This window comes from Equus asinus, chromosome 17 (genome assembly GCF_041296235.1).
Source record: "Equus asinus isolate D_3611 breed Donkey chromosome 17, EquAss-T2T_v2, whole genome shotgun sequence".
NCBI classification, from domain to species: domain Eukaryota; kingdom Metazoa; phylum Chordata; class Mammalia; order Perissodactyla; family Equidae; genus Equus; species Equus asinus.
The window spans coordinates 30,041,734-30,113,822 of NC_091806.1; the positions used below are offsets into that span (position 1 = coordinate 30,041,734).

Here is a 72,089-nt window from a genome sequence, read left to right on the forward strand (position 1 = left end):
ATCTGTAAAGGTGTCTCCCTCTCTGTACCAGGGAGTAGGGGGATGACCTTATCTCTAGAAACTCTTATCAATGCCAAAGGCAAGGACTTAAATCCGAATTTTGTTTACTGTCCTTGTATGGTAATCTCCCATGATCAGATCTCCCTCCACCCCCAACATCCTCCTTTGTCTTTAGCTAAAAATAATATTTAAGGTGGTGGCTTCGACCATTTACTTAATCTGGTTTGATTCTTATCTAAAAATTATAGGACCACTCAATAACCAGACCCCACCTGCATTTTAGTGACTATTTAGAAACCATTTTAGTGACTATTTTACATATTCTTTCCTTTGTCTTGTAAAGAGATAACTCACATAGCTATGTCTTAAATTTAGTCCTACCCTCAACCCATGTTTGTAGCAGCTCTTCCTGCCCATGGGTTCTGTCCCCATGCTATTCCACACTATTCTCTGAATAAAAGAGCACTACTGCCAGACCTTGAGAGTCCAAGAAATCTTTCTTTCAACTCCTTGGCTCACTGACCCCACATCATAATCATGTAATTATTTGTTCCTGCACTGTGATCTTTACCTCAGCTATAGAATGACCAGTGTTATCATTCAGCAGAGCCATATGCTTCTTAGCATGCATTGCTTGCTTTGCTTTTTCCCCTTTGGAATAATTTCCTCTTAAAGCTCAAGAAATTATTCAATGGCAATTGGTATCCTTGAGCAGTTCTGCAACTTGATCCCTGAAAATTCCTAACCTATCCAAGTTCTCTACCCTGAGATAGTCAAACTGACTTACATTACTTCTTAAAGTCCTATTATTTCCTGATTTGCTATAGTCAATTTTTATTTTTTGTGTCTTTCATAATTATTTTAACACCTCCCCCACTGAGCTTTTGATGTCTTTCCATCAGTTTCCCATTCATTAGCTTTGATATTATTTCAATGATGGCATATGACCTGGATTAAAGGGCATTTTTAAATACTTCTCCAGTGCTCGCCCTTGACTTGCCCTTGGTTGTATTCCAGCCTCCCAGGCAGGATAGGGCTATCAAGCAGTGAGAAAAAGAAAAAAGAAGCCTGGAATCTTTTATTCTTATTCTAATTTCTGCTACTTCTAATTTTCATCAACAATTGCAACTTTTGTCATTTTTAATAGTTCAAGTATTGCTTGTAGCATTTCTCAGGAATTAGAATTTCTGGAGGCAAGTGTAATAGGTCAAAACTCTAATAAGCATTCCTTAGAGCTGCAGTCACCTAGCAGTGGGAATGTCATGCTCGCACAGTAAGAGAGACTCAAAGGGGGTTGAGAGATTCACAGAACTTTTGGGAAAATAAAGGTTTTGTGAGAATTTAACACAAAATATCATATTCAGAGACTCTTTAGATGTTTCTCCATCAAGAATATGTTGTGCATTTTCACAGAGGAAACTTGTTGCTGAAAGTCATGGTTGATGAAGTGCTGTGACAGCTTTGTCATAATTTTCCAACTAGTTAGTCAAACTATTTTTTAGTGATGGGAGGTATAAGTGAAATTGAATTAACAAAAATTATCTACAAGAATTTGCATACCAAATAAAGCTATATTCTAATACACAGAATGTTGTATTGAAGTTTAAAGATATGGATTGGAATACTTTATCTGCTACTTACCAGATGTGGAATGTTGGGCATAAGGAAATTGCTAATCTTCTCTTAGTCTTATTGACTCATCTATTGACAAGAGCTGAAAGAAGATGGCTTCTTCAGTATCACCTTCCAAGTCACTCAGGAGCATTATTAATGGGAGGAACCTAATGTATGTGTAGGGGAGGAAGACATTTCCTCTACCCACTGTGGGTTCTTCTGGCCAGAGAACAAATTAAATTCACATGAGACAGAATAACAGGAGAAAATTAAACAAAGCTTTATAACATGTATACATGGGAGAGGCTCAGGCAAGCTGAGCAACTCACCAAAATAGCTGGAGCCACCATCTTAAATATCATCTTCAGCTAAAGACAAAGGAGGATGTTGGGGGTGGAGGGAGTCAGTTATAGGAGGTTACCAGACAAGCACAGTAAACAGGAATAAGATTATTATGCAGATTTAAGTCCTTGCCTTCTGCATTGATAAGAGTTTCTAGAGATAAGGTCATCCTCCCTTCTTCCTAGTACAGAGAGGGAGACACCTTTTCAGATGGAGATTTCCCTTACAATGTAAATGTTTCTTAACAAAGGGCAAGCAAATTCCACCCCTCAGAGTTGCCTTCCTGTCTGTTGTTTATTAAAAGTAACCAGGCCCAAACAATCCTCATGCCAGAGAGACATATCTTGGGGTGGCCAATTCCAGTCCCCCACGTATGTCCAGAGACCAAGACATGGGGAGTGTGGGAAACATGGCTTTTAGTATTCCAACACCTTCCAAAGTGAAGGTTGGTGGAACGGTGGTCAAGGGAGCCAATGCAAAGTGCTAAATACAGGTTTAAAATATGGAATATATCTGTTCACATGAAAGAAGGAATTTTTCATATAGGGAGATCTTTAAAGGCCTTATTAAAAAGTGGTAAAGGGAAAAAAGAAATAGATGAGAATTTGTTGGTCACTGGAATAGTTTCCATCCTTAGCACCTTAGTACTGAATATTAAACCATTTTAGTAAACAAATAATATCATTGTATTTAATGGTCAATTTTTCAAACTTACTAAGTAACTGATAATTAAAAATATGTAAAAATATTCATATGGTTCCTCGTCATTTATACACAATTAGATGATTGAAAAGATTTTGAAAATTCTGCAAATGTTTTGACGACTCACTGAAGTCTAGTCTAGATTTGTTTAATTTTAGCTCATTTTATTTTCACTATATATGACCAAAGATCTGAGTCTACCAAGTTTTTTTGTACTTTGGTTCTACATGTCGTAGAAATTTATTTTTTCCCCAAATATTTATTGAGTAACTATTATGTGCCAGTTATATTTTAGATGTTTGAGATAAAACAGTGAACAGAATGAATAAAGATTCCTGACTTCATGAGCTTAGATTTTAGCGAGGGAGAAAGAAAATAAATAATAAAATAACACATACGTAGATAGCACGTTTCATTAGAAGTTTATACGCATCGTGGAAAAATAAAACCTAGAGGATAATGAAGTGCATCATCAGGGCTGAGGGCAGTCTGAAATTTTAAATAGGTGGTAAAGGTGGTCTTCAGGGAGGGCCTCATATTTAAACAACTATTTGAAGAGGATGAAAGGGTCAGCCATGTGGGTATCTGATGAAGTAGTATGTCTGGTGGGTTTGAGGAACAGTAAGCTGTCTACTGAGGTGTGAACCCCTAGAGTGGGAGGAGATGTGGTCAGAGAGCACGTGGTGGGTCCAGATCACATAGGGCCTGCTAGGTTGTATTAAGATTCCTTTTTCATAAGAGTGAAATTCTTTTCTGATTGCTGCAAGGTTTCTCCATGAAATAGAAAGTAAAATCAATGGTTGAAACTAGGGAAAGCAAAGAAGGTGTTGGGATTTTAAAGATGGAGAGGTGGAAATAGTCCTTTAGGACATACAGTCTTCTACCAGTAATAGTCATAATAGTCTTGTAGTCACTTTAGGACTGTGAGAGAGCAAATGGACTGAGGGCTTGCAGTGTGATGGTCTAGCAGATGGAGGGCTCACTAGATCCAGGTCATGCATTTAAAGAGAAACTAGTTAGTGTGGTCTCAAAATGTCATGCATAGGATGAATGCAAATTGGTTAAAAATTCACACAATCCAGTAGCATTTTTTGAAGACAGGCAAATCGACAAAATCCTCTAGGGCCAGGTTAAATTGAAGGGGCTGAGACTTGGCTTATTATTTGAATTGAGCACCACCCTGTGGGAAGATTGTGTAAGGGCCAAATTAATCAGAAGTTTGTAGAGGTACAAAAATTATGACTAAGCAGGTTGCCCTAAATTGAGGAAAGATGAAATTGCATGGCTTGTTCTTCTACCTGTTTGGCAAATTGTCCTTGGAATTGGTCTTTATCTGAGCATTTATCATAGCATTGACTTAGCTTATTTATCCACAGGTGTGATGGATTTCCCACTTTTTAAAAGAATGTATTGTCAACTCTTTTCAATAGTCAGCTTTTCCCTTTCCCTCTAGATTTATATTCTTCATCTCATTTTCTCTGAAAGGTCTCAACAATGTTTTGCTTCAGGTAAAATTTCTGTAAATGCTGTATTTGGTACCTTCTCCACACAGATTTTGAAACGTCTTAAATCTGGCAGCAAAGTAGATGTGAAATATTTTCCTGATTTTATCCAAAATATTTGTTGCTAGCTCTTCCTATATTTTGCAAGATTCTTCCGCTTTATCATACCTATAACAGTAAATATGGTTCAGATCAGTTTTCATGGGATTGTTAAATTCACTTTTCTTACACAGTTTCATTTTCTACCTGGACTATGTAACAATCCCAGGACCGCAGGGCTGGCTCACTTTGCCTCTGCTCTTTGGATGACCATTTCCAATCTCAGAGGGCAAGAAAGTTACGTAAGTTGATAGATATCTGAGAAAACTGAATTATTACATTATAGAGGTAGTCTTTAAAAGCTACTGACTCTTTTCTTAAGATGAGGACTTTTTTGATACATTTCTGCTGTTTCTCACAGTCTACAAGGCTTTAAAAATTACAATACACTCTGCTTTTAGCCCGAGTTGGGGCTGTTTTATAGGGGGCAGCATGCATAACTTTCAGGGGATTTAGGAAGGAGGTTGTGGTTATAGTAGGTGGACATTTACATTTGGGTTTTTAGTACTTAGCATATGGATGGGAAAGCAATAAAATGGAAATTCTCTTTTGACACAACATTTTACAATAAGAAAAAATGAGTTAATGTTGACTTTTACTGACAAATCATATTGCTTGTATTTGCACACATATTTACCACTTCTGCTGGCCTTTGTTCCTTTCAGTGGATCAAGATTTCCGTTTGATATTATTTATCATCTGAATGAAGAGCTTCCTTAGCCTTTCTTGTATTGAAGTCTAGTGTTGTTGAATTCCTTGAGTTTTGCATATTTGGAAGTCTTTACTTCATCTTTGTTTTAGAAAGATATTTTGGTGAGTCAAATTCTTGGTTTACAATCTTTGAGTACTTTAAAGATGTTGCTCCACAGTCTTCTGGTTTACATCATTTCTAGTGAGAAGCTGGCTATAATTTTCATCTTTATTTCTCTGTAGATAAAGTATATTTCTCTTTCCTGCTTTTAAAATTTTCTCTTTATTACTGCTTTAGACCAACTTATTATGATGTATATTTCTCCCCTGAGTCTCGTGCTTAGGGTTTGATGGGTTCTTGGATCTGTAGATTCATAGTTTTCATTAAAATTTGGAAAAAATGTGGCCATTAGTTCTTTAAATATCTTTTCTACCTTTCCTCCCATTCTATTCTTTGAAGATTTTAATTACTCATATGTTAGGCTGTTTGAAGATTTTCTATAGCCCGCCGATGCTCTATGTGTTTGTTTTCAGCCAGTTTTTTCTTCATTTTTTATTTTAGATAGTTTCTATTGCTATGTCTTCAGGTTACTAACCTTTTCTGCTGCAGTGTCCAATCTTCTGCAGTGTCCAATTTTCTGTTAACTTGCTATCCAGTATGTTTCTCCTTTTAGTTATTGCATTTTTCATGACTAGAATTTCTTTTTTATATTTCCATGTCTCTACTTACCATTCAATCTTGTCTCTACCTTCTTGAAAATATTTAGTATAGTCATGATAGTTGATTTTATGTACCCACTTATTAATTCTATAATCATTGTCATTTTTTTGTGTTGGTTTCAATTGATTGTTTTTTCTTTCCATATCATAGATTTGTAGTCCTGCTTCTTTCCATACTTGATAATTTTTGATCATATGCTAGATAGTATGAATTTTACCTTAGTTGCTGGATACTTTGCGTCACTAAAATTATTCTTGAGCAATTTAAAATTATTCTTGTTAGGTGGGACTTGAGCAGTATTTAGTTTATGGTTAGTTTATGGTTAACTTTTCCTAATTACTAAGGAAATGCATTTCTGAACACTCTACCTGGGGCCGTTGAATTGTGAGGAGGTTTTCTAATTTGCTGGGTGGGAAACCCAAACTATTCCAGATTCTGTGTGAGTTACAGGGGTTGCTTCCCCTAACATCACTGATATGACAATGTAGAGGCTAAAATCTACATAATGAAGGTGAAAGGTAAAATGTGTCATCTATGTGGAAGGGGAGATTTTAATCATTCTTTAATTTGGGCTTTTGAGGGATAAAGAATCTTGGGACAACCTGTTAACCTTTCCACTGAATATGGTGAATTTTGCGCAGAAATAAAAGGTAAGAATTCTCCCAAACATAGCAGTCTAGTGTAACTGAATCAGGGAGGGTTGCGTAGTTAAGGAGAGAATCTTTACAGAACGCAATGATTCTTACTGTGTACTTTGCAATAAAACAGATTTTTAGGATAGAAGAATCCACTTAACACTCTATTCCACCCTTATCTATTTTCCACCTTTTTCTGTCTTCTTTTCTTTCAGCTCTGCTCTGTTGCCTCCCTACCCAACACTTTATCTGTTTACTATTCTTTTGACCAATTTAGCCATTCTAAAGTTGGCTAACCTTGATTGAGGTAAGTGTAGTAGTTATTAGAACATATGCTATTTTACTAGTGTTGTTTTGTCTCCAGATCATTGCTACCCATTTTTGTGTCAGATTCCTTTGAAAACCTGAAGAAAATTGTTAGCATATCTCTGGAAAAACATCAAAATATACTCATCTACAAAGACATGCACGAAAACATACATTAATATCAAGAGGATATGAATAATTTCAAGGCTCTCCTTGCATTCTTTAAGGATGAGGATTCACGTAAAAAAAGTATAATGCTTAATATGATCATTTTTATGGGTGTCAGAGCCCCTAGATCCTACTTGGCCATGTAATGCTGTTTAGAGACTACAATATCTTCTACTGCAGGTTGTGGAGCTGATTTTCTAAGTTATTTAAAAATGATCTCAATTTTTTTCTGTCTGAATGCATAAATTAGGAGAATGTTTGCTGACTACCATATATAATAGATAGAAGACATCTTGTAATTAGAATAGTATTAAAAAATTAATGATGTGAATGCATTTTGTAATTAGAATAGTAGTAAACATGATAAATATCATATGTTAAGAGGAAATTTAGAAAATTCAATTTAAAAACTCTTTGCACCTACATTGTACAATGCACTGGGTTTTGAATTATGGAGAATGAAATCCTGAGAAAGAGTAATTTTCAAAGGTTCTTGCTCCAAGAAGGAAGCTAGAGGAAGAATACACTAATTGAATTTATATAATAGTATGAAATATTATAAGAAAAGCTGCAAATAAGCCATTAGAGAAAAGGAGAGAGAATTTCCTTTCACACAAAGTAATCTCTGAAGGCTGCCAGAGAAACTTCTCAGAAGTTGAGTCCTGAAGTTTCAAGACAGTTAGGGTAGCTAGAAATAAAATGACATTCTAGGAAGGAAAGAGACTATTGGTTAAACTATTGATTAAATATTTGATGAGAACTCACAATTATTAACAAGTCAATGAAAACATATGTATTTATGATTCTTAATTTATCTTAAAAATGTATGTCCAAATGTATAAATAAGCTTGTTCTATAAATGAACATTCTAATGGGATTGGACACATAAAAATCAAAAGCCATACACTTAAAGGAGTAGACACACTCATGGACTTTGTTTCTTTGTTTATTTATTTATTTTTCTGAGGAAGATTAGCCCTGAGCTAACTACTGCCAGTCCTCCTCTTTTTGCTGAGGAAGCCTGGCCCCGAGCTAACATCCATGCCCATCTTTCTCTGCTTTATATGTGGGACGCCTACCACAGCATGGTGTGCCAAGTGGTGCCAGGTCCACACCCAGGATCCGAACCAGTGAAACCCGGGCCTCAGAAAAGTGAAATGTGCTAACTTAAGTGCTGTGCCACCAGGCTGGCCCCTATTTATTTATTTATTTTTGCTTCAGAAGATTCACCCTGAGCTATCATCTGTTGCCAATCTTCCTCTATTTTCTACGTGAGCCTCTGCCAGAACATGGCCACTGATAGACAAGTGTTGTAGGTTTGTGCCTGGAAACCAAACCCAGGCTGCTGAAGTGGAGCACAGTCAATATAATCAGTAGGCCACCAGGGCTGGCCTTCCAGGACCTTATTTTTAAACACAAATATTTCACACAGCAAGTGTAAAAGGTAGTGAGTGTCAGAGCAAAATACAAAGAGATTTTCAGCCTGAACTGCCCTTTTCTTATTGGATATTATAGTACTCAACAAGTCTTAAGTTCTGCAGGTTGCACTGGCTTGAACTGTTCAAAACTTGGCCTGGAAGTTCAGAAGCCAATGGATGGATGGCAAAAGGATGATTATGACTCTCATATCACTCACCTCTGTTAAATCAATGCCCCTCCTTCAACTCTCAGCCATGGCCTCAAAGGGAGTACTCTATGATCAACTGACAGATGAGGAAAAGATTCTGGTTGGCTTACAGACAAGTCACCACAAAGCATTGGCACCAACCTGAAAAGGACTATACCCCTAAAACCCTATTCAATCCTGACTTTGAAAGTAAGAAGTGTAGGGGCCAACCCTGTGGCCGAGTGGTTAAGTTTGTGCGCTCCGCTTCGGCGGTCCAGGGTTTTGCCAGTTCAGATCCTGGGCGAGGACATGGCACCACTCATCAGGCCATGCTGAGGTGGCAACCCACATGCCACAGCTAGAAGGACCCACAAGTAAAAGTATACAACTATCTACTGGGGGGGGGGGCTTTGGGGAGAAAAAAAAGAGAGAGAGAGTTGGCAAGTTAGCTCAGGTGCCAATCATAAAAAAAAAAAAAAAGGAAAGTAAGAAGTGTAGGAATTTTCTGCCAGTGGACAAAGCCCTAAATAACACGCTTGTTTTTGACCTTGTATAGAGGGAGATGTGTCTTGTCTTATAGCTATACATTATCTAAGAGCAGTGGCAAATGCCTTTGTTGTTGATCAAGGATCTGGAAGGTAAAAGACTGGACATGGCGACTTTCGAAAGAGTTATATGGATAGATCTATTGAACTGGGAACTGAATAGAAAGCATCTACAGGAGAGTAGAGTTTAAATATCCAGATGATCAAGATAAACTATACTCTGAAATAAGCCAGTCTAGGATATATATCCCAGTGATGCACAATAGGCACATGAACAGAGTACCTATAGTTGCAGGGATGTAGGCAATGCCTGGGCTTAATAATATGATTTCCTTATCATAAAAGCTGAGCTGCTTTGTGATACTTCTGAGTATTGCTTCTGCAACCTTCTCCTACACCTGTTATTCTGAGATAAATCCTTCAGATATAGATTTTTCTTCCATCTCCACAGTGAATTTACCTATGTCAACATTTGATTGATCTCAGACTGATGCATTAACATAATATCCCTTAAGCATTGTCAAGGGAAAAGGAGATGTGAAAATGTTCTCCTAATCTCTGAATTCACTGATTTTACCCTGTAGCCCATCACCCATAAGTAGCCAGCCTGATAGAAGAGAGGAAAGGCTTGTTAGAGCTCAATTAAAGAACTAGCTAGAAGTGAACTGTGTAAGAAGTTGGAATGCTGACCTCAGGATTCAGTATATACATTGAACACTGAATCAACGTTCAATATATGGTGTGGGGTCTCCTTTTGCCTAATATACTTCATTCTGAGATATAAGAAGTAAAAGTACATGCTGGCCCCATGGCTTAGTGGTTAAGTTCAGTGTGCCCTGCTTCAGCAGCCCGGGTTCATGGGTTTGGATCCCAGTCAGAGACCTACACCACTCATCAGCCATGCTGTAGTGGCAATCCACATACTAAGTAGAGGGAGTTTGGCACAGATGTTAGCTCAGGGTGAATCTTCCTCAGGAAAAAAAAAAAGAAAAACAAGAAGAAGTAACAGTAGAGTGTTCTTCATTATTAACCACCCCCACCCCAGGAACCCACTTTAGAGACTTCAGTTTCACCAGGATAAAGGTCCTTGTTTCTGGAATGGAAAACTTATCTACTAAGGACACAATAGTGGTCCTGTTGAACTGGAACCATCATTCTGTGCTGCTTAGACAAGTGAACAAGCAGGCAAAGAATTACTGTTCTAGATGGGGTCCTTGATTCTGATTGTTGTGAGTAGATTGGGTTGCTATGGCAGATGTAGGACATAAATGAGTATATCCAGAACATGGATATTTCCGTGGAGTGTGTCTTAGCACTTTCATACACAATGATACTGTAACTGGGCAATTGCAACAACTACACCCCAATAAGAACAAGGCAACTAAGGGATAGAAGTCTTGTAGATAAATTTTTCAGTCACTCCCCAAACAACCCAACCAACTGAAGCACCAACTAAGCATGAGAAGTGTCTAGAATGGATGATGAGGGAGATAGATGTTCAATATCAGTTATGGTTCTGGGAATTGCTGCAACAATAAGGATCACATCTTAGTTCTGTATCCCTCTTTAGGTCTAGTTTGGAAAATATGACCAGCCACCATCCTAAAGGGGATTCTGAGTTACTACATCTCAAACTTTTGGCAACATGCTCAATTGCAAACACTGGAGGTTACCACATTCATCTCATCTCACTCTGCCAGCTGCTTTATCCTTCCCTGGGAAACTATTTCCTGGCATGGTCTCCATTTTATCTGTTTTGATAAGAACACCCAAATTGAATCTGACAAGACCATAGAGGTTCATTTGTAACAGCTGTTATGAAAAGATAGTCATGGTGCATTATTCTGTAAAGGAGCACGTTATGTAACAATGCTTATACTATTAGTCCTTTCTGTGAAGATAAACACAATATAAAATAGAAAGTATATGTGGATTTAGGTGTACAATTATTTTTTAATGTAAGGAATCATAAGAAACCATTTACAGGGATTCTTTTTAGGAGAGCGTGGGGAAGAGATAATTTGATATTGTTGTACATCTCTCAAATGTTTAAATTTTCAAAACTTATGCATGTATTCCTTTATATTTTAATGTAAACAGGTCATCCAGATGGTGACATTATGCACGTTTTAAAAAATATTCCATTGAATTACAAAAAAGATAGAAATCTATATTTAAAACATTGAAATTTCTGTTAAACTTGGAGAACTAGCCATAAAAATGTATTTCTTGTCCCTTATAAATTCTCATTAATGGAAGAGTGAAACAGAAAACTATGTGTTAATCCATAAAGACAAAAGGAACCAGACAGGAAACACTAGTTGGTGAAAGATTTTCACATATTTTTCAGAACATAAAGAAGAGTGTTAGGTAACTAACTTAGCAGAGTGGAAGAAGTTACAACTATCTGAGACTATAGATAAATAGGATAGGATAGAGAAATAGGATAGGATAGCAAGATAGTTCACCTGCAAAACTCTTGAGATGCTAAAAGGTTAGAGCACCAGTTCCACAGAAGGTAGAGTGAAACATACTTTGAATTACATGAGGATTATTTTGTTTCCCCAGGTCTTTTTCTACATAGCCAGGTGACATCACCTTGACACTATCCCACCATAGATTGAGGATATATTCTTTAAAAAAAATTGAGCTGAAGAATTTCTGGTATCAGGGCAGAGGTCAGTAATGAAATGTGCATCAGCATCTGCTAGGATTAAGTGAAAATCTACATGGTGAATTGTGAGGCTCTTTCCTCTCAGTGCTCCAGGGATGTCACCAGCCAGTGCAAATCATGACTTCACCAATTCCCACTACTGTACACATACCCCAAGAAGGAAGGTAGAGAATTTTTTTCAGGAAAAAATATAAGATCTATACTGTTCTGACTAATAACCCAAACATTAAGCCCCCAAATATGCATTTCTTGCCCACACATTTGGAGATTTCAATTAACTTTTTATTTCCTCAGCTTTAAATATAAATGGAGAGTTTCTGCTGTCAGGTAGAGTGGCAAGATTAATGAATGGGAAGATATATTGATTGAAACTGTCTTTAAATGAAAGCAAGGAGAGAATTGGATTGCTAGCCTACACATTGGGTACAGTGGCTTCTCTATTTTCCTCAATAATTTAGCTTTGATCCTAAACTTACAAAATTAAAGCTCTATAACTGACCAGGCTCATCTTTCTATATCTTTCTAAGGTTAGTGATCATCTATTAATAACTAATTATTAATCTATTAATACCTGTATAGTACTAAAAGTCCTTACTCACCTTTTATGCCATGCAATCAGACATTGTATTTCTGCCTACCTCTTATGGTGCAGTTCTCTAGACGGTTTTTTATTGAATGTTCATCTTCCATGAGCTCCTTATCATGAAAGAATGGTTGGAAGCATTTAGGTGCTTATTATAATAAAAATTATAATTAGTATTTTAGAGATAATGAATCAGGCACTGGGGTTAATTCAGGCTCATTTAGTTATTGAAAACAGAACTTATCTTTTTCTTTTGGTAAATCATGTTAATATTAAGAAGACGTGACTTTCAGATAAACTAGAAAGTCATCAGTAGCTCAGGATTCTGGGAGATCAGATTCGTGTCATATCTGATATTCTCTGAGCTTAGATATGATTCATCGTTTTTTCTATTAATTTCCTTTTGTTAGTCTCTATTGTCTGTATTTTCTCTGGTTACCCAAAATGTCTGCTTTCATGTGGCTCTCGGTTGCCAATATACAGATTCTCTCTTCACATATCTTCCAATATTCTTCCTCCTTCCTCCAGCCTGTCAGGTTCCCTCTTCAGAATTCCAGAGAAGACATCTGAATAAATTTGCTTTTATAGTGGAGTTGGATAGACTAAAGTCAGGTCACTGGCTAATTTGTGGAGTGACTGCCTTACATTAGGTGTCATCCCTGGTGCCATCTGCTATGATTTAGGAGAAGGAGGTAGAAAGGCAGTGGTATTCAAAATATGTCAACTCATCATTTTTATTTAACATGTACTGTTAACCAGGCTTGCTGAGAAAAATGATGAAAACATTATAAGAGCTAATCAAAAAATTACCTAGACATTTTAGGTAAATTTGATTTGTTTTGTTTTTTGCTTTTTTCCAGCTTTATTGAGATATTATTGACAGGAAACATATCTAGGTTTAATAGACATAATGTGATCATTCAATACATGTATTTATTGCAAAATGAGTACCACAATAAATTGAATTGACACCTCCATCAGCTAACATAATAAACATTTTTAATGTGTGTGGTTATAACATGTAAGATCTACTCTTTTAACAATTTTCAAGTATATAATACATATTGTTAGATATAATGACCATGCTGTACTTTAGATCCCCAGAGCTTATTCATCTTATAGCTGGGGAAGGTTTTACTCTTTGACCAACACCTTTCCATTTCTCCCATCCCCCAGCTCCTGGAAACCATTATTCTACTCTCTATTTCTAAGAGTTTGCATTTTTTGATTCTTCATATAAGTGAGAACATACAATCTATCTTTCTTTGACTTATTTCACTTAGCATAATGCCCTCTATGTCCTCAGTGTCCGTTCATGTTGTTGCAAAAGGCAGGATTTCCTTCTTTTTTAAGTCTGAATAATACTCCATTATAGATAGATAGAGAGATAGATAGATAGAGATATATATCTCATATTTCCCTTTTTGCATTAATCCATTAATGAACACTTAGGCTGTTTCCATGTCTTGGTTGTTGTGAATGATGTCACGATGAACATGGGGGTGGAAGTATCACTTTGAGATAGTGTTTTCATTTCCTTCGGATATAAACCCAGAGTGGAATTGCTGGATCACATGGTAGTTCTATTTTCAATTTTTTGAGGAAACTGCAAACTGCTTTCCATAGTGGCTATACCAGTTTACATTCCAATCAATAGTGCATTAGTGTTCCCTCTTCTCCACAGTCTTGCCAACACTTGTTTCCTTTTTCTTTTTCATAACAGTCATCCTATTGACTTGTTTTACAACATAATTCCTTTTCTCCTGTTTCTAATATCCTGTTTTCAAATTCTTTTTTACAAGTTTTATTGAGGAATAATTGACATACAGTCCTGCATAAGTGTAAAGTACACAACATGCATGTTTGATTTACATATATTGTTCAATGATTATCACAATGGTTTTAGTTGACATCCATCATCTCAGATAGATACAAAACAAAGGGAGGAAATAAAGTCTCTTTGTGACAAGAACTCTCAGGATTTACTCTCTTAACAACTTTCCTATATATCATACAGAAGTGTTAACTATAGTCATAACCTTGTACATTGTATCCCTAGTACTTATTCATCTTATAACTGGAAGTTTGTACCCTGTGACTACCTTGCTCAAATTCTTAATTATTTTGTACTGAGTTGAAACATCTCAGAAATTGAATATTCCTTGCATTGGAGAGAATGATTTTGAAATTTCCCCTCTACTTTAAATTTATTTCCCCCCAAAATGGATGCTATTGTAGTGTGATCAATATTCTTTGATAGCCTTCACATAAATCTAATGCATCAAGGTATTTATTTCAAGTTGCATTATTTCTTCATTTCCAAAGCATAATCTTCTCTCTGTGAGTAGGGGATGTCTATCTACAAGATGTTAATTGCTAGTTTAAGAATGATGGTATGCTCACATTTGATCTTCCCATATTTTTTTTTTTATTGTGAGTGATATTTTATTTAGTCACTTTTGTTTATGACTGAAACTTTAAATTCAAAATTAGATCCTTGCCCATGAGCTTCTTATAAACACTAGAAAAATTCCAACCTTGTGTTCCACATTGTTCTGCTGTGCTTTTATCCAAACGAATCTTTATGAGTGGGCTGTCATCCAGTTTCATGTGAATTCTCCTGTGCACAATTTCACTTGAGAAGACCAACTCCTCCCATATATCACCATGGACAGCTGTCAGAGTGTGGATCCTGGAATATTTAGACTTATTGCTTGTAAACCTTCTTTGGAGTTGGCTTAAGCAGAATTCTCCTCTGAGCAATAAAGGCAACATTGTTCCTCCAGTGGTTCTGCTCAGTTCCACTTTAGTCAGGGAGTGATCATGCTCCACACCAGCCACCAATTCCAGCCCATTGTTTTAGAAGGCCAGCACATTTTTAGGAATGTTAAATTTGGTTAATTCCAATGTGGTGGGTTAATGGAGGAGGGTTAGGCTGCACAAAAAGGGACCCTTTGTCTCCTCAGTTTTCTTCTGGGCTATTCCTTAGTCCTAGTGCCCAAGGACTCTCTTAGCACTTAGTGACATCAAGTGCTGTTCTTTATCCAATCCATTATCTCTGTGTTAGTTCTTCATCTTCCATTTAGCCTTATATCTCCCTTTCCCATTCACTCAGTCCACTGAGACTCAAGGAAAGGAAATTCTGACTCAAACAGGCATCAAGTAGTCATACTCAAACCGAGGCTGATTTCTTTGAAGACTTTTTTTTTCTTTTGCATGAGATGGAAGAGGGGGAAAAGTGTGTTGAAGTTAGCAATGATAGAAAAGCAAAGTAGAGAAATACACATAAAACATGTAGATTTTGCTAAGTTACATTCCCACATCGGTTTATATAGAGAACTGTCCTGGCATTCTAGAAATTTAATAGTCTCTGATCTACCTTTTTTATGTTTTCAAGTCTTCCATTTACTTACAATTCTGACAATTTCTTCTCAGATAATGTTTTAACTTATTGATAAATATAGCATATTTTTTAAACCATTTGACTTACTGTTTTAATTGTTTTATACCTTTGAAACCATCCAACTGTGTCTTTTACATATATAAGAAGCTTGTGTGAGACCCATTGTTGACATGTTATTATATTTTTACCAGCACATTGTATTTAGTATATGTGAATTATTTTTATGTGTAGTCTGTATGTGCCAAGACTACAAAGGAAAAATAAATCTGTTTTTGTCTAAAAGCCCTCAGCTGTTTTAAGGAAAACTATAAAAGAATTTTTGTCATTTTTCATCTAGTATTCTTTGCTACGTTTAGGTATATTGATAATAAATCTAGAAGCTAGGCTTAAACTAAACTAAATTTCTAGATAATGAATCTAGAAGTTAGGTAGTCATTGTGATTGTTTTAGATTCCTATTGCTGCATAGCAATTTTCCACAGAATTAATAGTCTAAAACAACACCCAATTACTATCACAGTGCTTCTTGCCAGGAGTTTGAGTTAGCTGGTTTTTTTCATTGATAAGGACAAAAACAAGAGACTGGGCTGGGCTCTTATCTGGAACTTCTGAGAAGAATTGCTCCCAGGCTCATTCAGGTTGTTGGCAGAATTCAGCTCCTTGTGATCATAAGACTGAGGCCCAGGTCTCCTTGCTGGCTTGGGAGTCACTCTCAGCGCCTAGAGGTCCCTGCATGTGGCCCCTCTGTCTTCAAAGCCAGCAAGAGTGCATTTAATTCTTCTTGTAGTTTGAATCTTTCCAACTTACTCTTCATTTACCAAGCAGGAAAAATTCTCTGTTTTTAAAGAGCTTATGGGGTTAGATAGAGTACAAACATACAACTCAAAATCAACTGATTAGTAACCTTAATTACATTTTGATACACTTTGTGACATGTAATTTAATATAGGTATAATCTATTATCATATTTACAGTCCCAGGGACTGGGGCAGGAAATCTTTAGGGATATTTTGGAATTACATCTACCACAGTGATAATGAAGCTTTTAAAAATAATAGCTTTAACACAATAATCAGAGAATGTATAACTCTGTATTTCTAAAATGAGGATAGTTCTACTCTTTCTATTAAATATACTGCTTTAGCACCCTCTACCAAAATATTATCTATGAGAAAATATGACATTTCTTTAGACAAGGGGGATTTTGGAGGAAATATAAGTGACATTTTATATCAATTTAAACAATCATTGAATCCAACTAAACACATGGTCTTCATCAAATATGTTATACAATCAATTAAGTTATAAGAAATTGTCTACATGCATAAACATGTAAATCCCATGGATGAGGGCCTAAAGTGGGAACTGAAATTTCAATTCCACATAGTTTTGCATCGTGAGCTATTGTCTTATTTTTCCCTTGTATATTATTACTGCAGTCTGAAGATTGTGATCCAAATGCTTTGTCTTTTAAATATTTCTGAGTTCACTACAATAAATTCCTTGGAAATTGCATCAGAGAGTTTCTGATAATAATTTTAATCTACTATTGCTACTAATAATAGCAACAATACTAATTATAATAATAATGGGGAATTCATAAGACTTATCTGTGAAAAAACACATATTCTTATTGCATTTATATATGAATAATCTGAATTCTGGGCAGATAAGTATCTTACCCAAAGTCACATAGATGGTTATAGGCACATCTGGAATTCAAACTCAGACACTGGCTTCATTGTCTGAGGTGGTAAACATTAAGTCATCCTGGACATCTGGTAAATGCTTCTCACATAAAATTGCCTCTTCTTCTTTTAAATACTTAAGATGTACATCTAATTAGGTTTTGACACTCTTGCTATGTTGCATCTTTCAGCCATCATCTTGTTACCATTCACATGCACACATATACACACACTCACTTTAAAATAATCATTCCTCCTTGCAATGTCTCTGACATCAAAAGCACAAGAATTAAATTGCTTAGGCAGTAAACCACAAATATAAGTGTAGTTCAAGAAAAATTTTAAAAAATAAAGCTTTTTTTTCTTTTTCTCCCCAAAGCCCCCTGGTACATAGTTGTATATTTTTCGTTGTGGGTCCTTCTAGTTGTGGCATGTGGCATGCCACCTCAGTGTGGCTTGATGAGCAGTGCCATGTCCACGCCCAGGATTAGAACCAACAAAATGGTGGGCCGCTTGCAGTGGAGCGCGCAAATTTAACCACTTGACCACAGGGCCAGCCCCCCAAAATAAATCTTTTAAAGTATATGTTACTTTATCATCATCAAATATAATCAAAAATATGAAAATTATCCTAGTCATTTGTTTTGTTGTTGTTATTGAAGTTATCCTATGAATGGACTGTATAACTTGGAGAAAAATGTATAACCTGAATCCTAACTGTACAATTTAAAATTTATAAATGATTTTGAAATATTCGGCACATTACTATCTTATTTTAAATTGAAAAATTCAGAAATATTTATTAAGTGCTTACTATGTATAAATTGCAGTAGTACTGTTCGAAGTCATTGTAGTGTTGGTAAGCATCTTAGTCAGGGTCAAATTCTAACATACTAGTTACTAGCTACCTAGTCTTGTCAATTTACCTCTTGTGCCACTGTGGAAATATTAATAGCACCATATCATAGGGTCTTTATGTGAATTAAATTTAAAAATCCTTTTAAAGTCTTACAACAATTACTAGCACATTGTAATGACTGTTTTCAATTATTGCTATTACTCTTGCCATCATTAAAAATTAAATTATTAGGTACAAGATGGGAAAGTTCAGACCCTGATTTCATTGAGTTAATATGATAAAAATACCAACAATTTAAAAGACAAACACAAAATTCCCAAAAAACAGAACAAAAAACCCTCCGACTGTCTATGAAAAGAGAATCAAATGATCTGGCAAAGTTAGGTATTGGGAGTGTAGTGGGATGACTTGGGGTGTGGAATTACATTGGAGGAAAGACAATATAATGAGGAGAAACAGCGGAAATGGAGACATTTAAGTTTGACCTTTAGATGTTAAGAAAAAGCTGGATACCTTCAATACTAATAATTAATTAGCCTTGGAAATGGAAGCAGAGGAAGTCTCAATAAATATAGTGAAGGCACTAGGGTTTATTCCTTGTAAAGAAAGTAATCAGGCTACTTTTAAAATTCATATAATTGACTATAAAACCTACTGTTGATATTTAACATTATATATTTGAAGTGATCTAAAATAACATATTTAAAAAGCCACACTTGAAAAGCCAAAGCAATAGGAAATTAAAATCACCAGAGTTTATTTTGACTAGCCTGTCCAAGAATTACCATAGGGATTGCCATTGAGATCACACCGAGGTCCTTTCAGTGCCTTTAAATACTCCTCCTGACTTTCAGTGCAGCTTCTGTAAGAGTCCCCAACTCCTGTGCAGTGAGGGACTTAGGCCTGGCTGCTCACTATTGCATCAAAGGGAAAAGAGAGAAAGGCCAGAGGCATTTGACATTTTCCCTGCAGTTTTGTGATATAATTCTCATTCTCATTCTGAGTATACACGGAGTTAGTTTTTAAAATATATTTATTTTAAATATAATTTAAAAGTTAGGGACAAGGCATGAGACTTTTGTCATTGCTTTTTTCCCCTAAGAGATTTTCTTATTATTTTTATTTGTAATAGATTTTTTTTTTCATTTGCTGTCATGAGTTCAAGAAGACAAGGATATCCCTTAAAATACTGACTGGAACTGCCTGATACTAAATATGTGAGTTCTTAGGTTTTTGTTTCCTTTTTTAAAAATTTTTGCATGTTGGAGCCTATGTGAAGTTATCTCTTTGAAAAGATGTAGAATCATCTATCCTTATGTGCTTATTATTTAAGGAAATTATTTTTCCATGAACATGTATTATAAAAATATATCTGCTTGGTAACTATTTATTTTATAACCTTTATTGCCTTCTAATTCATGTCACAATTTGCATTTTGGTAGTTTACAAAACAACTTGAGGAACTTTGTTTTTTTTTTTTTAAAGATTTATTTTTTTCCTTTTTCTCCCCAAAGCCCCCCAGTACATAGTTGTATATTCTTCGTTGTGGGTCCTTCTAGTTGTGGCATGTGGGATGCTGCCTCAGCGTGGTTTGATGAGCAGTGCCAGGTCCGTGCCCAGGATTTGAACCAACGAAACACTGGGCCACCTGCAGCAGAGCACACGAACTTAACCACTCAGCCAAAGGGCCAGCCCCAGGAACTTTGTTTTAATAGAAAATGGACAATGGGAATGGTCTCTTGAAATCCTGTTCCTAACTTGGGATTGTTAGATGCTGGTACAGGAGGCTAAGAGAAATTGTGAAATGTTTGTACTCTACTTAGGCTAGAAAAGCAATGATGAAAAACCATGAAAGTTTGAAAAAGATAAAATAATGGAATAAGACAAGCAATAAGCAGAATAAAGATAGTAAGAAAATTATGGAATTGATAACTTATCATTTTGATAAATTAATTGATAAATCATGTGATTAAAAATTAGTTCTTTGCAGCTGGAGGAATCCATGAAAATACAATTCTTCCTTTTCTTAAGATGAAATAGATACCCATAGAATTTGAGAGACTTTTTCCTAAATCACATAATCAGGGAGTGGCCAATCAGGACCAGAACTGTCACTTTTTGCCTCAGTGTGTCATAGGTCTGTAATACTTTGCAAAAATCCATGATATTTGAAATGGATAGGAGTAGTATAGAAGGAAATTTCAGTGGCCGCAGTTGGAGAAGTTTAAATTATATAATGAATGGCTGTTTCTTTAACAAAGGTAGATCATATGTGTATTATTAAAATTGAAAAAAAAAAACAGAGAAGTACAAAATTACCTAAGTAAAATATAGGGATCAAATAATTATTTTCTTGAAGGGTTTGATTCAGTTATTCTTAAGTATAAAAGAGAGATTATCTTTTGTAGGATACTAGAAGTCTTCATAAATGAATTTTTACCTTGATTTCACTTCTCCTACCTGAGAAATGGGAAATCCTATTACCTACCCCATGTCCTGGTAGAAGTCTAGGATTTTCAGCAGTGATTAGTGTCAAAATACTTTACCATATCTGTAGAAATCTATATTCAGTGGAGTTTTAAACTCACTGGAGGAAATTTAGTCCCTGAACTCCACTTGTCTTAGAAATGGTGAAACATTTATAGAATATTAATCTTTTTACAATTTCTAATAAAGAAATTAATATCTAGTTAATTTTTGCAATGTGTTAGATGCACATATCTGTGCCTTAATGTTGTATACTGATCTTTAATTTTGATTCTCAGAAGAATCATATGTGGTAGGTACTATTATCATCAGTAGTTTACAGATGGAAAAAAACAAGGCTCAGAGAGTAAGTAGCTTGCCTAAGATTATCAACAGTGAGGTAGTGGACCATATATTGGAGTCAACTTACTAAAACTCAAGCACTCTCATCCACCCATTATAACTTGTCTCCTTTGAAGATACCATTGACGATTTGACAATTTTAATTTAGGAACTAGAGACTAGTCAGTCCTGTTTCCTAAGAAACATTTTCTGTGAGACTACAGAAACCAAGATGATCCTGAAAATGAGGGGTTGAGTATTTTTTCCCCTGTTTTCTTCCTTTTTAGAGGTTGTGGTAAAGCAGGATGAACATTGTGTCCTGACTATCCCTTTTATGATGCTGTCCAGTGTAGATTTTATTAATGAACTTGTTGCAGCAGAGGTGACGATTTCAGATAATAAGTTTTAAATATGGCATTTCTATTGAGTCCATACATATCAGAGGCTGTTATCCTTTCGTGTAGCAGATCGTGATTGTTCAGCATCCTCTGTTACAAATTTATTGTTTCTTTCCATTAAAGCTATAATAAGAGCCAGTATTAGTTCAGCAAAATAAGGCCATGAAAAAGAGCAAATTATAAACTTGAGTCTTTAATGATAACAGCTGTTAGATTTAACAGATCATCTTGGCATTTATTTAAATCCTATCAGAATTATGAAAGTACAACTAGATTTTTAAAGCAGATATAAAAATCAAATCCAGAGATAGGTGGAAAACACCACTCTGATTTTGGTATAAATGTAGATGCAGAGATAGATGAGTTTTCTATTTCAGATATATCAAATATTTCCTCCTGGAGGAGTGGGAGGGGGTAAGAAATCTGTGTGTCTAGTTATGGTTACATTTTTTACTACAATTGACAACTTATAATTCTTGGAGAATAGCATCTATGTCTACATTTACTAAAGTAATAGAGGAAACAACGTGGTAAGTTATATGAGTTGACTGAATTCCAGTAAAGGATTATGGTTTATATTTTATTTTGTTTAATTTCATTCATTATATGTTATATTCTTCTTAAACCATATTACAAAGTAATTAGTTTTAAATTAACTTTAATTACAGAAGTAATACTGAATATAATCAGTTTAATAAAGAAATCAAAATATTGTGCAGCACTAAAATCCCCTTTGACCATCACCCCTTTTGTCTCTGAGAAGCAAATCTTTTCTTCTACACATTTTCCTATTAATTTATAAGCACAGAGGTTCTCATGGAAACTACGTGATGTTCTGTGGGTGTGATTTTTTAAACACAAGTTATTTTACTGTTATTATCTTTGCACACTTTATTATATTTTTACTTGAAAATATATCAATGATTTGTATCATAGTAGATGTGTCATATGGATCCAACAGTTAAATTTCTGCCTAGTTTTCCATAACGAGAACATATCACACACTATTTCCATCCTATGGGCAGGAATTTAGATCATTTCCATTTTCCAAATTTGAATGTCTGCAATCAATATATTTTTGTATGCTTTCTGTGGTAGTTTCACTGGGTCACTGACAAAAATGTTATATGAACAGGCTTTTTAATTGTATTTTTATGAATCTGATGAGTAGGAATAGTATCTCATTGTTTTTTAATCCGATTCTGATGAGGTTGAGCATATTCATATATGTTTTTTGCTACTTATTAATTTCCTTTCTTTGTTTCGCCTAGTCAAGTGTTTTGCTCTTTTAGAAAACTGAGTTACTTATTTTTACATTATTGATTTGTAGGATTTATATTTACTCTCAATTTGTTACTTTTTAAAATACTTTCTTCATATGGAATTTTGTCATACAGAAATTTTAAATGTATTATATTGTTTCTTTATGAGTTTTCTTTTTGTGCTTCACTTAAAAAATTTTCCCTACTTGATGATATAAAAGCATTCTAATTATTTCTCAAATATTTTTCTGGTTTTGCTTGATACATTTGTATCTTCCAATCGTCTAGAATATAATTTTCTGTGCCTTGTGAGGTGTCTTTTTTTTTTTTTTCCATCCAGAGGGAGCTTCAAAGTCTTAATATCAGTTACTGAGAAGTTCATTATTTCACATCAATTTGAAATTTCAACTTAAATAGAGGATAAATTCCAGTATATTTATGTGTTTATTTATTGACTTTTTTCAAGTTCAGCAATCTGGCTTCACCAAAAACTCTTTAATTGTCATAGTTTTATAATATACTTCAATTCTACATACCAGAGATTCAAAAATCACTCAAAGTATAATACTGAAATTGCATCCCAAAATTGACCTGAAAAAGAATGCTTCATCTTTTAAGTATTCATCTTGTTATTCATGGCAAGTGAGAGACTTTGGAACTCAGCAAAATTGTAATTAATTGATGATTTGTGCTATTATTGTTACTGTATGTCGGCTCTACTGAACTGTACTCTAGCTATGGGTAGAGATTGTATGTATTGAGATTGTATTTTGTACACTGCTGTAACCTTAGCACCTATTATAGTGATTACATTGTAATAAAAAATCAATATATATTTATTCAATAAATGAATGAGTTTCAAAATAAATCAATAATTTCAAAAGGTTGAGTGTTTCAGGTATATTAACTTCTCTCTCTACGTGATCAAACCCACAGAAGCAATGGGACACGAGAATATCACAGAATTTATCCTCCTAGGACTTTTTAGTGATGAGGCTGCAAAGGTTGCCTGCTTTGTCCTGTTCTCTCTTTGCTATATCACAATTCTCTCAGGAAACCTGCTCATTCTTCTCACCATCAGGGTCAGCCGCCTCAGTGAGCAGCCTATGTACTTTTTCCTCAGCTACTTGTCCCTCATGGATGTCTGCTTCACCTCCGCGGTGGCCCCCAAACTGATCACAGACTTACTGGCCCAGCAGAACGCCATCTCCTACAACGGTTGCATGTCCCAGATGTTTTACGCCCACTTCTTTGGCGCCACAGAGGTCTTCATCTTGGTGGCCATGGCCTATGACCGCTATGCAGCCATCTGCAGACCCCTTCACTATATGGTCATCATGAGCAGACAGGTATGCTATGTCCTTGTGATGGCCTCTATTATCGGAGCATTTATCCATTCATTCATGCAAGTATTGATTATTATTGAGCTTCCCTTCTGTGGCCCCAATCAGATAGACCACTACTTCTGTGATGTATTCCCCTTGCTGAAGCTGGCCTGTATGGACACCAGCTTGTTAGTCATTGCAATCATTTCCACTACAGGGGTATTGTCCATTTTGACCTTTGTTACCTTGGTCATTTCTTACATCATCATCCTGTCCACCCTGAGGACCCATTCCTCCGAGGACCGCCGCAAAGCCCTCTCCACCTGTGGCTCCCACATCACTGTCGTGTTCATGTTCTTCTTGCCCCTCATCTTCACCTATGCCCCCACAGCTTATTCTGTCAGTAATGACAAGATTTTTGCCCTATTTTACACCATGATTGCCCCCATGTTCAACCCTCTTATCTACACACTGAGAAACGAAGACATGAAGAATGCCATGAGGAGAGTGTGGTGCAGAGAGAAACTGTTTGAAGGGAAATGAAGCCTCTGGTGTTCAAGCCCTTTGGCAAATGCTGTTCTATCCACAGAATCATTAATGTCATCAAATACAGCAGGTACAGTGGAGTGGTGTGTAGTCACCAAAAGTTGGAAGCCTTAAAGAGAGAAGGCCCCTCAACCACTTTTTGTTACTTTTCTGAGACTGTAGAGAAGGGGAGTGGATCAGATTATCTCCAGGTCTTTTCCAGTTCTGACAGTCTGGAATTTATGTCTGACATTTTGGATCCTTCTGTTTTTTGTGATCTCTGACACAGTGGGCATTATAGCACTTTTATCATGGCAAATTGTAAAGACCGTGTGGTTGGCAGTTGTGCCCTGCTTAAGAAATGGATACATTGACTGAGACACCTCTCACCAAAAGAGGTCCTAAGCACTTTCATATGTTTGAGTTTTCCACTGCAATAAAAAAAATGACAAAAATTTTCCAAGGGTTGTATATTTTAATTCTTTACATTAACCAATCATGCTTCTAAAGTTATGCAATGCAATGTGATTATGCTATTCATACTATACTAATGGAAGTTATTGTCATTAATTCTTAGTGCCCTGTGTTACGGTGTATTACAGTACAGTCTGCCCTCTATATTTGTAGGATCTCATCTGTGGATTCAACCAACCACGGATCCAAAGGCCTAAGATGGTTGCATCTGTACTGAACATGTACAGACTTCTTTTCTTGTCATTATTTCCTGAATAATACAGTATAATAACTACTTACATAATATTTATTTTGTGTCAGGTGTTATAAGTAATCTAGAGATGATGTAAAGTATACAGGAGGATGTGCATACGTTATATCCAAATAACTACACCATTTTATATGAGGGACTTCAGCATTCTTGGAATTTGGGATCGTGGTGTCCTGGAACAAATCCACCATGCTTACTGAGAGACAACTGTAACTAGAAATTTCAAATTGGATGATGAGCATCTTTTTTTAATACTGTAAGTGTAGTTCATGACTGTATTTATTATCTCATTTAAAAAGCCTTCATTAGTATACAACTTAACACTCTATGTAAATGTGCAATGCAGAAAATCTTCCATCCTGTGAAAGGCCCTGAGCTTAAGAAGGCACATAGCTGAATAAAAGGATGCTCCTGGGGTGCATTTTGTTAACCCTCACTGCTCCTTATACTAAGTAGCATATTTTGATGTTTTGTTCTACAATTCAAACTATGCAAATCTGTCTCATTTCTACTCAGGCAGGCCCTCAATACTAGGGAGAAATAAAGAATATTAGACTAAGAAGCAGTTAAAACCAACTGAAAACTGGGGCATAAGCCAAGATCATCTTGGGTACATGGAGATGTTTCCTTAATTTATAGAAGAATCTTCAAGCTTTTGGGATTGGAAGGGACTCTGATGTCATCTAGGGTTCTCCACTAGCACAACATACACCTGAGGAGCTGAGGCCTACAGGGTAGGTGAATACACCAAGTATTCAAATATGAGACGCATTCCTATTGTTTTTTGGTGCTCCATCCTCTTCACTGTAGTCCCCACTAAGAAATTGTACTGTATATCCTTAAAGGATTACTGTCCCTTGTTCAAGAGGAATTCAGGTTTTAAAGTGAGGCGTGCATTTGCAGAAATTAACTGTAGGTTGAAGATTTCAGCAATAGTTTTTTTCTTCCAAAAAGACCCTGACATGTTTACTGCCTGAAAAATGAGATAACTTAGAACATAACGGGGAAAGAAAAATAATAAAATGTATTGAAAAGGACGTAAGAAAGACAATAGTAGATCAAGTCAGGGTTTATATTTCATGTTGACCTCTTCTTGGCAATTACCTCCTGGTGGGGTTATGCAACTCAGAAAGTTGAGGGAGAACGGAAAAGTCTATAGCTGCATGAGGAGGTGTTTAATTCTGGTGTTTATTTATTTACTTAATTTTTTGAGGAAGATTAGCCCTAAACTAACATCCACGACCAATCCTCCTCTTTTTGCTGAGGAAGATTGGCCCTTAGCTAACATCCGTGCCCATCTTCCTCTACTTTATACCTGGGATGCCTGCCACTGTGTGGCTTGATAAGCTATGTGTAGGTCCATGCCCAGGAGCCGAACTTACAATCCCTGGGCCACCAAAGTGGAGCACACAGACTTAAGCACTATGCCCCCATGCAGGCCCCTTGGTGTTTATGTTTAATAAGGCTGTTATTGATGCATATGTAGGCTACATTCTCCAGGAATGAATTAAATTTGCTTATTGTGACAAATTCACTGTTTGGTTTCTCCCAAAAGAAGAGAGATCTTTCAGATATCTGTATGAATATGGCTCATATTTATCTTTTGTTAACTCTTTTCTTATAATTTATTAACAAAAGAGGGGTGAACACGGATCTACTCAAGTGTGGTTAGTATTATGTCTTTCTCCTCCTATGAGTTATCAATGAATGAAATCATGGAAGACTGGTTGCAAAATTAGGTATTTAGAATGAGTCTTTTATGTACATAACCAAGATTAACTTCTGTCCCTCATGTCCATTTTCTCTATCTTGGCCTTTTATACAGCTCTTTTCAGAGTACCTTACACTAAATATATTGGAGGTTTTATTAATTCAAGAATATGCCTCAGAATAACCACTTCTACAGTTTGTCCATGTAATTCTTGGATCAGCCAGCTCAATAATGTCATGTAACAAGCCATCCCAAAATTCGTGGCTTACACATTAAGCATTTAATTGTCACTTATGTGTCTTTGGGTAAGCTGGGGGACCGCTGAACTAGGTTGAGGTTGATGGGGTTTAATTCCAGACTTCAAAGTAGGTTCAGATATATTTTATGTAGTTCTTATTTTTTTATGCATAAAATAGAAGGGTTACCTTAGCCTTTGCTGAAGTTAAAATTTAATTTTCTGTACATGTGATGTTTGATGGTGCCATTGACCATTACTGAAGTTCAGCCTTGTATGTCTCTCTCTACCCTGTGGCACGCTTAACTTGTAGATTATTCATGCAAAAAATGTATACTAAAGACTATTGTGAAGATTTGAATAAAGTTATGAAGTTGCATTATACCTCAAAACAAAACAAAACTGGTCACCATGAAAGAACTGGACACATCACAACACTGTTAAAATGAGGCATTCCCACTCAGTCACTATAAAAAGCAGTGAAATTCTGTAGGCTCTGACATGTGGTAAATATTTTAATATCCTGGATATTTTTAAATGAGAAATGGATAACATGCTGAGGGACGTAAAACTCTCTTTACATATTCAATGAGAAGTACATGGAAATATGTTTAAAATATTTTATGCTACTCCAGGGACAGAAGTATAATCACTGTTTAGAGATACAAAGTGACATACTTTTATTGTTCTCCACTATAAAATAAACTAATTTATTCATCTGGGAAATGAGAAAGGTTGTCATTTATTTTTATCAGTGAAGGTTATAATCAAAGTCACACCAGCTATCATACAGCAGCAAGGTTATAAAAGTATAAAGCTGGTAGACAATGTTGTGATCATACACAAATGAAATATAATGGTGTTGTTGACCAGACTCATCCCCATTGAAACTAGGAAGAGTCTGAGTTCTCATGATTCTTGGCCATTTCTTGCCAAGGAATGAAGAGGAAACTCTCTAAGCTCCTCTGATTGGGATTGACTCTGAGGAAATTTGTGAACAGGATTATGTTTATAAAGTCACTGGTAGAAAGTTGAGTAATATTTTATATGTTCCACTTCTTGATCTTGGAGAGTAATAAATCTGTTAGCTTTTATCTTCTTAGAGACTTCAGACCTTCAATATCACTAATATCCCTTGGTAGTCAAGACTTTTGTGCAAGGACATAAAGGCAAGAATATTGTAGAGAAAAGTTTCAAATGGATAACGTTTATTTATTTTCACAGTTTTCTAAATTCAGTTCAAGTTTAGCTCTCTTTGTGTTAGCAGAACCAATGGGGGCATATATATATATGTGTGTGTGTGTGTGTGTGTGTGTGTACACACATATATAGGGGTATGTATGTATATATATATCTATATATGTATCTATGTATGTGTGTATATATATATAGGGGGAGAGAGAGAGAGGGAGAGAGATAGATAGATAGATAGATATATCTCCAAAGATAGGGCTCTTTGGATTTCATTGACTCATAGACCTCTTGTGATCTAAGAACATCAAGTATCATCTAGTCCCAGTGTTTCCAAATTTCAGTTCACAGATCTGCCACTGACTATGTAAAAATTAGTAGATTAGCTTGTTAAAAATGCAGAATTTTGTATGCCATTTAACTCTTGCCTACTGGATCAGAAACTCTTAGAATAGATACTAGTATCTGTCCAAAAATTTCTCAAGTTGATTTCAATAATCAGACAAGTTTGAGAAACCTAGTGATGACCTAGTCACCATTTTAAAATTGGGCAAAGGGAGATCCACAGGGATCCAGTGAGTATATGTCCAAGCTGGGACAATAAACAGGGATTTGTGTGGTCCAGGGCAAGGATTTCTTAATTATCACATCTAATCCAGATATCTTGCTGCCTTTTGATTTTTCTTATCTTTAATTCTGTGAATACATCAACAGCAGAGATCGTCTTTTAAAGTACTATGTACAGTCCTTCACATAATGTACATGCACACATACACCCACTCACACATATACACACTCCCAAACCATGAACACATAACCAGGTATGGGCAGTAACTTGAATAATCAGATTTGTAGAAAAGACAATAAAACAATGGCAAAGATATAATCAGTGATGTATTGATTTGCTATAGAAAAATAAAGCTCAGGTTTCACAAAGTGAAGGAGGGATGTGTCATCAGGGCAAGTGACATTCACATAAGGAAGTCATGTTTTTTTTTTCCAGAATGAGTCTCTCTGAAGTCCACAGCTGGAAATTGGGATGTCAGTCAAGGAGGCAGTGATCAAAGACTCCCCATATTCAGTAAAGCTGCTTGGTTCAAACATTGGAGGAAATCTGGTTTCCTAACCAAGAATCTCAGAAAGTTGTATTTACTCTGTTGATTGAGTGATAGTCAGCTATTCATCACAGGTATCCTTCTTTTTATTCAGATTATTTAGTTTTTCCTGTTTGTTAGTCACTTTACATGACAGGAACCACTGGCTATAAGCAACAAGTAAAGATTAAAGTCAGTTACAGAAGTATATTAATGGGATGTTACAATTAAACTGGTGATCTTAGAGGGTTTTTCCCCCAATTTCCTTATTTTTTGGGTAAAGAAAACAAGTTCTAAAGAAAGGAAAAACTTCTTTCCCAATACCAGAGAATGAGAACAGGTCTTTTGTTTTTTGAGTCTATGTTTTATCTCTTTCACATTCTGAATACACCTCCTCTCCCATTCCAGCCTTATTAGGTTTAATTTTCACTGTGCATTGGAGGACTTGCATCAGAATGCTTTAGCGCAGATCTCTATTATTTTTCATACAGTGTGTGCATATTGAGTTCTTAGTATGTACTAATTGCAGTTTTAAATATAGAAAATAACCATAAGTACTTCATAGTAGACTCTCATTCTTTAAGGAAAATGATAAAAAATGCACAAATGGGGAGAAGAAAATAATAATGAGGAGTATGACCATGCTGTGCTTCTGTGTTTCATAAGATTTCTCTAGCCTAGATATTTCAGGGAATTACGTGATTATGAAATATTAGAACAAATATAATAACTAATACTTTATATCTGTAGAATGTGTTATTCTCTCATTTGTACTTCAAAAAAATAACTTGTGAGATTGTTTTCATTGTCTTCATTGTATAGGTGAGAAAATTTAAGATCATCCAGATTAAGTTGTTACTTCCACCTATTTATCATTAGCCCTCTAGAAAACCTTCCTGCCCCACAGTTTCCTCACTGCATTCTTTACTTCTGCATTTCTCAGTGTTAAAATCAGGTAACTTAACATGGCAATCATAATGGTGTTAAATGCAGCCACCATCTTATCCTCTGAAAAGGTAGTCCCAGGGTGCATAAACATGAATGTACAGGGACCAAAAAAATGATACCATGGCATTGTGGGAGTCACAGGATCCCACAGTGTGGAGCTTTGCACCTGCTTTCTGAAGACTGCTTTTTCAGGGACATCAATGATTATGGTGTAAAGAGGTTAGCAAGATAACAAAACTCCCCCATAATGGTACCACTGTTGGCTGTCACAACACCACCAACAACATATGTGTCTGTGCAGGCAAGTTTCAGCACAGGGTGGACATCACAAAAGTAGTGATCAACCTTATTGGGTCCACAAAAGGATAGTTGGACTACCACAGCTACTGGGATAATAGTGTATAAGAACCCAACTACCTAGGCACCTGGCAACATTTTACTGCATCTGTCTTGGTCCATGACGGTAACATAGTACGGGGGTTTACAAATAGCCACACAACCATCATAGGCCATTACAGTAAGGATGAAGATCTCAATTGCAATCAAAGAAATGTCCCCCAAAGAATTACAACATGCACCCCACATAGGAGATAGTTTTTCTCTTGGCTAATAGGCCAACAAGCATCTTAGGAGCTGTGATTGAAGAGTAACAAATGTTCACAAAAGACAAGTAATTGAGAAAGAAATATATAAGAGACTTGAAAAAGTTGCCCACATAAATTGTCAACATGCTAAGGTGGTTTCCAAGAAGAATGACCATGAAGAAGAAAGAAAACACCACAAAACAAACTTCTTCAATATCTAGGTTCTGAGAAAGACCCAAGAAAATGAATTCTGTTACATCGTTAATTTTTCTCCTGGAATTAGTCTAGGAGGCCAAGTTCTCAAGAGACAATTAAATTACCTGAAAGAAAAACATAATGGTGGACCACCAGCATTTACTCCTAACTCAAAACAATCAGATAATCACAGTAGTTGAAAATGGAACAATGCATTCATACTGCTTATTATCATGCATACTTAAAGAAACTGAAGTACATATATTGTGATCCCGTTACTTCCCTATGATAGTCCATTCATTCAGTTCAGAAGAGGAATCAAAGTCCAGTGAGATAAAGTAAATCCCCTAGTCACACATCTAATCAAAAGTCTCACCTCCCTCACCTTTAATTAAGGCCTTTTCATCTGTTTGTTTCTAAAAATTTACTTAGTTCTTATTCTGTATAAGGCACTCAATGTAATTTTTTTTTTTGAGGAAGATTAGCCCTGAACTAACTACTGCCAGTCCTCCTCTTTTTGCTGAGGAAGACTGACCCTGAGCTAACATCTGTGCCCATCTTCCTCTACTTTATATGTGGGATGCCTACCACAGCATGGCGGGCCAAGTGGTGCCATGTCCACACTCGGGCGAACCCCGGGCTGCTGAGAAGCGGAGCTGTGAACTTAACCCCTGCGCCACCGGGCCGGCCCCTCAATGTAATTTTGAAACAATTTCCCTGCTTGGTGATATGGTTACATTTATATATCTGGAAAGATTCTTCTTATCTTTGACTCAGAAATGTAAACATATTTCTGCATTTTTAATTCTGAATACTGCCATGAATGTTCAAGTAGTTGAAACTAGATGACCTCTTCAGCTTCTTCTTCCTATGAAACTCAGATCTTTCTGTACATGAATTTATGGTCCCCTATTTGGTATCAAGCTCTTATAGTCAAGAGGTGGTATGGTGTAGTAGAAAGAGGACCAGATACAAACCTAATTCTGAGATAACGGTGCTGTAACTCTAGATAAATAATTTGTCTTCATGGGGCTTCTGTTATCCAATTTGTGAAATAAGACAATTTCAATTTCACTATCATCTATCATATTAACAGTTATTTCCAAGTTATTTCCACCATGAAATAAACCAATTCTGTCAGCATGCAATAGCCATAAAACTCTGATAAGGAGGCAGAAAAAAGAGAAGGTAAAGTATTAAACTACTGGAGACAAAGCAAGATCTATTTGATTTGAAAGGAGGGGAGGGGAAGTGTGGGGTAATTTTGTTATCTTCAAACTCAGTGATTGAGGATTATCTAAGAATTATTTTGCCTTGGTATTTTAAAGCTTTGTCTGTTAAGTGAAAAAAAGAAGAAAATCTGCCCTTTAATTTCAGCATTCCTGCATGCATCTTTTTAATCTTTCAACTTTCATGCTAGTATATATTAGTTCTCCAGCATAGGATGAATTAAATATTTCTGGAAGAGGTCATCACTGAAAGATACTTTAGGGTTTAGGAAGAGGACAATATTTAATTTAAATGGATGAATCTTCAATGGTGGAATTTCAGGCACTGTAGTGGGGTCACTGGAATGTACATGTGGAAATGTATATATGGAATAATTTTTGTTTTGTTTCTCTTTGTTTTTTTTTTTTTGAGGAAAAGTTACCATGAGATAACATCATTGCCAATCCTCCTCTTTTTTTGCTTGAGGAAGATTAGCCCTGAGCTAACATCTGTGCCAATCTTCCTCTGTATTGTATGTCACATACCTCCACAGCATGGCTGATGAGTGGAATAGGTCCACACCCAGGATCCAAACCCTCAAAACCTGGGTCGCTGAAGTGGAGCGTATGGAATTTTAATCACTGGGCCACAGGGTCAACCCCCTTTTGTATGTGGGATGCTGCCTCAGCACGGCTTGATGAGTGGTACTTAAGTCTGTGCCCAGGATCTGGGCCTGGGTACTCTGGGCTGCTGAAGAAGTGCAACTGAACTTAACCACTAAGCCACTGGGGCAACTGGGAATAGTTTGGATTAAAGGGGCTTAGAAGTTGTCCCTCAAACTAAATCACAGATGTAAATAATTTCTTTAGTTTTAGGTTGGGATAGGATTGCACAGAGTCTTAGATAATCTTTAGGAATTTTGTACAGCTGAGGCCACTTCCCCTCAAGATCTGTCAAGTTTGTGCTTACAACTCTGGCTGAACTCTGTGCTCAGCTATCCCTTTGCAGCAACATTGTGCCTGGGACATCCAGCTTTTGGGAAACTAGAGGGCTATGTTTCCTCAGGTCTGTATAACAGAGTTGATAGAAAAGTCATTTACAGGTGTGCCTTTTCTTATATAGTACAAAATAATAGTAGTAATTATAGTAATGGTAATAGTATTAATTCAAATTCAGACTGAAGTGCATCCCTCTGCTTTTTTTACATGCTCATTTCCTCTAGTTTTTCCTTCTAAATTAAAATATATATATATACTATACTCACTGAGAGAGCCCTTCAGCTCAAATCACAGCAGTTTTTGACAAGTACAAATTGTGTTGCTTGCTTTTCATCTAGAATAAGCTTGGCAATTGTTCTTCCATTGTCCATTCCATGAGTCCTAGAAGAATTCTTTCTCCTTGAATCAAGACCCATCTCAATGAATTCCTTCCTCCACTTTCTGAGTATTTCAAACATCATAATGCCTCAATTTCTTTTGAAATTATTGGCATTTTCTTCTTCACAATCATCCCACACTATCTCATAGTCATATATGGATGTATTTTATTATCTTATCATCAGCTTAATAATTTTATCCTCCCCTTATTTCTAGGAACACTGTCTTGCAATTATTTTACAGGTATTCAAAATAAAGAAATTTGATTGAATTCTCTTTTTCTGCAGAAGTTTTAAATTAGTTTTAGAATAAAGAAAATCTCACTAGTATTGTCCAAGGCTTGAGTTTTGATTTGTTTTCCTATCTCTTCTAAGATAATTTGGATACACCTGTCCAAAATAAAGTAGGAGTGATACCTTAGGAATTACCTTATGAATAATTAGTACCAGAGAATTCCTGACCCCCCAAACTCAAAAGCTAGTAGAAGTCAATCATTATTATTTCTGGTTCTGTCTCTCTCCTACTGAAATCCGCCATTTCATAATATCTTTGGCAACGAATGCTCTTTTCTCTACTTCTTATAAGGTCTATTTAAAGAGAATGATGAAAAACGTTAATGACCTCGGAGAAAGACTTTCTCCCAGTCTTGCTCCATAATCAAAGCCATATCACACAGATAAAAATGAGCTTTAATCTCCAGATGCCTTTCCAACTTGTTAAAAAATATCAATTTTTTTTCTTTATTTGCTACATTTAAAACTTGATCATTTCTTGCATTTAAGACTGTAAAACTAATCCAAAGCATTTAGGTAAACAGAAGTAATTGTAACAGAAGAGAGGAGGGAGGAAAGTGAAACAGGTAATTGGGCATATGTGTACAGTGACATGGAAATTAGTCTTTGGGCGGTGAACATATTGTAGTCTACAAAGAACTTGAAATAAAATGATATACACCTGAAATTTATATAATGTTTTGAACCAATGTTACCTCAATAAAAACAAATATATTGAACAGAACAGAAATAATCATTCTAGGATTGTTCAAAGGATTAATGCGCTTCTATATATATTAAATATTTAATATATGATGTTTCTCTATTGAACTTTAATTATTCTACTCTTTTGAAAATTGTACTTGATTGGAACACAGTGGATTCGATAGTGCTATTGGGGTTCACTGCTTTTCTTCTTAACTGAATCTGCTGATTTCTGGAGAAATTGATGGATAGCTCGCTTTCAGCATATACCTGGGATGAATCATAGTGCAGGCTTTCATTCTTTTACTTTTTGATTGTAAACCATTAAGGTTGACTCTTGACCACCAATATTGTTTCATATTTTTTTCCATATTCCTATTCTTTCCTTTCCCTTCAATCTTGCTTTTCTTTCTTTCCCTTTTCTACTGTTGTCTCACCTTTTTCTTCCTTTTTCTTCCAACATCGAAAAAGTCATACATACTCTTAGTTGTTCATACTCTTTGAGGGAACTTATGAGCTGCCCACCACTTGGTAGTAAGCACAGCTGATTTCTTGATCCACTAGACCTTTTAAGAGAGGCTATATGTTCCTTTTACAAACGATCTGTAAATAGCTATAGAGGAGAAAAATGTATCCATTGTCTCCCTTTTCTCACTGGCCAAAGTTCTCCCCATAGTGGGCTATTTCTCATGCATATTCTGGCCTTCCTGCAGTTTTAAGAGAAGGCAGAGTCCAAGTTAGCATCAGGGACATTCATAGCAGGAGGCAAGCTTGATGGGGAAGCCGTTGAGTGTATTTAGGCTTCAATCATGTCGCACAGTATCTATCACTTCAGCAACAACAGGAAATATCTGACGAAGGATTCCAGAAGTGCCCACGTGGGTGTCAGCCAAGGTCTTGTCAAGTAAAAGCGATGAGTAACTTAAAGATGTAGAACAGTTTCCACAGGTCTCTTCATCTATGGTCTCTTAATATCATGGTGAAGTGTAGGCCATTGCGAGAGTGTCTCAGGCTATAAGAAAGGAAAGTACAGGAAATCTGGGTGATTCTTCATACAAATGAAGTCCAGTACAGTTCACTCTTGTGCCACTTATACCTGTTTGTATTTTCTAATGATATTGGGGTCTTGTTAGAGAGTGAAATACAATTAGCTTTTTCCATGAAAGGAGAGGAAATCAGAGGTATAAGTCAACTTCTTCCAGGAGGTGGCCATTTCTAGTTTCCTCAGAAGACTTAAAGTGGGCTAAAAAATCAAGCTAAGGTCCCTTCTGCTGCAGCTGTTCCTAGGGCTATAACTGATACTCATCAATTTACTCCTCCAACCACCTGGGTGTGTTCTCCCTCATATTTAGGTGTTAGCTCTCCATCGCTTAACCTCTCAGCTGACACCTTCACCCAAAATGGATTTGATTCTTTCTTGCTTTGCTTTTGTCAGTAGATCCTACTGAAAACTAGCAGTCTCTTTAGTCATCTAATACATGATTTGGAGTAGCTTCCTCCCCATACAGTATATGTTTTCTCCAAATTTAAAAGCCCCTTAAGTACTATGTCTCTTTCTTGATCACAGAAGACATGAATAGAAAACACTCCTTTTTATTGAGGAAATCTCTGCATCCCCCAGACCACAGGACTCCTAAGAACTCTACCCAAGTGACAATCCTCTGAAATTTCACAGTGTTTATTTTCCACTCTCTGCCTGTGTGAACTTAGTAGGTGTATAAGTTATCTATTGCTATGTACTGGCAAACAACACTAAGCCAAAAGTTAGTAGCTTAAAAATCACAAAACCAAGACTTAAAGTCTTAAAATAAAAATACTTTATTTGATTATGATTCTGCAATTTGGGTTGGATTCAGCTAAGTAGTTTTTCCACTCCTTTTACCTGGAAATATTCCGATAGTTTGAGTGGAGTAGATGTTCTAATATGGATTCACTTATATATCCAACAATTGGCTCAGGTACTTCAGTTCTCTTTCATTCTCCAGTGGCATAGATTGGGCCCTATCACTACACTGTTGTTCCAGGGAAGTTTGTATTTCATGATAGCTAGATCTTCAAGGACTCTCAAGCCACACTGCAGGAATTGTATGTTACTTTTTACCACATTCTACTCATGTGGTTAAAAGGTTTCATATGACGTGTGTCACCAGGTTAGCCCAGATAAAAGTACAGACAGATAGATTCCACTTTTTGATGGAAGAAGGTGCAAAGAAGTTGTGGCCATTGTGTACACTGGGTTGTATATGATACTTGCTAATTCTTGCTCACCAGGCTATTTAGCATAATGGTATCAATGCAGTGGACCATTGGATGTTTTGCACAATGTTCAGAAGATTAAATTTCCTGAGATTCTAATATGAAAAAAAAACAAAGAGTTAACATGATTCTTAGGCAAGATTCTACAGTCCTTGCCATGTGAGGTGAGTTCATTTTGTTCTACTCTCTCACTGGGTTGGAGAAGAGCTACAAATCAGGTGCTAGAGGCTCTGATACTTTAATAAAGTTAATATATCATGCACTGAATCTTCCACTGGGGATACCATCTAAGTGTTATTATAGTAGTCCATAGTCATATGAGTCATATGCTGCAATCCATCTGCTTTTTTGCATGCATCAGATCAATTAATTAAATGGCATTATGGGGAACTTCAATTCTTCAAATATTTTGTGGTTATTTTTCTTTCTGAAATTCCTTCCATTTTGCTTCTGATTTTCTGTTTTGTCTGTAACATAGGGGCTCTTGTTATAGAAGAATCAATATGAGTTTTCTTTCAGGTGCTAAATATACATATTTTCCAATTGAATGTTTGAAGAAGGGGAAATAATCACAAGGCATATTCGTAGACACACTGAACCTACTCTGAGGCCATCTTGTGCCAAAACTCAATTTATCATGTGGCCTCCAGTCTAACTGGAGGATTTTGATAGTATTTTAGGTCTGTATCAGTGATAGGTCACATATTACATCCAATAATCCTCAAGAAGTATGGGCATTCCCCTTTCCCCAGCACAAAGTTCTTCTGGCAAGTTGATCGTTTGTCACCCTCTCCTCTCCCTTAGGAAGCTCATGCACCTCATGTAATTTGCTATAATCCACAATATTATCCAGGATCCAATGAGATGACTGCCTATGGAGATTGAAAACATATTGAATCTCACCTGCCCATTCAATACCCAGAATATGCTTATCTAGAATTAAGTTCTGCTAATGCTTTTGAGGCCCATTCTTCAAAAGTGTTCTCCCAGCTCACACAATTTCACATTTGTGAAGCCTTGCAAATACATTTGGGGCATAGACTATTTTCTTTCACATTCAGAGCTGTACTTTTGTTATGCAGCTATTTGAGCCTATTGTTAGTCTCCTGGTAATGTGTGTTGTAGCATCTGATTTTGAGAAGCACAGACATTAATCTTTTGAGAATCCTGTTTCAGGTAAAGGCATTATATTCTTTAGTCAAAGGCGTGCTATTATCTTAAAGCCTGGATAGGGGAATGAATCTGGCAGCCCAAAGTTTCAGAGATTTGAAGGTTCAAGATCTCAAGTTATCTTAACCTGAGGCACCTCGGGCACCTGAAAGTACAGTAGCACATAGGACATTTGCCCTCAGTGGGCAGAATTGTGCTCTACACTTGGCTGCTGAAGCAGATGTCCAGAGTGTAGTTCACATGGCACTATTTTGCAGGTGAGAAACAAAAGGCCTTTTCTTATGCTACGTGAGAAATAATATTCCCAACAATACAATTTATGAGTCATTCTAAATGAATTATATACATTAAATTATCAAATACAGGGTTGATTATTTGAAATTTTAATCATGATAATTAGGTTTCAAAGTCACGGTTATGTACTAATTTTTAATAGAATATTTACACATCTTTCATTTCTAGGAAAGAAATTTTAATGATAGTTAATGATCGGCAGATTTATCCCTAGATTTAGCATTTATCTACTTTTTATAGCTTTATCAAGATATAATTCACATACTATACACTTCACTCACAAAAGTGTATATTTAATGTTTTTTAGTATAGAAAGCTATGCAACCATCAACACTATCTAATTTAACATCTTTGTCACCCAAAAAGAAACTATCTACCCATTAGCCGTCACTCCTCATTGTCTACAATCATCACCAGCAGCCCTAGGCCAACACTAATCTGCTTTCTGTCACTATAGATTTGTTCTTCTGGACATTTCTTATAAAAAGAATCATACAATGTGTTGTCTTTAATAATCTGCTTCTTTCACTTAGCATCATATTGTTAGAGTTGCAGCCATGTTGTGACAAGCATCAGTATTTATTTTCTTTTTAGTGATGAGTAATATTTCACTTTATGGATATATCACTTATCAATTCATCAGTTATCTGACATGTGGGTTGTTTCCCCTTCTTGTCTATTATAATAATGCTGCTATGAGTGTTGGTGTACAGGTTTTTGTATAAATAGTGTTTTCATTTTTCTTGCGTATGCACTAAAGAGTGAAATTGCTGGGTCATTGGTGACTATAAGTTTAACCTTTTGAGGAACTGCTAAAGTGTTTTCCAAAGTGGCTGTACCATTTTACATTACTGCCAGCAATGTACGAGAACTCCATTACTCCATAGCCTCACCAACACTTATTATTGTCTGTCTTTTGATTCTAGACATCCTGGTGAATGTGAAGAGGTATTTCCTTATGGCTTAGATTTACGTTTCCTAATGACTGAAGGTGTTGAACATCTTTTCATGTACTTTTGACCATTCATATATATTCTATGCAGATCTGTTTATTTGGATATTTTGCCAATTTTAATTGGGTTATTGTCTTTTTATTATTACATGTTAGGAGTTCTTTATATAGTCTGGAAATCAGTTCCTTATCAGATACATGGTTTGCAAGTATTTTCTCCCAATCTGTGGGTTGACTTTTCACTTTGTTGCTGATATAATTTTCAGTACAAAAGTTTGTCATTTTGATGAAGTTCGATGGAGGTATTCAAAGTCACTATTATGTACTAATTTTCAATAAAATATTTATGGTTTTTCCATTATTGGGAATGAAATTCTTAATGACAATTGCAGTTCTGTTATTTTATTTTTTTCCATAGAAATGACCACTAGATTTGACAAGTATTTTCTATTGGGGCTTAGGGATATTGATAAGTTTTTCTTTAATACAACTCCTTTTCTGACATGAATTTTACATACAGTGAAATGCAAAGTTTTAAGCATATGGTTTGATGAGTTTTGATAAACATATCTACTCATGTAACCATTAACGTACTCAAGATCTAGAATTCTTTCATTAACTTAGAAAGTTCTATCTTATACTTTTTCAGTCAACTTTCCAGGAAGGTAGATGCAGCAGAGAAATTACATTGATATCCATGGCATAACACAAGCAATATTGCTAAATTAATCATAGTGTGGTGCCCTTTCCTATAGGAGCAGTGTTGTGGGCACCAGGCACCAAGAATCATTAGAAATATCTGGCACCATCTCAGAACCTTGGAAAATCAAGTATTTGAATGGTTAGAAGATAAGGTTGTGAGATTCCTCAAGTATCACCTTTTACCACATTCTTACTCATGAGCCCAAGGAAAGGGTTTGGACAGAGAATAGGGTTTCAGTTGATGAGACAAAGCTATGGAGTAGCAGGAGACCACAGACAAATGTGAGCTGGAAGATATTTTGATGACACCATTGCTCTCCAAGTTGCCCATGCTGTACCTTGGGTGTCATGTGTGACCCATGTCATCTTTCATTCCCATATCCAGTCATCACCAAGTTCCATTAATTTTACCTTTAAACCCTCTGTCCTGTGGGTCCTTTCTCTCCATTCTTGCTGCCACCAAATTCCCACATGTGGTCAGCTGATGGCTAAATTACCAAAGGACCTTATCCTCAAGATGCTCCCACTTCATGCATCCAACACACTGCAGCCAGAAAATTATTTCCTGACCCTTCTTTCCTCAGACCCTCCACTCTGGAGGACCAGAGTAAAACCTGAACTCCTCTGACTCACTTTTAAGGAACTTTGCAGACAGAGTCACCTCAACAATCACCCTCTACCCAATAACTTTACCTCATCTCTGTTCAACTCAGGGTCCTCTCCCTATCCCACAAGGCCATCCTGCTGAATCCCATGACTGGGCCTCCCTTCACCAGAAATGCCCTCTCCATGTCGCTTAAACCCTGCCCACCTTCCAAGCCCAATTCCAGTGTGGTGTGTTCAATGAAGCTTGTCTTTAATAGTCCAACCTATATGAATCTTCTCTTCTCTGAGCATTGTAAATAATTTGGTGATTTTCCTTAAATGCTACTAAATCATGTTACTACACTACCTAAAGTCGATCAACGCCTCCCCATTACCCACAGCATAAATTCCAATATTCTTAGCCTGGATTCCAGGTCCTTGTTGAACTGGCCATTGCTTATCTTGGACCCTTATTGTCACTCCCTAAATGAATGTAATACCCCAACCCAATATTTCCCAACCCAAGGTGCCCTTTATCCCTTCTCTGTGTTTAGTGTTCCTTCCTTCTAGATTGCATGAGGATCTTCAGTATATAGGAATAATATTCTCTCCTTTGTGTTCCTAGAGTACTTTATCATACTTCTTTTACAGCAACTGACAGATTTTTTCACAATTCTAGCTTCTCTGTCTGTATCTCCAAATAAGAAATATATTATAATAATATCCAAAATTACCAATTCAATATTCTTCTTAAGCCTTTATTATTAATTGTATTTTGGTTGATAACTATAGCTAGTGTGTCAATAGTACCATGTGCCACACACTTTATAAGTGTTCTGTGTACATTAATCCATTCAATTCCCAGGATAAACCTATGATGCGTGTATTATTATTATCACCCCTTTGTTATACATATGAGGAAACAGACGCCCAGATAAGTGAATTAACTAGGCTGAGGTTACACAGCAGTGGAGCCAGGATTTTAATCAAAGCAGCCTAGTCACAGATCCTGTGCTCTTCATCACTGGCCTGTATAATTTCTAGGTACATAATACATAAGTGAAGAGCTAAAATTAAATATGCCCTTTCATTAGAAGTCCAAGGCATATTTATTTGCCTGCACAAACCTCTTATCTTGGCATGAATTCAATCCATTTTTTTACCCATTTGTGAAAATAAAAAAATATATATTAGAGCCAATCTGAGAGCTCATTCAGGGAGGAGAATCACATAGGGTCCAGTTTTTCTTGGCTTTACCATAAGAATGGAATGCCTGATAGCCTTTCCTTTTGAAAACCACCTTTTCCTTTTTGGGCATCTCTGCCTTTCTGTATTTATGGCTCTCTCTACTACCTGCCATCAGTAATTCCCACCGTCTCTTCCACCGAACTGATAAGAAATACCTCCTCTCTCCCCACAATGCTGCCTCATCTAGAAGCAGGCAAAGAAAAGGTGACCAGCATGTAAAAATCTAAATCTGTATTTGAGCATATAGACTCTCTATCAGGCATCCTGCTGTACTGGACCAGAGCACATTGACAGAAGGCCAACAATGGCCAGGAAAAGTATGAGAGAGCTTCACGTGCCCATGTGACTGAATTCAGAGTGAAATAATGGAACCTCCATGCCAACCACATGCTCTCATTTGGTAATCCCAAATGGTGCCTCACAGGATCCCAAAATTGTAAAGGACTTTAAAAATCACCTAATTTAATGTTATATGTATTTTACAATGAAAATAAATAAATTCATTGCTCACCCCCCTAAAAATCTTCAGACCAAATCACCTTGTCTACAAATGAACACACATGGCTCGAGGACAGGATCTGACCTGCCTAACATCTGTGGCTGCTGAAAGTCTCTGCACCTTACTTCCAGCCATAACACCTACCTTTAGGTCATAAAATCTGGTGTGATTTTGTTCTTCATTAGACTAGGAAATTGGATTAGATGGATCTCAAACCACTCAAGTGCCTCCAAATCAGGGTGAACTTAGCCACCCTGCTGGAATAAATCATTACTCAAGGAGATAATCTGGTTTGGGAAAACTAGGGTGGGATGCAGCATTGGATTCCTCTCTGGGAATCTTGGTTCCTGGACAAGCAAGGTCCCTTGCCTAATATTACCCTCCCAGCTGATCTTTCACTGAAGGCCCCCAGTGAGCAAAGTCCAGATCACACTCAGCTCAGAGCGGTGTTGAAAAGACATAGAGACCTTTTACTCCAACCTGCTCTGTTTTTAGATGAGGCTACAGAGGCTGAGAAGTTAATTAGATTCCCAGGCCACAGGATAGATATTTCCCAGGGTACTAACCTAGAAACCAGTGCTCTTTCAACAGCACTAGGCTGCCTTCTGACGGTACTGAGCGGTGGTTGCTAATGCAATTCAAAGAGCAGACCCCAATAACAAATCACCAATATTCCTGGGGGCTTTTAGAAAACAAAGTAGCTGAGGGCTAAGATGAACCACAAGAACAGGAAAATTCATGAGATCTGGATTGGGTTGATATTTGCATTTAAAATGGCTAAGAAATTTTTTAAAAAGCCAAAGAAAGCATCAAACCCAGAGATTTTAAGATCCTGATTTTGATGTAGAAAACCAGTCCACCCACTGAAAGTCCAAGGCTTTTGATTAAATGCTTAGATCCTTGAACCATTTAAAATAAATCAGGTATACACTACAATCAAGGGAAGAACTTCCCCATGGAATTTCTTTTCCCTTCGGTGAAACTTTGCCAATTAAACTATGACTTGGGAAAAGGTTCAAAATCTGTTTCAACTAGTTTAGTGAGATTTCTATAAAGTTTTTACACCCAATAATAAGGTAGTAGAGAAGAAAGTTGAAGGAAAGACATCAAAGGAATGTTTTTTCCAGACTGGACTACTGAGAATGAAAAGAAGAGTGAATAGACATTAAAATGAGGACTGGACAGGGAGACAGGACTCTGGGCACTAGCTTTGGTTCAGTAATTGATTAACCATGTAACTTAAGCCATGTCATTTCACCTCTCTACTCCTCACCCTCCTGTTCCTTCTTTTATATAAATGACAGAGTTGGGCTAGACTATCACCATCGTACCATGCATCTAACACTCATGGATTCATGTATAATTCACTTAGTCTCTCTGTGCCTCAGTTTCTCCATCAAGTCCTGGCTAATAGTACATGCTCATTAAATATTGTCAAATAAAATAATAAATGAACCAAAAAGCTCTAAAATGGGTGAATTATTAAGTAAATTATGCCTCAATTAGACTGTGTTATATTAGCAAGCCATCACAAATCATGTTTAGGAAAAGTATCTAATTTCATGGGAAATTATGTATGTAACTGACTATGTCAGACAATATGCCAATCCTTACATGCATTCTCCCCTTCTTCTTTAGGAACATAACAGAACGGTGATTTTTTTTTCACCACATAATTCCACTTACAATAAAAAATTAGACTTTCCAGTTTCCCTCGCAATTAAGGGCAACCACGTGACTAATTTCTAGCAAATAAAACGAAAGTAAAAGTGCTTTGTGGTACTATTCAAAACTCTCCTAAAAGGGAAAATGATCAGTTTACCCTCCCCCATATCTCCTTTTCTGTCTCCTGGAACTTAATCATCACACAACCCAGCTGGCCCTGCAGCTGTTCTTCTTAACATGGCTTGCCCTTGGGGGAAACTAGTTAAGCAGAACCTAACCTTCTTGAGTATCATCAGAGCCTAACTGACCTGGGGGAAGGAAAACACTCAATTCCTACTAGCTGTAGCCATGCTGTTCCACCTAAGAGTGGAGAAAACAAAACTGAGAAACTCTTGTGAAGTTCACTTAAGAGGCTTAGGCTCACTGAAAACACTTAAAACAGTATCTGGCATATTGGAAGACTTCAAGAAGAGTCAGTATTTATCATACACTTAAATATAAGCTCCATGAGTACAAGAATTTTTGTCTGCTTCCTTTCTATTGTACCTCCAGTTCCTTCTCAGGAAAGGCACTAGGGCATTGCCTGAGACCTGGACACAGGCCCTGTCCATCCTTCCTTCTCCCACCTTCCCAGCCAGATGGAGAGTTTGGTCTCTGGACCTGTCTTAGGAAGGAGAGAGGGCAGACAGGAAGAGGAGATGGAGATGGCAGAAGGTCCAAGATCTGTTCCTCACAATTTCACTGACCCCACCTAGAGCCTGTGGGGAGTTGGAGACCAGTGATGGACAGTTGATGTTGGGGCCAATGTTTCAAGTACACCCTCATATTGCATCAGGCTCTGCCCCAATCCACATTCACGCATTGGTGGCCTTTATTTGTTTTGTTCCCCCAGCCCACTGCAGGGGAAGTGTTGGGCACTGGAGCTCTACTGAATAAAGACAAACACAGATGGAAAAAAAAAGGAACAGACTTAACCACATGTTGAGTGATCAATACACACTTGCAAAGTGAATAATCAATCTGGTAGTTACAAGGGCTTCCAGAGAAAGGGCAGGGACATAGTGGGGAACAGGATGAGAAAAGGGAACAGAAGACATTATAAAGAAACAGAGGCAGGAGCCACCTCTGCACAATAAACTTTGATATAGGACTTTCCAAAGTCCATTCTGTCCTCTAACAACCTTCTGAAGCTGGTATTGTTACTATCTCTATTTGTAAATGTGGAAAATTGAGACCCAAATAGGTTAAATGACCCAGAAATGGTCAATTAAGCAAGATGACGAATCCGGCTCTTCTAATTTCATCTTGCACAAAGTGTCTCCCTTTAGCAGCAAAATAGAGTGAAGAAACAGGGATTCATGGGGGCAGCAGTCCCTGCTCAGCTGAAGAGGAATCAGCTGAAGAGGAGTCAGCACTGCTGGACAAATACTGAGAAATTGTTCACTCAGGGTCTGCTCCCCATCATCCCAACCCACCTTCAGTCCTCGGTCCTTCAACACTTCCTCATTTGTACTGCTGGGTCCATTCACTCAAATTTTCTCAAGGAGTCTTGAGGGGAGAAGAGTCCTAAAAGTAGGCTTAGGAAACCTGAATTCTAGTCCCCACCTTGCTTTGAACTGACTGTGTAACTTTGGGTAAATCTTTTAACCTCCTCACATTTATTTATTCATCTGTCTGTTGAGAGCATGAAATGAAGCAAGAAAAGTAAAATGACTTGAATATCATAACAGAGAAGAAAATGAATTTCATCAAGCCCTGCATATGTCAACATAAAGGAATTATCTAGTGCTATTCTCCATTGTATAGATGACATATCTGAACATGCAAGAGGCTCCCACATTCACAGGCTCTCACAGGTTTCCTGAATGAACCCTTGAATATCACACTAAGACCCTCCTGTACTGTGACCCCCTTGAGGGTAGAGATTACATCCTTTGTTTTGATTCCCAGTGTCTCACTCATTGGAGACAGTCAATAATATTTAATGAATGAAGGATTGAAGGAGCATGTGGGATGATTGTTATGAAAAGAGCTAGGAGGAGAGTTGTCATTACAAGCTTCCAACTGGAGCTCCAAAGCTTACGTTAGATTCTACAAAGATCAGAGTCTCCCAAGTTCCAGGCTGGATGAGGTTTCCTGTAGTGTCACTTCTTCCCTGAGGCCCCCTTGGGGGGGCTTCGTGGCATTTTCCTCATGGCAACAGTTTCCTCATGGCATTTTTCACCTCACTGTTCCTCAACGTGTAGATCAGAGGGTTCAGCAAAGGTGGCATGACAATGTTAAAGAGGATCACAAGTTTGTCAGCAGGCAGGGTGGTAGAGGGATGAATGTACATGAAAATGGGGGGCACAAGGACCAAAAGGACAGTGACAACGTGTGAACCACATGTGGATAGAGTCTTTCGCCGGCCCTCAGATGGCTGGCTTCTCAGGTTCAGTAAGATGACCATGTAGGAGATGATAAGGATGATGAAGGACACTAAAGAGATCATGCCACTGTTGGCCACCACAATGAGCCCCACCACATAGGTGTCTGCACAGGCCAGCTTCAGAAGGGGATGAACATAGCAGAAGAAGTTGTCAATCTCATTGGGCCCACAAAAGGGCAGCTGGACTGTAAGGAGAGTCTGCAGGATGGAATGCAGAAAGCCAGCCACCCAGGAGGCCCCGGCCAGCAGGCCACACTTCTGCCAATTCATGATGGCTGTGTCGTGCAGGGGCCTACAGATGGCCATGTAGTGATCATAGGCCATGGCTGTAAGGAGGAAAATTTCAGTGCCACCAAAGAAGTGGGTAGAAAATAGCTGGGTCATGCAGCCATTGAAGGAGATTGTCTTGCGCTCCATGAAAGTGTCAACAATCATCTTGGGTGTGGTAGCGGAAGGATAGCACATATCAGTAAAAGACAGGTGGCTGAGGAAGAAATACATGGGAGCATTCAGGGTCTTGCTAGCATTGATGGTGATGATGACCAGAAGGTTCCCCAGGATGGTGAGGACATGGAATAGGGAGAAGACCACAAAGCACACATGCTGCATCTCCCTCCTCTGGAAAAGGCCAGATAACACAAATTCAGTCACGTTGTTCTTGGTGTCCATGGATTCTCTGCCCCAAGCACCGACAAAGAGGTTACTTCTACAAGGACACAAATTACATGGTATAAGAAAGTTTCCCAAAACTAGGGAGTCAGAAAGCTCTATTCAGGTCTAGTAATGATTCTAATATTCTGTTTCAATAAGGGGACTGAGGTTTCCCACATTGCTGTAAGATTAAAAGTTCTATTAAATTCAGCAAAGATTGTTGAGCCCCATAAATGCCAACAAAGATTGTCACTGACTCTTAAGTGCCTAGGACCATATCAAATATCTTTTCCAGTATGGCTGTTTCCAGGATAAAATAGGGTTATCTTTTAGGAGGGAGGATAATTAGGTTGACATTAGGAAGCTGGGCTTCATAACTTTTCTGGTGCATCAATCAATAAGCTTGGGAAACTACAGTAAGCTCTGTGAGTACATTAGCAACAAAAGGAGGATTATTGCTGGTTATTGATTCATTGTCAAGGGTAGGTTGGTAGAGAGTGGAGACAAAGGAAGTTAAATCCTGCAGGACTGTGTACAACCTTTTCATTATTGTGATTGAAAAATATCATGGCAAATGACACTGGATAATGGCAGAACAGTAAAGAGGATTCTCTACCATATAATGTAAGGACTTAGACAAGCTCCAGTGTCTGCATCTCCAGGAGACTTAGGATCCTAGTAAGTGGTTTGCAGAAGACAAAGAAGAAGAATAGAAATGCCTGGGGCATAGACTTACTGAGGTTGGCACAAAGGGTTTCCACTCAGAGGAGCCAAATTAAGGTGTGATTGAAAGTTAGGAGAGCAATAACCAATGTCAATGCCTGAGGCAGGCACAAAGAAATAATTGTCATTTCCTGGGACATTCTGCCCAGGCTTATGAAGTTTCCGCACTTCCCAGAAATTTCCTAGTAGGGAATATATGTATTTTACAGCAAAATTATTTTTCTACTCTCTTCTAAAATTCTGAAAATGGTTTGATCAGATGGTTGTGTTTACCTACAGGATAGAGAGGGGAAAGAGCTTCAGAAATAGCCAGCTAGTTTCCACGACTGGAGGAGAATGCTATAACCCAAAATAATATGATCGTTGAGTACACCCCCCCCCCCAAAAAAAGACTTTGGTAGCAGATAAATAACCTAAGCATTTTGTTCATGAGAAAGAAATTCTACCATATTTTGTCTTTGTTCAGAATTACAGTAAATGTAACACATGCACATTGTTTCTATCTAGTTGTTACACTCCAAAAATAATCAATAAGGGCTTTCTGAAGTAAGATCAAAGGCCTGCCTAAGATTGCACGGTTGGTGTCTGGGCTGTCATGTGAAAACTGCTCTAGGAGGCAGCATCCCAGTCAGCAAGAGCCCAGGTGCTGGACTCAGATTTTGTGGGACTCTCCACTCTCCAGCTGAATGATGTTGGGCAACTTACTTGACCTCTCAGAAATTCAGTTTCTTCATATTCAGAGGGAGCTAATAATTCAATCACCTAGGATTGCCATTGTGAGATAATATAAAAGTATGTAGCACAGTGGCTGGCACTTAAAAGGTGCCCAATAAAGATTGAGCATAATTAGATCTCAATGGTTGTATGTTGGACTCAGATGGGAGGTTGGTTTATAAGGGCAATGCCATAGGATTTACTTCCAAAGTTATTTTTCATTTCTATTCATTTAAAAACATTTTTATTAAATTTCAAGTACAAAGAACCATAAATCTTGGAATACCTAATGGGAAAGATGGTCAGCCACCTGCGCATAAAGTCAATCTCTCTAAGGATAAAGAGGGAACAACACGGTGCAGTGGTCCAAGTCAAGATTTATTCTCCCTTCCCTTCCATTCATGAGATTCTATTCTGACCCAGACTTTCCAGAGAAATTCACTATCATCATCATCATCATTTGTATTTTACTGTTATGCTTTGTAGTATAAAATAATACACACCTTATATTATTTAATCCTCAAAACATTCCTATTATGTATTTACTGTTCTTACTCCCATTTTACAAATAAGGGAAATGAGGCTCAGAAAGATTAAGCAATTTGCCCAAGTTCGTACATAATCATTAGAGATAATTTGGAAAGTAGAAAAATACAATGAGAAATTAGGAATCATTCATATTATGGTGTATTTCTTTCTGTTGTTTCCTTTAATTATGCAAACACTTCTTACAAATGTGAATCAAATGTATTCATAGCTTTTCTCCCATCACACTTCATTTAAGCATTTCCCCAAGCTGATAATTTTCAAAAGAGGTTTGTAATTGTGCATTATAAAAAAGTACCATAATTTATTTGGACATTTATATATTTATGAGCTTTATATTAGTTCCTACTTATACTATAATACATGACCTTCCTCTGTAAGTCTCTGGACAATATTCATTAAGATCAATTCCTTAGAGGGAGAAGGCTGAGGTGAGGGGCATGAATGTTTTCTAGGGTTCAGATAGAATCTCATGTAGTATGAAAACAACATCATTTGCTCTTCCAGGAATTAGAGAAGACATTGACAAAATAAGGATCATTATTAACTCCCACCCCAGACTACTATTCTCCCACCTAAACATCTCAACACCTTCAACCTCTCCTCCAAGGACTCATTTCCATCCCAGTTCCCACCTCTATTGTACTCTCCAAATTCCTCACACCATCCTTAAGCCATAAACATACCCTTGGACCGTACAGTCTGTGAGGACCTGAACAAGACGGAATAGAGGGGAAAGGAACTTCCCACTTCCTGCAGCTCATGCTGCTGTCACCAGGGGGAGCTCCTGTGAGTCAGACACAGTTCATGAGCTTCACGCCTTATCCTAGGTCGCACTCATCACAACCCTTTAAGATAACTATCAATATCTTCACTTTAGAGATGAAGAAAAGGAAGCTCCAAAATTTAGTGTTCAAGTGACTTACTTGAGGCCTCTGATAGCAAGTGCCATAACAGGAATTACAGCCAAATCTGGGAGACACTTGCAGATCTTATAGTCAGAGTTCCCCCTATCGCAATAGTCCCGTCTCCCTTATTGCAATAGTATCTTTCGACCCCTTCCTTCTGCAGTGCTTGTTTGCTACATCCTCCTACCTTCACTAATCTCACACTACTGCAAAATGTCAGAGGGATTGACGTTGGACTTGACTTTCCCCAAAGAAGGCAGCAGGACACCATGAAAAGGGCACTAATCTGGAAATCAAAGGACGTTGGTTTCAGGGGCAACTTTCTCACTGGTAAGTGAGTGAGCTCAACCATCTCCCTCCCTCTGCTTGGTGCTCTGTACAAAATGATGGTTGGATTAAGTGTTGTGATTCTAAGCTGGAAAAGTAGAAATACATCAACAAATTAATTTCTCTGACAATTATAATCAATATTTGATGAATTTAAAAATAACCAGAAAGCACATAAGTAGCTTTGCTTCATTACTAATTCCTTTCACCACTTTGTACGAGGGTTGGTAGGGGTTGAGGTTCACGTTCCATGTTTGCTATGCCTTGGACACCGAGTCTGCTCTCTCACTGGTTTTCAGATACATTGTGTGTCTTGAAAGAGAAAGAAAATTAGTAATACGGTTTAGAAACATTTCTACCTTAAAAGATTAAAATATAAATCAGTCTTTTAAGAGTCTTTCAAGCTTCAAGTATCAGAGGATTTATTTACATGAAAGGACACCTTGCCACGTGGGCCTGGGCTTTGGGGACAGGGTACCAAGACTGTACCTCAGTGAAATACACTCTGGAATTGGTCAAATTTCCAAAAAGTTAAATGAGGTGCCAGGGACCACACACCAGGACAGCCCCTGAGAAAGGTGAGGGAAGTTAGCTTCACTGTAAACTCAGATCCCTCCACTCTCCTGTGCCTTCAGCAGCCCCAGCCACAGGCTGGGCATTCATCTGGGGGCCTCTAAATAATCACATATGTGGGAAAGCACTCTCTGAGCTTGAACATCTCCACAAGTAGAGGGAGTAGTAACCAGAGCTGTATGACATTTTCTTGTATTTGTTGAGGAATGCAGTGTACCAGACCCTGTGCAGAGCACTTTAAATGCTTCATCTAATTTAATCTGCTCAACATCACTTTAAGGAAGCCACTATGGTTGTCCCTATTTTTCAAATTAGGAAAATGAAGATTAGAGCAAATGAGTGACTTGGCAAGGATGTCACACCAGTAAGGGTTGGAGCCAGAAATGCAATCCAATGTACCAGGCTTCAAAGCTATTAGTCATGATACAACACTTCTGACTAGGGACATGAGAGCATCTGATCACCCAAGAAGGATATGTCTTCAGCAGATAAAGGATGAACAAGAAAATAGCTGAAGGAGATGACTAGTGATGTCATGGGAATTTGAAAAAAAAAACCCTCAACTCACACTTGATGCATGTGAAGGCAGGATCCTGAGAAATACCCAGATAACTGTGCGATAAGACTTTCTTCTGGGCATTGAGGACAAAACAGAGAGAGAACAAAGCAAGCGAGGACTTTTGTTTTCTATATAAAGGTCCTTGGTAGGTTCAGGTTTATTCTATTCAGAGAGTCCCCAAAAGGCCAAGACTACAGGAGAACTGACCTTAGTGAGTTCCACCCTTTTCAGTTGAGCAGTGAAAAAGGAGTCTGGCCAGAGAAGTGAAGTGAACTTTTAAGCACCAGGGTTTCAGGGAAGCTCATGTGGAATAAACCCAGTCAAAGTCATTGCCGGATTTGAACACCTCTGCTTTGGAAGCCATAGCACATTCATGGCTAGCAGAAGTATCTTGAGAGTTGCAAACGAGCCACAAATGTGTTGCATCCCAATTAGAGAAGTGGCCGTGGAGACAGCCATACTCCTTTGTCATATTAACTTAGTGGTTCAGGCAAACTTTAGAGGCCAAAGGAGCCACTGTGTTTATCCTGACTTAGGATTTCTATACTGAATCCACTCAAATCCATTCATTTAACAATAGTTATTAAGCAGCTACTATATACAAGGCATGGTTTTATGACATCCATTTGGAGAAAATAAACTGTGTTAAATATGAACTGATCTAAGATTTTTGTTGTTTTTTAAATAGGAGGGACAAGTTTGAAGTAAATTATCCCTTTGACTACTACCTGATGTTAATATAGCATTTTGAAAAGAATTTCCACCCTGTGAGGACGGTAAGACAGACAAGAGACAATATAATATAGTGCTTAAAAGTATGGACTAAGGAGTCAAGTTGCCTGCTTTAAAGGCTGACTTTGCCACCTGCTAGGTACATAACCTTTAACAAGTGGCTTAACATCTCTGGGATGCCATTTTCTAATCTGCCATCTTTTCTTTCTCAGGTTTAAAGAAATCAATGCACAATGCCACAGTAATAATTGAGGATATTAACATTGCCACCCCCCCAGCAAGTGGGAGTATGATTAGATTTAAAGAAATCGATATAAACTTAGATCTGGACAACATATGAAAGCCCTTAACCTGATACTCACAGAGCACTGCACCCTAAAACTGAAGAATACATATTCTTCCAGGCATACACGGTATATTCACCAAGATAGGCCTTTATATCAGGTCATGAAACAAGTTTTAATAAATGTAAAAGGAATGACAATATTCACAATGAAATTAAATTAATAATCAATAACAATAAGATAGCAAGGAAAACATCCAAATCATTTGGAAAAGAAGCAACACACTTGTAAATAATCCACTGAACAAAGATGAAATTATTTTAAAAATTAGAATACATTTTAACAATAATAATTAAAATACATGTGAAATTTTATGGGATCCAAGAAAGCACTGCTCAAATCAATTTACAGTTTTAAATTCTTACATTAGAAATGATGAAAGGTCTAAAATCCATGAACTAAGTGTGCACCTTAAGAGATTGAAAAAAGGAAGAGAAAAGTTATTTATTTATTTATTCAACTTTTTATTTATTATGAGTACAAGAACAGTAGATAATTGCCTCTCTCTATCACCATTCCCAGGCACTTTCTAGAAGTATGCACTGGTAACAGCTTTTTATATTCCTTCCAAATGCTTAAAAATATATACATACATCCTCATATTAAGGCTTCATAAAAAGATGTTTCAGTAAGTATTTGATTAAAAATACATATTAAATTTACCTAAATAGGATAACACATTGCGTAATCTGGGCAATTAGTGCAAATTTCCTTAATTTACCCATAAGGGTACCACATTATTTTTTGTATTTTATTTATTTATTTATTTGAATTGCAGGAACACTGGATGACATTATATAGCTTTCAGAAGTACATGATGATATATTTTGAATTCTGTGTAGATTACATCATGTTCTCCACTCAAAAACTAATTATAGTCCATCCCCTCACATGTGAGCCTAATCACCCCATTTGCTCTCCCCTCTTCCCCTATGGTAACCACCAATCCAATCTCCATTGCTATGTGTTTGTTTGTCATTGTTATCTTTTACTTATGAGTGAGATCATATGGTATTTGACTTTCTCCCTCTGACTTATTTCACTCAGCATAATACCGTCAAGGACCATCCATGTTGTCATAAATGGCCGGATTTCATCATTTCTTATGACTAGTAGTATTCCATCATGTATATATACCACATCTTCTTTATCCATTCATCCCTTGATAGGCACCTAGGTTGCTTCCAAGTCTTGGCTATTGTGTATAATGCTGCAATGAACATAGGGGTGCATGTATCTTTATGCCTTCATGTTCTCAAGTTCTTTGGATGAATACCCAGCAGTGGGATAGCTGGATCATATGGTAGATCTATTCTTAATTTTCTGAGGATACTCCATACTGCTTTCCATAGTGGCTGAACTAGTTGCACACCCACCAGCAGTGTACAAGGGTTCCCTTCTCTCCACATCGTCTCTAACATTTGTTGTTTCCTGTCTTGTTAATTATAGCCATTCTGACCGGAGTGAGGTGATATCTCATTGTACTTTTGATTTGCATTTCCCTGATAGCTAATGATGTTGAGCATCTTTTCATATGCCTGTTGGCCATCCGTATATCTTCTTTGGAGAAATCTCTGTTCAGATCCTTTGCCCATTTTGTAATTGGATTGCTGGTTTTTTGGTTGTTGAGCTGTATCAGTTCTTTGTATATTTTGGATATTAACCCCTTATCTGATATATGGTTTGCAAACATCTCCTCCCAATTGTTAGGTTGTCTTTTCATTTTGTTGATGGTTTCCTTTGCTGTGAAGAAGATTTTTAGTTTGATGTAGTCCCATTTTTTCATTTTTTCTTTTGTTTCCCTTGCCTGGTCAGACATGGTACTTGAAAATATGCTGCTAAGACCAACGTCAAAGAGCATCCTGCCTATGTTTTCTTCTAGAAGTTTCATGGTTTAGTGTCTTATATTCAAATTTTTAATCCATTTGGAGTTGATTTTTGTGCATGGTGTAAGGGAATGGTCTGTTTTGATTCTTTTGCATGTGGCTGTCCAGTTTTCCTAACACCATTTATTGAAGAGACTTTCTCCATCGTATGCTCTTGGCTCCCTTGTTGAATATTAGCTGTCCATAAACATGTGGGTTTACTTCTGGGCTCTTGATTCTGTTCCATTTATCTGTGTGTCTGTTTTTGTGCCAGTACCACCCTGTTTTGGTTACTATGGCTTTGTAGTATATTTTGAAATCAGGGAGTGTGATACCTCCAGCTTTGTTCTTTTTTCTCAGAAATCCTTTGGCTATTCAGGGTCTTTTGTTGTTCCATGCAAATTTTAGGATTCTTTGTTCTATTACTGTGAAAAATGTTCTTGGAACTTTGATAGGGATTGTGCTAAATCTATAGTTTGCTTTAGGAAGTATGGACATGTTAATGATGTTAATTCTTCCAATCCAAGAGCATGGAATATCTTTCCATTTCTTTGTGTTTTCTTGGATTTCTTTCAACAATGTTTTATAGTTTTTGGTGTACAGATCTTTCACCTCTTTGGTTACATTTATCCCTAGGTATTTTATTCTTTTTGTTGCAATTGTAAATGTGATTTTATTCTTAATTTCTCTTTCTACTACTTCGTTGTTAGTGTAAAGAAATGCAACTGATTTCTGTACATTGAATTTGTGTCCCACGACTTGACTGTATTCGTTTATTGTTTCTAAAGGTTTCTTAGTGGATTCTTTAGGGTTTTCCAGTTATAAAATCATGTCATCTGCAAAGCGTCACTGGTTCACTTCTTCTTTTCCAATGTGGATACCTTTTAGTTCTTTTTCTTGCCTGATTGCTCTGGCTAGGACTTTCACTAGTATGTTAAAAAAAATAAGAGTGGAGACAGTGGGCATCCTTGTCTGCTTCCTTTTCTTAGAGGGATGTCTTTCAGTTTTTCTCCATTGAGAATGATATTTGCTGTGGGTTTTTCATATATAGCCTTTATTATGTTGCTTCTATACCCATTTTATTTAGAGTTTTTATCATAAATGGATGCTATATCTTGTCAAATGCTTTCTCTGCATCTATGGAGAAGATCATGTGATTTTTATTCTTCATATTTTTAATGTTGTGTATCATGTTGATAGATTTGTGGATGTTGAACCATCCCTGCATCCCTGGAATGAAACCCACTTGATCATGATGTATGATCTTTTTAATGTATTGTTATATTCGATTTGCTAGTATTTTGTTGAGGATTTTTGTATCAATGTCCATCAGTGATATTGGCCTGTAACTCTCTTTTTTTTGTGTTGTCCTTGTCTGGTTTCGTTATCAGGATAATGTTGGCTTTGTAGAATGGGTTCAGTAGCCTCCCCTCCTCTCCAATTTTTTGGAGGAGTTTGAGAAGTATAGGTATTAAGTCTTGTAAGAATGTTTGGTAGAATTCACCAGGGAAGCAATCTGGTCCTGGACTTTTATTTTTTGGGAGGTTTTTGATTGCTGTTTCAATCTCCTGACTGGTGATCTGTCTATTCAGATTTTCTACTTCTTCTTGGACCAGTTTTGGAAGGTTGCATGTTTCTCAGAATTTATCCATTTCTTCCAGATTATCCAATTTGTTGGTGTATAGCTTTTCATAGTATTCTCTTAGTATCTTTTGTATTTCTGAGCTGTCCATTGTAATCTCTCCTCTTTCATTTCTGATTTTATTTATTTTAGCCTTCTCTTTTTTTTTTTTTTTTTTTTTGGTGAGTCTAGCTAAGGGTTTGTCAATTTTCTGTACCTTTTCAAAGAACCAGTTCTTGGTTTCATTAATTTTCTCTATTGCTTTTTAGTCTCTATATCGTTTTTTTCCGCTCTGAGTTTCATTATTTCCTTCCTTCTGTTCAATTTGGGCATTGTTTGTCATTCCTTTTCCAGTACATTTAGATGCGCTTTTAGATCGTCTATTTGGGATTTTTCTTCTTTTTTGAGGTAGGCCTGAAATGCCATAAACTTCCCTCTTAGAATCTCTTTTGCTGTATCCCACAGATTTTGGCGTGTTGTATTTTCATTTTTATTTGTCTCCGGGAATTTTTTTATTTCTCCTTTGATTTCTTCATTGACCCAATCGTTGTTCAGTAGCATTTTGTTTAATCTCCACATTTTTGTGGCTTTTCTGATTTTCTTCCTGTAGTTGATTTCTAGTTTCATATCTTTGTGGTCAGAAAAGATGCATGGTATTATTTTGATCTTCTTAAACTTATTGAAGCTTCTTTTGTAGCCTAACATGTGATCAGTCATGGAGAATGTTCCATGTGCATTTGAAAAGAATGTGCATTCTGTGGTTTTTGGATGGAATGTTCTATATATGTCTAGTAAGTCCATCTGGTCTAATGTGTCCTTACAGGCCAGTGTTTCCCTATTGATCTTCTGTTTGGATGATCTATCCATTGGTATAAGTGAGTGTTAAAGTCCCCTACTATTATTGTGCTACTGTCTATTTCTCCTTTTATGTCTGTTAATAATTGCTTTATATCTTTAGGTGCTCCTATGTTGGGTGCATAGATATTTACAAGTGTTATATTTTCCTGTTGGATCGTTCCCTTTATCAGTATGCAGGGCCCATCTTTGTCTCTTGTTACAGTTTTTGTTTTAAAGTCTATTTTGTCTGATATAAATATTGCTACCCTTGCTTTCTTTTCTTTGCCATTTGCATGAAATATCTTTTTCCATCCTTTCACTTCCTTTCACTTTCTGTTAGTGAGTGTCTTTAGATCTGAAGTGTGTCTCTTGTATGCAGCATATGCATGGGTCTTGTTTTTTTGTCCAATTGGCCACCCTATGACATTTGATTGGAGCATTTAGTCCATTGGCATTTAAAATGACTATTGATAAATATGTATTTATTGCCATTTTGTTACCTTTTTTCCTGGGTGTTTTAGTAGTTCTTCTCTGTTCCTTTCTTTTCCTCTTGCTCTCTTCCCTTGTGGTTTGATGGCTATCTTTAGTAATATGTTTCATTTCTTAAGTCTTATTTTTTTTCCTTGCTTATTATAGGTTTCCGATTTGTGATTGCCATGAGGGACCTATTTAATATTCTATGTATAGAACAGTCTCTATGGAGTTGATAGACTCTTTAGCTTGACCTCTTTCTAAAAGATTTACTTTTTCACTCTCCTCTTCCCCCATTTTATGTTTTTCAAATCTTATATAGTCTCTTGTTTAGTGTGTGTCTATCCATTACCCTCTTATCATTGAAATAGGTGATTTTAGTATATTTGTCTTTTAACTTTCATATTATTTTCATAGGTAATTGATCTGCTACCTTTACTATATTTTTGCCTTTACAAGTGATTTTATTGCCCGTTTTTTGTTGTTGTTTTGTTTTTTGGATAGTTTTTATTTTTATGTCTATTTGTGGTCATTGCTTTCCCACTTAAATATGTCCAATGAGCATTTCTTGTAGAATTGTTTTCTTGGTGATAAACTCCTCTAATATTTGCTTGTCTGGGAAGCTCTTTATCTCTCCTTCTATTCTGAATGACAACCTTGATGGATAGAGTATTCTTGGCTGTAGGTTTTTTCCTTTTAGCACTTTAAATACATCATGCCATTCACTTCTCGCCTGTAGGTTCTCTCCTGAGAAGTCTGCTGATAGCCTGATGGGCTTCCGTTTGTATGTCACCTGTGGCCTTTCTCTTGCTGCTTTTAGGATTCTCTCTTTGTCTTTAATTTTGGACCTTTTAATTATGTCTTTGTGTGCTCTTTGGGCTTATCTTGTTTGGAGCTCTCTGTGCTTCCTGAACTTGGATGTCTGTTTCCTTCCTCAGCTTAGGAGAATTTTCATCTATTACTTCTGCAAATAAATGTTCTGCCCCTTTGCCTCTCTCTTCTACTTCTGGGACACCTATAATCCGAATATTAGCATGCTTGATATTGTCCCAGAGTTCCCTTAGACTGTTCTCATTCTGTCTAAATCTTTTTTCTTTTTTCTGTTCTATTTGGGTGATTTCCTCTAGTCTTTTGTCTAGCTCATTATTCTATTCTTCTGCATCCTCTACTTTACTATTGAGTCCCTCTAGTGAATTTCTCATTTCCAGTATTGTATTCCTAATTTCTGATTGGTTTTTTTAATGTCCTCCAGTGCTTTGCTGAGGAGCTCACTGTGTTCATCCAGTCTTCTCTCAATATCTGTGAGCATCCTCATGATATTTTTTTGAACTATTTGTTGAGTAGGTTGCTTATTTTTGTTTCATTTAGTTCTTTTTCTTGGGTTTTGTCCTGTTCCCTTGCTTGGAAACTATTCCTTTGTCTCCACATTATGCCTCTTTCTCTGTGCTTATTTCTATGTATTAGATGAGTCAGCTATGCCTCCTGATCTTGGAGAAGTGGCCTTATATATGAGATGCCTTATGAGGCCCAGCAGGGTGCGTCCCTCTCATCACCAGTCCAGAAGATCCAGGAGTGACCCCTTTGAGGGCTACTTGTGTCCTTCTGCTGTGGCAGGGTTGCTCCCTCTGCAGGTCCCCAGGGAGTCTAGTCTTTCCTTCCCTGGCCAGCTATTTGTAAATTAGGTTTGGGGAGGCTCAGCACCATTGGCTACAAAGTCTATCAGCACACTCCTATTGCAGTTTTCCTCTTAATTGGGTTGGTACCCAGTGTAGCTGGTTGCTAGGCTCAGGGACTTACAGTTGTGATAGGCCTCAGGCCTACAAGGCTGTTGTCAGTTCTCTTAGGAGTGCAGCTGAGTGGGGCTGGCCCTAGGCATGGGAGCACTCAATAGTTTCAGGCTTTGGAAGGTGGGGCTGATCCTTTTTATGGCTATTTGTGAAGCAGAGGTCTTCTGCCGCTGATAAGCCTCACCCCCAAAGGACCACACACACCATCCATACAGTCCTGGTCTATACACCCTTCTCAACCCCCTGGAGTGTACCCCAATGCTGCACTGCAGAGGCCCCCACCTCTCCACCAAGGCCCCCCACAGTTCACCTGGTCCTCACACAGGTCCTGACCCACCGGGGCAAACACCCTTGCCTGCCTGTAGAGAATCAAGGCACCCAGTCAATGCAGGCTGAAAAGTAACCTGAGGGCTTTCTGTTAGGTAGGGTCAGCCCCTAGGGCTGGTTGCCTGCCCTGGCTGAACTAAACTAAATCTGTGCTCTAGTGGGTGTGGCAGACCTGTGGGCTAACAGGCCAGGGATGAATCTCAGTGGTGCCCACTGGGGTCTGTGTCAGCACGCCTGGACCAGTTCAGAACAATGGCCCCCACCAATGTCTCTGTCTCTGGAGAGTTCCCTGCTCTCACCAAGATGCCCCCAGAGCACACCAGGTGAGTCTCATTTCACCAAACGACTGTCAGCCTTCACTCTGGTGATTTTAGGCTGCTGCAATGAGTGAGTTTGTGCGTGGGCCTTTTAACACCCGGGTCTTTTTGGCTTTTGGCTGATAGCTTTTCTGGGGGTATCCTCACTGCAGTTAATATCCAGCAAATCCAGACAGTAAGACCACCGTCTCAGTTGGGCTGAGTCCGAAGGATGCTTATAGCAGTGTCAGCACCTGATCTGGGCCTCACTCCTCCAGGGAGGGCTGTGTACCTTAGGGTGTCTCCTGCCTGGCCAGCTGAGAAGCTCTGCTGCTCCCAAATGTGGCTTTTTGCCTCTCCAGTAGGAATTTCTGCCTCTTCTGCCTTAGTCAGGACTGTCCCTTGTTGTGGAGCTCTTTTTATCCAGTTTTCAGTTTTGAGTCTGGGGAAATTTTTCCAAAAATAGCTGTAACCTGGTTGTGTTCATGGGAGGAGAGGAGTTCAGAGTCTGCTTAGCTGCCATCTTGACGAGATCTGAGCAAATTTAAATACAATCAAAGTAAAAGGAAGGAAATAAGAGGGATAAGATGAATTAATCACATGGAAAACAAAAACAGAGAAAAAAGTGTTAGACAAATGCCAGACAATTGTTCTTTGAAGATATCAAGAAAACTAATAAATACTTAAATAGGCTGCTGAAGAAAAAAAAACAGTGACCTAGGACTATCTCATCTACGAGATCCTTTACACAAACATCATGGTAACAACAAAGGAAAAAAATTAGAGCAGACTCACAAATCTTGTTATTTCTTTTCTGCTGCTTCTCTGGTTCTCTGTGTCTTATTTTCCCCCATTGGCTCTCCATGGGCTCTCTATGGGTGCAGATTCTGCTGCCCCATGCACCACCTGTGCTGCTGATCCCAGGTTGTCTGGGAGTGCTGGCTGCATCATTCCAGAGGTGGTGGGCTCACAGGTGTCACTGACACTGCTAGGGACCTAGGGACTCAGGTATTTGCATGCAGCCCCTGATGCTGTTATAGACAGTGTTGTAGTGTGCTGCCACTGGGGACTACATCACTGGTTCTGCTGTGCTTCCTGGGACTTTGTGTCATAGATTCCACCTGTCACTGCTGGGTGGGGGCAGGGACTAAGCAGTGAGAGATTCTTGCTGCTCTCTCATGCAGCCTCTGGTCTCTGGTGAAATTTGGTTTGCTTTGAAAACTCAGATCAAGGTGCCCCACCCAGCCAGGAAAATTTGAGTTTTGCATACTGTCCTCACTGTTGGAAAGACCTGGCCACTGCTAGAGGAAGGGGAGGGAGTTGGGTCACTGGCTGTGTTATGTGTCCTGAATTCTCAAGACATATGTGCCATCTACCAGTGCTGGGGGTGGGGCAGGGGTTACTAGAGGAAAAAAAAAGAAGACAGACAGACAAATTCTGAATGCAAAAGACAGTTATAGAAGGTTTGTGAAAGAAATTCTGAAAAGAATTTTGTACATGGTCAAGTTGATTAAGATTAAAATGAATCTAATTAAGTAAATGGGTTTTAATATGAAAAAGTAAACCATTACAAAAATTAGAATTTGGTTTTCTCTCTTAAAAGGATAATTTTCTTAAACTCTTAGTCTGCTCTTGATAAAGATGTTATAAAAGGTTTTTCCTTCTGAGTAAGTTTATAGAATATCCATGTTTTGTTAAGATAATTTCCTAGGTGCAAAAACACAGACGTGTCTCTATTAAGGTTTTTTTCCTGTTGTCATTTTGGTTAAATATTATGAAGCATTGTTTCAGTGAACTTTGTTTTACAAAGACAAAATCAGCAATCTCTTGATCTTGTTTAAGTAAGTGTTTTAAAATATTTTGATAGTTTTGACAAGCTTCTCCCTAAAAATATATATATATATATTCAAGTCCTGAATAAAGACTTTCTTTTGACCTGGATGAAGGAAGAGAATTTCTCTGAGGATTTTCAGAGGGCCCCTGGGACTTCTCAAAGAAAATTTGTTCTCTCTTCCTATAAAGGAGGGATGATAATTAAGCTTCTTTGGAATGCTAAATTGCATGAGAAGCATTGTCAAGTAAATGATGATAAACCTTAGGTTATAATGTATAGGTAAATATTATTCACTATTTTAACCCTGCTACCTTGCATCCAACATCACAAGGGAAGAAGACCACAACTGCATTCTATTGTTTAATTTGGTGTACAAATGGGTCTTATTTAAATAATAAACAAGGATGTTATCAAGCTGGATATGCTGCCCAGCCTCGAATGCCTGCTACTTTCTGTTAACTCTGTTAACCCAGTAAAAAGATTTCCTTTCACAGGCTTAAGAAATCACCACAGAAGAAAAAATATATATATAAAGGTTGCAACAAAATAGAAAAACAATACTTTTGGAAAATTTCTCCCAGTGGCTCATATAGCCTCTACTTTTGCTATTTTTGCTATATGCCCAAAGTATAATCCAGAGAATCCATTTCATGAGTCATGAGGCCACTTTACCCTTCCTAAGGGACCCTTTGAGGTATGACAATTGGACATTGTCCAAATGCCACCATCTCAAGGACAAATATATCTTGTAATGATCCATATGTTCTCACATTGTTTTGAGGATTTTCCTTGCAGAAGAGCAACAGCTTTAGGTAAATTATTATTGAAAAGAATAATTCCTGTTTGAGGAATTCCTCCCATTACACAGCATCTGGAGAACTCAAATCTATTTGTAATATTTGGCAAATATTGCAGCATTTCCACTGTACTTTCCATCCGCAATCCTCAGGATTGGTAAAAAGTACTAACGGCACAATGAAAACTTAATTTGCAAAGCTTTCAGAAGCATTTACTCTCTCATGGCCAAAAGCTCTTGTGCTAGTGCTCCTTAATGTTAGATCTACACTTTTTGTAAACTTCAGCTGACTCCTTTTGAAATAATAATAAAACAGACTATGCAATTAGATAAAGAAATATATGAACCAACTTTGCTTAAGGGATATTTTACATTGTTGTCGTGGTCTTATTGAGGTGCTTAAAAGAAATGAAAGATTGGTAGCTGATTCTTTCACAGAGAGCTCCCAGAACTTAAGGATCTTGGACTATAACCTGGAGAATTTGTTATTGAAACAGACATCAAATAAAAGACTCTATACAGTTCTGTTGGAAAGGACCATACCAGAAGGAGAAGATAACGACATCTGTTGTAGACAGCTGTCCCAAGACTCCGGACAAGGCCTGTATTCCCAAACTTCTATCTCCTCATTTAAACCTTTGTTATGCTTAAGCTGTATACCTATTTTATAATTTGTTTGGAATACTATCATACTTAAAGTGATTAATTTGGAACAGACTCGTCTTGAAGGCCAGGCATTTATGCGGTGACTCCTGACGGAACTCACTGGTTATTGTATTACAAATCTTTGGCCTTGGCTACTGCCTGGATGGCTAAAACACTGCACCCTGAGTTTCCTTTAAAAGCAAGGAAGGAGTCAGGCTGGCTGACGTAAAACCTGTTGCCAATCTCCCTCTCTTTAGGGCCAGATGGGCTTGTTCAGCGTTCACTGGTATGGTTATACTTGCAGTTATATTTGCTTCTTCTTTGGGAGTAAAAGATGTCATTATTACATATGAAAGCTCTGACTAAATTTACTCAAGAAACCCTTAATGGTAGTCAAGCAGGAATAACCTTATTTAAATACTGAAATGTCTTTAATGAGAAGGGCTGCCCTTCAAAACAGAATGGCTTTAGATATTCTTACTGCACCCCAAGGTGGTACATATACAATCATTCAGACTGAACACTGTGTTTTTATACCTGATGAGTCTTCCAATGTGTCATCTCTGCTAAAGCACATGAAGAAGCAGGTGGATGTCTTAAGTGATCCTATGCCCAGTTTGATTTGTTTGGTTGGCTCTCTTTCAGTATCGGTTCCCTTTTTATCTGGATTCCTATTTCTATTACTTATTGGAATTCTTGTACTAGTCATAATATTCAAACTAATTCTTGTTTTCTTTAATCAGTGCTGTAAAAATAGCATACAAAGTAGAATAATGGTTGCTTGGCGACTCCAGAGGGTTGATCTATCATATAATGCTGGACAAATTTCCTTTTCTGATAAAGACTTTACCTAGGAACTCATTTTAAACCAATGACTAATGTTTTCAAATATGTTGAATTATTATCATTACTGTACTTGTTCTATGATCATATACAATGTAAATGTGAAGTGTCGTAGAAAAGCACATACACAATGTTTGTGCAACAATATAAAATTAATTGAAAATTACATAACCTATGAAATTCTTCCTCTGTTAATATATATACCTCTATGCTTGTCTGCTATTTCCCCCCAACGTGGACAATGGGACAAATAAATGAGATAAAAACCTAGCACTGAGGGAAGTGATGGACCCAGGGCAGGCGGCAACCACCCTGGCACAGAGGGACAATATTTTGATCATCAATGCTTTCTATCAAAAGATTAGTGATGAAAAGGGGAAAATGACAAATAGAAATGGCAAGCAATAGGATATGTTGGAGTATGTGAGGAAGCCATTTGGTATAAACCTAATTGGCCTGACTCTGCTTGTTCCAAAAGGGCCTGACTGTGGCTATAGAGTATGCATTGTATACACATTTCCTGTGGCAAGAAAAAAGGCATTTGAGATAAAGGTGCAACTTCCTTACCCCTCCCAACATTGGCATTTCCTTAAAGATTAAGCATCTTTCCTTAGGCTAGGAACTGATTGCGGTGCTCACCTGTGACCACTCAGCTGGAGACAACAGACTGCCACCCTGCTGTGTTCACTGAGACAGCAGACCTACCTGCTATTTCCATCAATCGCTGTGCGACAGAGCAGTCTTGCCACTATTGTAAAAGGGACATTTCAATCCTATGTGAAACATCCTCTCTGGGGGTATATAACCAGTCTGTGCACCCCACTTCTTTGGTGCTCTTTCTTCCTTTGGGAAGAAAGGCCCTGGGTTATAATCCTCAGATTTAAGCTCAGAATAAACTCACCCAAATTTTCATTTATAGATTGGGTATGGATTATTTTCGTTGACAGTTCTTGGTGTAGTCGCGGCAGGATTTCAGAGAAACCCACCGGAGGCCACCTGGAATCTACACTGAACCGGCATTCGGTACCAATATGGGCCCATTGAGCCCCCCAGATCACTGCATTCTTCAGGTGACCTTGGTGAGTTCTCCTGAAACCCGGACCTCCTTAGTTTAAGTTGACGGTCCAAGAGTTTATATGAGCTGGGTAAGGTCTTAAGACTAGAGGTTTTGAGGGGTACCAGTACAGTTCCTAGGTGGAGAAAAACCTAGAGAGAATTCCTAAGCCGCAGGGGCTTAGAGGAGCTTGGAGTGAGCTTGGTTGGTTGTCCTTTTAATTTGGCTTTGAATTGGAAAGAATTGTATTTATAAAGTCTGAACAAACTGCTTGAGAGAGAAATGAGAGACTGACCATGTTCAACTCCGAAGAAAAGGGACACTTGCTCCTCCTGGCCTTTACCAAAAGGCACCCTTAGGTGTATAAGGACCTCAGTGGGAGTGTCAGAGGATCAATCCTCGTGACGTGCAGCGGTCCCATAGGGAACTCCACTCTCATTCACGGTAATTAATTACAGGCTCGTCCGGGGACGCGCACATAAGGGCTGGTCACCCGCGCTCCGAGCCCCACGGTGGTTTTAGGCTGCCGGAGGAAAAACTGGGTCACGTAAGAGAGTGTTTACGACCTTTCTATAGGGAGTAACACTCACAAGCAGCACACTTCTGACCCACTACACTGTGCTTAGAAGTCGTTCAGACTTTATTTAAAAAAAAAAAAAAAACCAGACAGGCAAAAAGAAAATGGGAAAACCGTGCTTTTAAAGCAGGCCAGTTCCTGGATGGACAACCTCCCAATGGGACTCCAGCTGGTTTCCTGTATGGAAACAATGCTTGCAAGTATCTAACAAAATGGGAAGGATTAACTAAGAATGACTTAAGTGGCCAAAGTGGGGAACGTTCGATATCTCAAAGCTACTGTATTTGCGCACATAAGTAGAAAGAGCCGGCTCTAAAACTAAAGCAAAGAATGGGAAGCTTATTATGATTGACATTTAGAGGCTTCAAAACGTAATAATGATAAAGTGAATTCTTTACAGGAGACTAACCGTAAATTGACAGAGACTGTATCTGAATTAAAAAAAAAAAAGGATAAGAAGTCAGAAACCGTCCCATCCTGCTTATCCCTTCCTTCTCCTCTGCAGCTGCCTTTGGAATCTCAGAGCTCATCTCCTTCTTTTCTAAAGAGCTCTATTCCATTGACAAAGTAAAACGCTTACAAAAGGTTTTTCTGAATAGAACTAACCCAAATGTCTTCATCTCTCTTAGAGTTACAATGGCCATTTTCATCTCCTTTTGAGCTTTGAAACTGGGAAACAAAGAAATCTTTAAAGAGTCAAAGGCTCCACCCCTGGGAGCCCCAACTTTGGGTTTCTGGGCCTGATCACCCCAGCAACCCTAAGTGGGGTGCCCTCTCTTGACAGTTGACTCATTGAGTGTTTTAGTCACCTACTGAGTCAGTTATAAGGGTAGGAGACCTGTGATTTATTCTGTGAACTGTCCTGCTGGGGTTGTGTGCCCAGCATAGGAACTGTTGTGTGACTCTTATCTTGATAACCCTCTGGAAGAGGCCATGAGGGCGAGGTCTGATCTCCTCTCTTCTTTTCTTTGTCTGTTTTGCTCATCATCTCTTCTGTTGTCACCAAGTCGAGGTTAAGTTCAGGCTGGACCTGACCAGAACCTGGACCTTCTGTAAAATCGAAAACTTGGGTTTGTCTGTGCCTTTGTGATGCAGTTGGACAGGTAGATCAACCTGGAATGTAATTTGAGTTACAATCCAGTTTCTGGGAAATCAAGAGCAACTGTCCTTAGAAAATCCTTGCAAGACTGGAAATACTGCTCTAGAGGCAGTTCAGATTCCACTCAGTTCCTTTATCTCAAAAGGATTATCATCTCCCCTCTCCAGGAACTACTACCTAGCCCATCACTAATTCCTAAGACTGAAGAAAAAAAAAAGAGGGGGGGAGAAAAAAAATCAGCTTCCAAATTCTTTTTGGTAGCAATCTTGAGTTCTGCTAAGTTAAGTGATAAAAATCTGAGTTTCTGGGTAATTTTTGGATTGGATAGAACAAAGGTTGCTAAACATCCAAGTTTATCTGCTTTTGGTTTTTATTGCAGAGATGCTAAAAGTCTTTGGGTCTTTTACTGTAAAGTGATGTGTTCCTAGAAATTATGAAATGTTTAGAATGCTGATGTAAAAGACAATTCATAATTGCTTACCTTTTGTCTGTTAATGGTTAAAAGTTCTAATCAACACTATTGGAAATTAATAAGGAAAACAGCTCTGCATTCAAGGAAAGTTAAAATGTAAGTTTTCAGTAAAGAAGGTATAAAGAATGGAAATATTTTTGGTTGGTTAAGAAAGATAAATTTGTCCTAATGTACTAGAAGGGAAGAAAGAAAGCATGGGACAAATTCTGAAGGCAAAAAGAAAGTTATAGAAGGTTTGTGAAAGAAATTCTGAAAAGAGTTTTGTACCTGGTCAAGTTGGTTAAGAATGAAATGAATCTAATTAAGTAAATGGGTTTTAATATGAAAAAAAGTAAACTGGCACAAAAATTAGAATTTGGCTCTCTCTCTTAAAAGGATAATTTTCTTAAACTCTTAGTCTGCTCTTGATAACGACATTATAAAAGGTTTTTCCTTCTAAGTTTACAAAAGATCTATGTTTTGCTGTATCTATGTTTATGTTTCCTAGGTGCAAAAAGACAGAGGTCGCTCTAAGTTTTTTTTTTTTTTGCTGTTGATACTGTAGGGGAGGAGGACATTTCCTCTCCCCAAATGGGGGTTCGTCTAGCTGGAGAACGAATTAAATTCACATGAGACAGAATAGCAAGAGAAAATTAAACAAAGCTTTATGAGGAACCATGGCCCGGGGCCTTTCTTCCCGAAGGAAGAAAGGGCACCGAAGAAGTGGGGTGCACAGAGTGGTTATATAGCCCCAAACAGGGTGTTTCACATGTGATTGAAATGTCCCTCCCACAATAGTCACAAGATTGCCCTGTTGGCACAGTGCTTGATGGACACAGCAGGTAATGGTCTGCTATCTCGGTGGGCGTAGCAGGAGGCAAGTCTATGTCTGGAGCTGGGCGGTCACAGGTGAGTGCAGCAGCAATTGGTTCCTAGCCTAAGGAAAGATGCTTAATCCTTAAGGAATGCCAAAGTTGGGAGGGGGAGAGAAGTCAGTTACAGGAGGTTACCAGACTAGCACAATAAAATGCAGATTTTAAGTCATTGCCTTTGGTATTGATTAAGAGTTTTTAGAGAGAAGGTCATCTCCTTTCTTCTTCCTGGTACAGAGAGGGAGGCAGCTTTTACAGATAGAGATTTACCTTACAAATGTAAATGTGTCCTAAGGAAGGGCAAGTTCCATTCCTCAGAGCCTCCTTCCCTGTCCCAGTTTATCAAAAGCAATCAGCCTCAAATAATCCTGATGCCAAAGTGACATATCTTGGGGTGGCCAATTCCAGGTCCCCACAATACCTAAGCATTGTTTCACTGTGAGCATTGTTTAAATAAGTGTTTTAAGAACCTTTTGATATTTTTGACAAGCTTCTCTCTCAAAAAAAAAATTTATTCCAGTCCTAAATAAAGGTTTTCCTTTGACCTGAATGAAGGAAGAGAATTTCTCTGAGGATTTTCAGAGGGCCCCTGAGACTTCACAGAGAAAATTTGCTCTCTCTTCCTATAAGGTGGAAGATTCTAAACTAATTAGGCTTGTTTGGTCTGTTAACTTACGTTGGAAGCATTGTCAGAAACTGATGATAATCTTTCTTAGTTGGTATTATGTGGGTAAATGTTATTGATATAAGTGTTTTGAAAATTATATAACATTCCTAAAATTCTGATCTGTCCTGGTTATCAGTCATAATTCTAATTATTAGTTTAAGGTGTATATCAGAGGAATAATAAGTTTCTTTGTCAATTGCCATTTTTAAGTCTTTTGTTGTTTACAGTCAGTTGTTTTACTCTGATGCTTTTTGCTTTTGCAACTATGTCTCATCTTCAGAGGAATTCATGGAAAGGACTCTGACACTTACTCTGGAATACAGGTTTCTGACAAACTTTCAGATCATAGAACTGAACTATGTAAGAAATTACAGAAATCTAATGGAAAAACTGATGACCTCATAGAACTGCTAACAGAAGATTAAGACCAAGAACTGGTTATACAGGACTGAATGAATTGAGGATGATTATAATTTTTTTTTACGACTTTTGTTTGAAATATTGTTTTTGACGTTTTGCTTTGCTTTCTCAGATTCAAGGAAATCTTTTTTCTCTTTTCTCTTGTGCTAACTATGACTTAGCAATTTGTTGAAGTTATAACTTTGTGAGCAAAACTGAAACATTTATCTTTTTCTCCCTACCTGATCCCTCCAGAATTTGGAAACTTTTTGTGCGTGAGTATGGTTATTTCGTGGCAATATAGTTATTTGCATAAGTTCAATAAGAATCTGTTCTCCTTATAGCAGGACATTTGTTATCTTACCAAAGCTTTGACTGGAATGTCATGTTTGAGAGAATCATACAGACTAAGATATGACAATACTGCCTTTGAGGAATAAGGTTGACTTTCTGGGAATAAAGCCACTTGGAAATATAGGCCTCGTACCTTGCTTTACAGAGAGATCCCAGCAATCCTACCTGTTAAGTAAGGAAGCTTGCTTATCTGGCAGGTGCAATGAACCTCAAAATATTTTGGGGAATCTCAAGAAAGGAGAGAAATTCACCCAAATCCAAGGTATTACAGGCAAGGCCTGATGGCACAAATCCTTGGCTTGGCTTTTCTGGCCTCAAGAAGTCTTTAAAGTTCAACCTGAGATTCCTCATAAAAAAATTCCAGCAAAAGCAGATTTAACAGCCTGTATGATCAATTGCTATTCTTGCTGCACTTATGTAAATAATTGGGCCAAGTTTCTTGAAACTAAACATATTGCAAATCAATTAGTCTTAACTTGACTATCTTTGGTAAAAATGAGGGTGATTTTAGAGAGAAGAATTATGTTTCAGTGAAAAAACTATAATGCACATTTGTAGATATTAGATCCTATTTCTGTTAATTGTCTTTGAGGCTTTTTCTACCTGTGAACTGAACTGCATCCTGAATTCTTCTACTGAAATATCTGGTTACAAACCTCCAAACTAATGTTTTCAATTTTTACCTCATTTTCATTTGGAATCATTGAGAATTGAACATACTCTTTTTCCTGAAACCTTGCAAACTGAAGCTGAACGACTTAATAGAAACTTAAGAGAGATTCCTATCTGTTGCTGTGTAAGCTGTAAGCCACTCAAAAAGATACCTGAATGCCAGATGACATCATCAGAGACCTTTCAAGCTGCAAAAAGATGCTTTGACTCTGACATCTAGAAGTCTTGACTGCCTGCTCCCTGGATGCAGGAACTAATTTATAATTTGCTACAACCATTAACCTTGTTACCTTGCTTCCAACATCACAAGGGAGAGAAGACCACGACTGAATTCTATTGTTTAATTTGGTTTACAAATGAGTCTTACTTAAATGATAAGTGAGGATGTTACACTGTCTAGCCTCAAGAATGCCTGCTACTTTCTGTTAACTCTGCTAACCCAGTAAAAGATTTCCTTCTACAGGCTCAAGAAATTGCCACAGAACAAGAGAAACAGATATGGCAGTCAAAAGGGGGAATTTTTGACATCCCCTCGCAGATGTGCTTCGGGCCCAATAAGAAACCCACTCCATGGGTCACAAGGCCACTTTCCCTTCCTAAGGGACCCTTTGAGGTATGACAATTGGACGTTGTCCAAATGCCACCATCTCAAGGATAAATATGTCTTGTAATGATCTGCATGTTCTCACATTGTTTTGAGGCCTTTCCTTGCAGAAGAGCAACGGCTTTAACAGTAGGTAAATTAGTATTAGAGAGAATAATTCCTGTTTGGGGAATTCCTACTGAGTTACATAGTGACTGGGGAAATCAAATCTGTTTGTAATGTTTGGCCAATATTGCAATTGGGAAAAAATATTTTCAAGTCATATATCCGACAAAGGGTTAATCTCCATAATATATAGAGAACTGACACAACTCCACAACAAAAATCAAACAACCCGATGAAAAAATGGGCAGGGAACATGAACAGACATTTCTCCAAAGAAGATAAACGGATGGTCAATAGGCACATGCAAAGATGCTCATTATCCCTGATCATGAGGGAAACGCACATCAAAACTACACTAAGATATCACCTTACAACCATTAGAATGGCAAAAATAACCAAAACAAAAAGTAAAAAATGTTGGCGAGGTTGTGGAGAAAAAGGAACCCTCATACACTGCTGGTGGGAATGCAAGCTGGTGCAGCCACTATGGAAAACAGTATGGATATTTCTGGAAAAATTACAAATAGAAATACCATATGACTCAGCCATCCCACTACTATCTATTCAAAAAACTTGAAATCAGAACTTCCAAAAGTCCCATGCACCCCTATATTCATTCCAGCTTTATTTACAATAGCCAAGATGTGGAGGCAAAATGTGGATAACGAAGATATGCTATATATACACAATGGAGTACTCAGGCTTAAAAAAAGATAAAATCGTCCCATTCACAACAGCATGGATGGACCTTGAGGATATGATGTTAAGTGAAATGAGTGAGATAGAGAAAGACAATCTCTGTGAGACTCCACTCATAGGTGGAAGTTAAACATGTAGACAAAGAGAACAGATTAGTGGCTACTAGGGGAAAGTGGGAGTTGGGGTGGGCACAAAGGGTGAAGGGGTGCACCTACACCAAGACTGACAAACAATAATGTGAAACTGAAATTTCACAAGGTTGTAAACTATCATAATCTCAATAAAAAGGTAAAAAAATTACTTAAGAATAACTTGGAGTAGAACAGTGATTTCCAGGGGCCAGAGGGTGGGAGAAATGAGATGTTGGTCAAAGGGCACAGACTTCCAGTTATAAGAGGAACTGGATCTGGGGATCTAAAGTACAACATGGTGACTGCAGTTAATAATAGTGCATTGTAAATGTGAAAGTTGCTGTGAGAGTAGATTTTAAATCTTCCTGTCAAAACTACAGCACCAACATGATCATTATGTGAGGTGAAGGATGTGTTACCTAACGTGATGAACATTTCACAGTATATATGTGTATCAAATTCATCACATTGCACAATTTAAACTTACACAATGTCCTATGCCACTTATA

At 37.6% G+C, this 72,089-nt stretch overlaps 2 protein-coding genes and 1 pseudogene across 2 annotated transcripts; 1 reads left to right on the top strand and 2 right to left on the bottom strand.

Annotated features, from left to right (window-relative positions):
* The first annotated feature begins 23,545 nt into the window (after positions 1-23,545).
* On the top strand, positions 23,546-24,472 carry LOC139040635 (olfactory receptor 4P4-like). The gene has a single exon (XM_070487374.1). It carries the CDS (start codon positions 23,546-23,548, stop codon positions 24,470-24,472), a length of 927 nt encoding a protein of 308 aa, XP_070343475.1.
* Positions 24,473-30,292: 5,820 nt separating this feature from the next.
* LOC139040636 (olfactory receptor 4S2-like) lies at positions 30,293-35,177 on the bottom strand (annotated as a pseudogene).
* Positions 35,178-46,260: 11,083 nt separating this feature from the next.
* LOC106829628 (olfactory receptor 4S1) lies at positions 46,261-47,166 on the bottom strand. Its single transcript, XM_014838844.1, has one exon. The coding sequence runs from the start codon at positions 47,164-47,166 to the stop codon at positions 46,261-46,263; it is 906 nt and encodes a 301-aa protein (XP_014694330.1).
* Between the last annotated feature and the right edge of the window lie 24,923 nt (positions 47,167-72,089).

Excerpts from the sequence above, each read along its gene's own strand:
- LOC106829628 (XM_014838844.1), bottom strand. The coding sequence starts at position 47,166 with ATGGACACCAAGAACAACGTGACTGAATTTGTGTTATCTGGCCTTTTC.
- LOC139040635 (XM_070487374.1), top strand. The coding sequence starts at position 23,546 with ATGGGACACGAGAATATCACAGAATTTATCCTCCTAGGACTTTTTAGT.